General features: G+C 34.6%; 6 protein-coding genes and 1 pseudogene across 11 annotated transcripts; 2 read left to right on the plus strand and 5 right to left on the minus strand.

The window, feature by feature from the left end:
* Window positions 1-1,870: 1,870 nt before the first annotated feature.
* On the minus strand, window positions 1,871-4,726 carry LOC106382426 (probable 2-oxoglutarate-dependent dioxygenase At3g50210). 2 transcript variants are annotated; one of them, XM_022708337.2, is made up of 12 exons: window positions 4,058-4,726; window positions 3,762-3,877; window positions 3,564-3,682; window positions 3,421-3,484; window positions 3,279-3,346; window positions 3,134-3,192; window positions 2,892-3,051; window positions 2,771-2,790; window positions 2,642-2,688; window positions 2,470-2,550; window positions 2,302-2,391; window positions 1,871-2,208 (listed from the first exon to the last, which is right to left on the minus strand). In XM_022708337.2, the coding sequence occupies exons 2-12, from the start codon at window positions 3,837-3,839 to the stop codon at window positions 2,068-2,070; spliced, it is 927 nt and encodes a 308-aa protein (XP_022564058.2). In that variant the 5' UTR covers window positions 3,840-3,877; window positions 4,058-4,726; the 3' UTR covers window positions 1,871-2,067. The 2 variants fall into 2 exon arrangements, with proteins under 2 accessions (XP_022564058.2, XP_013677900.1); XM_013822446.3 differs by having other exon boundaries at window positions 3,949-4,122.
* An 8,205-nt stretch (window positions 4,727-12,931) lies between these two features.
* LOC106379946 (protein IRREGULAR XYLEM 15) lies at window positions 12,932-14,123 on the minus strand. Its single transcript, XM_013819796.3, has one exon. It carries the CDS (start codon window positions 14,036-14,038, stop codon window positions 13,064-13,066), a length of 975 nt encoding a protein of 324 aa, XP_013675250.1. The 5' UTR covers window positions 14,039-14,123; the 3' UTR covers window positions 12,932-13,063.
* Window positions 14,124-20,578: 6,455 nt separating this feature from the next.
* Window positions 20,579-26,690, minus strand: LOC106382425 (kinesin-like protein KIN-4B). Its single transcript, XM_048766109.1, has 23 exons — window positions 26,387-26,690; window positions 25,856-26,005; window positions 25,629-25,778; window positions 25,298-25,533; window positions 24,810-24,997; window positions 24,597-24,721; window positions 24,374-24,410; window positions 24,178-24,269; window positions 23,911-24,018; window positions 23,715-23,828; window positions 23,531-23,621; window positions 23,326-23,438; window positions 23,144-23,239; window positions 22,833-23,063; window positions 22,667-22,747; window positions 22,500-22,571; window positions 22,325-22,403; window positions 22,220-22,251; window positions 22,041-22,138; window positions 21,862-21,954; window positions 21,537-21,752; window positions 21,281-21,449; window positions 20,579-21,185 (listed from the first exon to the last, which is right to left on the minus strand). Exons 1-23 carry the CDS (start codon window positions 26,525-26,527, stop codon window positions 20,811-20,813), a joined length of 3,087 nt encoding a protein of 1,028 aa, XP_048622066.1. The 5' UTR covers window positions 26,528-26,690; the 3' UTR covers window positions 20,579-20,810.
* A 4,034-nt stretch (window positions 26,691-30,724) lies between these two features.
* Window positions 30,725-35,351, minus strand: LOC106370527. 5 transcript variants are annotated; one of them, XR_007327321.1, is made up of 6 exons: window positions 34,406-34,862; window positions 34,027-34,299; window positions 33,857-33,947; window positions 33,650-33,774; window positions 33,255-33,464; window positions 30,732-32,267 (listed from the first exon to the last, which is right to left on the minus strand). XR_007327321.1 is itself a non-coding variant. In XM_048765488.1 (5 exons), exons 1-5 carry the CDS (start codon window positions 34,410-34,412, stop codon window positions 33,427-33,429), a joined length of 531 nt encoding a protein of 176 aa, XP_048621445.1. In that variant the 5' UTR covers window positions 34,413-35,351; the 3' UTR covers window positions 33,110-33,426. The 5 variants fall into 5 exon arrangements, 3 of the variants coding, with proteins under 3 accessions (XP_048621445.1, XP_048621444.1, XP_048621446.1); XR_007327322.1 differs by lacking the exon at window positions 33,650-33,774 and having other exon boundaries at window positions 30,725-32,267; window positions 33,255-33,461; window positions 34,406-34,868; XM_048765488.1 differs by lacking the exon at window positions 30,732-32,267 and having other exon boundaries at window positions 33,110-33,461; window positions 34,406-35,351.
* A 1,167-nt stretch (window positions 35,352-36,518) lies between these two features.
* On the plus strand, window positions 36,519-37,620 carry LOC106382424 (ethylene-responsive transcription factor ERF011). Its single transcript, XM_013822444.3, has one exon. The coding sequence runs from the start codon at window positions 36,915-36,917 to the stop codon at window positions 37,401-37,403; it is 489 nt and encodes a 162-aa protein (XP_013677898.2). The 5' UTR covers window positions 36,519-36,914; the 3' UTR covers window positions 37,404-37,620.
* Window positions 37,621-38,789: 1,169 nt separating this feature from the next.
* Window positions 38,790-40,426, plus strand: LOC106382423 (annotated as a pseudogene).
* A 1,333-nt stretch (window positions 40,427-41,759) lies between these two features.
* On the minus strand, window positions 41,760-43,266 carry LOC106379944 (mitogen-activated protein kinase kinase kinase 20). The gene has a single exon (XM_013819791.3). It carries the CDS (start codon window positions 43,026-43,028, stop codon window positions 42,000-42,002), a length of 1,029 nt encoding a protein of 342 aa, XP_013675245.1. The 5' UTR covers window positions 43,029-43,266; the 3' UTR covers window positions 41,760-41,999.
* Window positions 43,267-64,396: the final 21,130 nt, after the last annotated feature.

Here is a 64,396-nt window from a genome sequence, read left to right on the forward strand (position 1 = left end):
CATGTGGCATCTTCGTCAATAAAATTAGCTGACGTATCATCCAAGTCAGTAAAATTAGATAATGGGGCAGCTGATGTTAGCGACTGAGGTATGATTTGAATAAACATTAAATATGTTATTTTTTATAAAAAAAGTTCAGGTATATTTTAGCACGGCCATATAAATCGGATATGAATTAAACATATGACGATACGTTAGGTATGAAATGGCTGTTTTCCCGTGGAAATGACATACAACTACAAAGTCGGAAAGAAATAAAAGAAAACGTGTTGAGTTGCCCTCATGGATTAGGTTTTGTAGCTTTAGACTGTTATTAATACTATATATTGGACTAGTGAGATTGAAACAACAAATATCTAGAAAAAAGATTGTATAATAACTTTCTGTAATATTTTAAAGATTGAGCTTGTAAAAAAAGCATCTATTCTTGATTGATATTCCCTCTATTTCATAATAAACGTGACTTTAACTTTAATTTTTTGTTTCAAATTTTTTATTTTCATTTTAAAATTCCAATATCAGTTTGTACATTAAAGTTATTTATTATCTTTTATCCAACAAATTTTTATTTAAATTATTTTTATTTAATTAATTATACATTATTTTTTTGTGCACCAAATAATTAATTATACATTAAATAAGAAAATATTAGTATATTACATAAATTTTTTTAGTTTCCGTAAAAAAAATCAAAAATAACACTTTTATGAAACAAAGAGAATTGAAAAACTATTTCTTTCAAAGGTATTGATTGTGGAAAATGTCAAAAGGAGTGGTAATTAATTTTTAGCTGTGAGTAGGAATGTTATGCTTTTGAAAGACTTTGCACTCTTAAAAAAGACTTAAAAATAATTTAAATATGTCTTCTATTTTAATATATTTTGTTTAAAGTTTTTTTCAGACGTATTAACAAAATAATCAAATTTCGCCTTTAATTAAAATATAAATTTATTATTAATAAATTAAAAGTAGGTTGCATGGAATCGGAAACGAATACGCGGAAAAGAAATGTTTCAAAACGTAGAAACATGATTTTTAAGATTTTTAGGAATGGAAATGGTTTGGAAACGTTTATAAATATATACATACATATATATGTGAATAATTAACATGTAAGTATATATATACATATATATGAATATATAACATGTGAGTACAATTATTTTCTGTTTGGTCTATCAATATAAATCAACAAATACTAATTTTATGTTAAGTATACAAAAATGAAACAAGTAATAGTAAAAAATCGAAATCATATTAAAATTTTAAAATAGCAGATATCCAATACTTAAATATTAAGTAGTTTAACTCAAAATAAAGATACAAAATTTGTTATATCAAGATCATGTTGGCTCGGCTTGCATGGCGGAAGCAATCGCGATCAGAAGCGCTCTCCTTCAGGCAATCGACCTCCACATCAATCATATCTGGCTACGGTCAGACGAACAAGGGCTCATCGGAGCTATCTCATCGGGACGACATCCGATTGAACTCTACGGAGTGCTCTCAGACATCTCCATGATATCGCAAACTTCCTTTTCTTCTTGTCGTTTTTCGTTCATCCGAAGAGAGATTAATGGGCTTGCGGACTTATATGCCAAGGCTTGCTTGCATTCTGGCCCAAGCCTTTGTAACTCTTAAACCTCTTATTTTTAAATGAAATCCCTTAAGTTGTCCAAAAAAAAAAAGATTTCTTCACATTTTCAAAACAGAATCACAAGTTTCTAAAGTGGAAACGCAAGTTTCCATTGAATTTTCAAAATGAGATTTTCAAGAAACGAGTTTCTAATGAATTTCTACTAGTTTCCAAGAAATTTCGATTCCGAAACGTTTCTAAACGTGAAACGGACCTTCATCCGGGACAAACAAATTAGAGGCTCACACATAATTCATTAAGATGACTTACTGTTTACTGAGTCGATTGGGTATGCTCAAACGAATTTGAACAAAACCTTTTGTGTTGATTAATAATACAGACGTGAGGAAGCGTTTATTATAATTTACAAGCCAAGCCAGAAGGTGAAGTACTGATGATTGTGTACAAAGGTGAGAGAAATCTATGTTACATTACATTGCAAAGTTTGTCTGGACTTTGCTCACCAGATGCTCTCCATAGACAGCTCTTTTGAAAATTTGTGATTCTCCTCTCCCTTCAGGGTACTTATCTTTACATATATCAAATGGCTCCACCACCGCATCGAAATTAGTCTGTATAAGACAAGGTTTACAAACATGAAATTTCCAATTTCAATGTGGAGTAACCGAAGGAAAACACACAAGAGTGCTGGAAAGATTAACAACCTCATAGAAGAATGCAACGCAGACACGGTATAGAGGAGAGTTATTGATCACTCTATGAAGTGTGGATTCGTATACTCCATTTGAAAGTATCTGCATGTATGATTCCCCAAAAGGTTCTCAAAATGTTATATTCAAGAAAGAGAGGTAACAATTAGGAAGAACAAGAACCTTTAACATGTCGCCAATGTTGCAAACAAATGATCCAGGGATGGGAATGGCTGATATCCAATCTCCACCCAAGTTTCTCACCTTTTTCAAAAGTTCGAAATCTCTCAAGAGAGAAAATTCCACTTTCTTCACATAAACATAAAAAATTAGAGAAAATAACTATACAATATACCTGTAGAGCTGTTTTGTCTTCATCTTGATTTACAAGAGTTAACAAGCCTGAAAAGAGAAATGTTACCCTAATGAGACAGAATCAGAACTGCAACTTAATATTTAACTTGAGTTAGTTATTACTTATTACCATAGTCAGTGTGAGCTCCGCTGGAACCAGAGCAGCCGTGGAAAAAAGATATTCAGAAAAGATGAGTTACTCAAAGATGATTCAAGCGAAAAGAGAACCTAGTAAACAGAAGCAAGTTTACCATCCGACGTCGTTTTCGAGCTTGCCATTTGTGAAGGGAGCACCAGGATAGCCAATAAGACGCATCACCCAAAAAGGCTCTCCAGCAATTTTTCCTTCGAACTCATAAGGTGATCCTCCAAGAGCTAATGCAATTCCCCTCAAGATGTTTCTTGAAAGATCTTGAAAAAAAACCATGAAAATAAGAAACTAAGGACTTATGTGAAAGCCTTCTTGGAAGCATAACAAAATGGTAAAACACACCTGTACAGAGCCTTAGATACTCCTCCATCAACTCTTTGAACTCATGAGGTTTCTCTGGCCTTCCAAAAAAACAATAGAGAAGTGGTCAGGACTCATGAGAGGAAGCAGCAGCTTAAGCATATAAGAAATCGAATATAAAATATACCACTGGTTTGGTCCTTCCATGGCTTTGCCTAGATCACCATACTTTCCCTGCTTAAACTCTCTGTAACACTTAAGACAGTAAAACACACACATTAGGAGAATCACATGGAAACATGGCTACTCCCTACTGAACACACACTTACATCAATGGCTTCGTGAATATCTGGTTTTCCCTTGGTTACATTTTCTCCAATTCTCTGATATCCTCTGTTTCATTTTATTTTACAAAACTACATTAAAACACTATTCAATTCTGAAAAAAAAAGTTTGTAGTTTACACGCAAACCTGTATCCAGCAGCAGGAGTCATCTTGATCTTAAGTTTCTCATCGTAAGGAAGCATGAAGAACTCACGCGTGATCTCTCTGACTTTCTTGATAAGATCCTCCGAGATTCCATGACCTATCTGCTCTCCAAATTACCATAAGATGAACAGATCTTTTTCAAACCTAAGAAGAAAAAAAAGGAACTCAATTACGACGTACCACGTAGAAGAATCCCGCGTCCCGACAAGCTCTGTCCAGTTGCTGGACAACCTGAATGACGCCAGGATCTTCTGCCATGTCGGGGTCATCACACTTGAGCAGTAGAGGAGAGATGTCTGCTAGAACATCGATGTTTGAGTGAAGATTAGATTCAAGAGTACTAAAAGGAGAATAGATTCGTTAGTACCGATGACTGGTAAGGATTTGAAATCTGTGGCCATCTTTCTTTCTCTGCTTGAGCTGAATCTTCTTTGGTAAAATAGAGAGAGAGAGAGAGAGAGAGAGAGAGAATCTACCTGATCTCCTAGTTATGAGTGTACGTGGCTTTCGAGGATCTCCTTTTGTTAGCGAGGACTTTATGCTTTCCCAATTTACGTTTAACACATTATATAAGACTGGTTAGATTCTTGAATTTATTAAGCAAGATTCTTTCTTTTCTAAGATTCGAATCTTGTGATTGCTCTTTTTAGGCATATGCATATATATGGGAACAATACTTGGGTTCACTCCTATGGTAAATAGTTAAATTCATCTCACTTTTTATAACCAACCAAATTACCATGTTGGATTAGTTAAAAAAGACAATAAAATTTAAAAAAAATGGCTGAAAAAAACACTGACGTTAACGCCGTCTACAAAATCTGAAATTCTAAAAATCTAAAATCTAAACCCTAATCCTCAAACCATAAACCATAAATCCTAAACTCTAAACCCAAAATTCTAAATTCTAAACCCAAAACCCTAAACCATAAACCATAAATCCTAAACTCTAAACCCAAAATTCTAAATTCTAAACCCAAAACCCTAAACCATAAACCCTAAACCATCAACCATAAACTCTAAACCTTAAATCCTAAACCCTAAACACAAAATTCTAAACTCTAGACCCGAACCATGATCAAGTAATGGGTTTAGGGATTAATTTAGGGTTGTGTTTTGGGTTTAGGGTTAGGATTTAGGATTTAGGGTTAGAGTTTTGGGTTTAGGGTTAGGATTTAGGATTTAGGGTTAGAGTTTTGGGTTTAGGGTTTAGAGTTTAGTATTTGGGGTTTTGTGTTTAGAGTTTAGGATTTGGAGTTTAAAGTTTAGGGTTTAAATTTTTGATTTTTAGAGTTTTGGGTTTTACAGACAGTTTTAATATCGGTGTTGTTTTTCTAAGTCATTTATTTTTTAATTTTATTACCTTTTTAATTATACCTACGTGATATTTTGGTTGGTTATAAATGGTGAAGTGAATTTAACCATTTACCATGGGGTGAACCTAGGGGTGTTCAATCCGGATATCGGTTCGGTTTCGCTTCGGTTTTTTTCGGTTTTCGGTATTTTGGTTAGTAAAATATAACTACCATTCTAAATCCATATTTACTTCGGTTCGGTTCGGTTTATATACCGTCGGTTTTCGGTTTATTCGGTTTTATACCAAAAAACATAATTATTTTGTTTGAGATCATATTATATGAATTTTAGAGTCATATTGTCAAGACCGTCATTTATTAAAAATATATTACATGTTCAAAAAAGTAAAAATGCTTCTACCATCAAATAAAATAATCAAATCTATAACTAAAATCAAAGTTTGAAATTTTGAAAATAAAAAAATGAAACAAAACAGAAACATGAAATAAAAGTTTTTCCATTGTTCTATATTTAGTGTTCAATAAAGTCATGCTTTTTCAATTGAAAATTTTTCATTAATTATTGTCCATCAAATATATAATTTTCATATTAATTTAGTGAATACTAAAATAAAGCAAAAAGATCAAAAAAAGACTTAGAAAATAAGATGTCTGAATTGTGATGTATTGTTATTTAGTTATAGTTCAAGTGTTTTACAAATTAAGGTTTTTTATTACTATAAAATTCTAGTAATAGTTATTAACACAAATTTAACTTATGTAAGAAATAGATTTTCATGTATTGTTATAAAATAGATACATATTTATATGTTTCTACTTTTAATCGGTTTTGTTCGGTTTATTCGGTTTAATCGATTATATACCAAACCATATCCAAATCCTACGGTTTTTATAAAATTATATCCATTCGGTTTATATGATATATACCAAAACCAAACCATAATGTCTATTTCGGTTTGGTTCAATTCGGTACGGTTCGGTTTTACCATATTGAACAGCCCTAGGTGAACCCAAGTATTATTCGTTATCTGGGATCCAAAAGCTTAAACTGGGACCGATAAAGAAAAAATGAATTGAAATCGAACCAAAACTCTGTGGAATTTATGCCAGTAAAAAATTATTGGGTAAATTGTTTTTGGGAAAAAAAAATGATAATTATGTTTTATTAGGCTAATTTCTTTTTTGTATCATTTTTTCATTAATACCCTTTAGTATTTTCCAAAATAAATCAAATAAATAGTTTTACAAACAAAAAAAAAATCAAAAAAATTATATATTATAATAGTTGAGTTTTTGCTCACTCTTCAGTGAGCCACGTCACCGTTTTGTGGGCTCCACTTTTAAAAAGTGTAAAACCCATGGCTCGAATCCTGGTTATTGAGATATAAACACCAACATTTATACCACTAAGCTAAATGATACTTTGTACAGTGATGGCTGAACCTAATATATATTTATGAAGGTCGGGAGCCCTTACTTTTTCGGCTTCCTCTGAGGGTCCAGCCTACAAGTGTATTATGGGTTTCATTTTTAAATGGGATTCATCATGTTATATGAAAAAAAACTCAAGTTTGCAACAATTATAGTTTTCCCATATTGTAAACTGTTGCGTTTAATATGAGTTTGGGTTCTTTTCATCATTGTCTCAAACAAGTCTGAGTTACAGAATTGCGCCGTGTGTCTGTTCGTAATCTATTTTTTCACCAGTGAACTCTTCATGTCCCCATCTTAAATCGCTTGATCATAAATGTTCATGATTTGTAGCCCCTCTGTAAACCCTATATATATATGATTCTTATCTTTGATGAACCCAATCTACATCTCCACAAAACTCATTGATTCCTCTTAGCTTTAACCATCTTCTAGAAAATGTTTCTCTCTGCCTCTCCAGTTCTTCAAACCGGCGTCCGTCACTCAACCTTCGAGTCTCTCCGTCTTGGTCGTAGTAGTCGGAGCATAGCCTCTGGCTTCCTCCGCTTATGGGATTCCCTGAACTTCAAGAAAGACAGGGAGTTTGTGGGAATCATGGTTCTCTTCCTTGATAAAAAGTAAGTTAATCTTCAATCTATCATACTTATTTAACATAATTGATTTCTTGATTCTTTGTTGAATAATATTATTTGTAGATTCGGTGATTCATGAGTTTACTCCCGTCGGACGTGCTAATCATTACATGCCATCTTTGAAAGCAGATTCCATTGTGAAAGTCGATCGTTTTGATGTTTCTAGGTGCTCAAACATGTACAAGATAACTGATCATCCATTCCTCATTCGTTTCATCTCACTTACCATTATTGATGAAGTCATCACGGGTGCTCCTGAGATCAATCTCCAGTCAAGATTAGACTGTTCGACAATCTCCAAGTGATTGCGAACACAAACCTACAACTCTCAGGTATAATATCATATTGCATCTGGGTTTATATTATGTTTCGATATCATAACTGATATTTAAACTCGCAGATGTGGTTGGGCAAATCCGTTCTGTCCAGGGCTCTGACCTCACCAAAGAAACAACTCGAATCGTTATTCGTCTCCTCATTGATCCATAAAAAACAATCAACACATAATTCCCTTTATATTATTGTCCATATTGTGCTAACATCAATAATCAAAAATATTTCCTACCCAAGATTTGTGGTCGTTTATTTATCTCCATTACTTATCAATCTAATTTTATACAAATCTTTATTTTACAGCTTAAAAGAAACCACAATTAACCCAAACAATCAAAACAACAAAAACTAGAATCCCAAAATAGACGAATCATTAATGATCACCTCTCTCTTTGTCTAATCTTACAAATAAACTTCAAAATAAATATATCAAACCAATCAACTCAACTAAAACTCAACGACACATACATTGAGCCAACTAAACAAATACAAACTACACGGCCAACTATTTAACAATTTACAAACTTACTTTCGCATATGCTTACGAAGAAGATGACAACCAAGATCAGTGAAATTACCTAAACAAAAAAAGAAGAGTAACTTACATACTCTGATAAATAAAACTAACAATGATTTTTGTTTACATATTACCCATCAAATAAAAGAGAAACAAACACAGCCACACCAGGAGATACAAGAGACAATCCCAACATACACAAAGGCGGCAACAACATCTCCACATACTCACTCCTCTTGTCTTATGAAAATAGCTTACATGCTCAATGTCAACAGGCCAATACTATTGTTTTCTTATGAGAAATGCATATATTCGTTCAAAACTCATTAAAGCCCAATTACTAATTGACACTCATTTTATAGTTATTTTTACAAGTTTTCATGTATTTGTTTTAAAGATCCGGTAAAAACAACAAGTTTTAAAATAAAAAACATATAATCAACATAATAAGAACAAAAAAAATTATTACTTAATACACACAAATTACACAACTAAACTGGAAAAAAATATCCAGAAACAAAAGGTACTCTCAACAACCTTAATATAATTGATGTAATCTCAACAGTAAAAGTAACAAATTAAAAAGACAAACAAACAATAAGTCTCAGTGACACAGCAAGCAACACCACGAACTATATTAATCACATTACTAACACAGTTTAGTCCTTCGTGAGTGGTTCATCATCACAACTCTAACCATATAGCAATAAAAAAACTTGAAAAACAATGATCAACCCAAAGCGCAAAATTCACAGCTACAATAACCCTAACAAATATTGAGATGAAACAAGAACTCTGTCCACAACTCTGTGCTTGCACGGAGGAAATGCCCCTAGTAACTACTAATGAAATACATATGTCAACTTATTGGTATTTTTTCTCAGTTCTAAATATGTTTAAATCATAATTTCATATTTTGTTCTACAAAAGTAGAATTGACATTCTACACAGTAAACAATGTAATCAACTTTTTTATTGAATCTAATATGTTTAGAATATGCGATCTAGGTAAATAATAGTAATCTAAAAATATTTGGAAAACGCGTTATGCGCTTAATCTATCGTTCTAAAATCTGTAGAAATCAGAATCTACACATTACTATAAATCTAAAACTTGTAGAAATCGGAATCTACACATTACTATAAATCTAAAACTAGTAGAAATTGATTTTAAACATGTTTACAGATTCTACGGATAAGGATAATCAGTTCCAAAAATATGGGAAGATAATATTGGATATTCAGTTTCCTTATATGTATTAAATTGATTTTTTTAAAAGAAAATCCTTATTTATAAAATCAATTTTTAAACTAAAAAAAATTAAAACATCGATTTGGAAATTCTTCTCACGCCATCTTCTTCTCCCCTTTGTTCTTCGAGGAGAAGAGAAAAATGAGTTTGATTGATTAGAAATCGAGTTTTAAGAGTCCAGCTCGTGTTTGTTCGGTTCAAATCAAGTGGGAATCAAACCGGATTTAACTGACGGAAACCAGAAAATCGATTTGGAAGACTTACATGGGCACGAGATCAATCGATCCACACCCATCGATCGAACTTTTAATTGAGAAAAAAAAAATTCGAACTTTAGGTTTTTTGGGGATTTTTAATATTTTTTAATTATTTTATTTAAAATTATATTTGAATATTTAACAATGGTTTTATTAATTGTAATTTTAAATTTTCAATTGAAATTAATGACAGTATTACCATTTTTAAAATATTTAGCCTAATAGAAGATAAACTATATGAGATTAATCTAATATGACATAGTTATCATTTTTTGACCTAAAAAACAATTTTCCCAAAATTATTTTACCCCAAAATAAAATGGATCCATAAGAACCTTTCGATCCGAAAACTCAAATGTCCAGTACTAAGAGCATCTTTTCTATCTTTCTGTTGTCAGATTGAAGGATCAAGGTTCATCGAGGAAAGGGTGATTGAGCAAACGTTCAACGAGCAAAGGTTAGTGTTACTCTGTCTTTCTGGTTCGATTTAGGATTTGGTTTCAATTGAATCGAGTGTAATTAATATGTTGGTTAGAGTTAGAATATGGTTGTGGTTGTGTGATAAATAGAAGTGATGGCTAGCTAGAATTGTCGTGACTGTTTGTGTTTGTGTTTGTGTTTGTGTTTGTTCTTTGTCATCAATGTCGTAGATAAATGCATCTCAAACTTCCTTCCTTTTCTTCCTTCTCTATAAACACACATTCCTCCTTCTCTTTCTTATCATCTCCTTCATCTTTCTTCTCCACTTCTTCTTTGTATGGATCCTCGTCAAAGCCAATCCTCTAGCTTTTTAAACTTACTAAACAGTCAAGGACTACCTAACAATGAATACCCAACTCAGTTTCTGAGTTTTTCACCTACTCCAGACCTTAGAGGATCTGCTTCACGTGCACAAAGTGGTGAGGACCGTAAGCAAAGTTGCAAGTGATCAACAGCTGAAGACCTGGTCCTCATCAGTGCATGGTTGAACACCTCCAAGGATCCAATAAACAAATGCATCAACAACTGAAAGCTGATTTGGTTGAACATTTATGGCGTAAATTCGGACATCATCAAGACAACAACTGAGATCGGATGCTTCTTTGAAATTTTTCTCGTTTATTTTACTAATATTTGTTGTACTTTTTTTTTAATCTATGTTTGTCAAAACAAAAAATAATAATTCTATGTTTAAAATATTTTCTTTTAATATGTTTTATTTAATAAATAAATTTCATCTTTAAAAAAATTAAGTTTAATAATTTTTTTTTTAGAACCTCAAATTAAGAACTTGCCATTGGAGCTAAATATATAGGTGTCTCTTTAGTACAAGCTCTTAAGTATCATTAATTACTAAAAAATCATTAAGACTTAAAGTTAATCATGCTCTAAGAGCATGATTAACCCTAAGAACCAAAATTGGGCTCTTAATGATTTTTTATTAATTAATCATAGTTAAGAGCTTGTACTTAAGAGACACATATTTTGTTAGGTACAATGGTAGGTTCTTAACTTGTGGCTCTTAAGGAAACTCACACTTTGGTCTCTGACAGTACAAGAACATAGATGATCATAGTATGGTTAACATAGAAGAAACTCACACTTTGGTCTCAGAAAAATAAGTTGATGAGACAGCAAGACCTTCATGGTCATATATACGTACGAGTCTCTGTCTTGACCCCGACGATTCAAGCCAGCAAAATGGAATGACTTCAACTCAGCAACACTATTCTAGCCTAATTGCTTATGCTATGTTTCATAACGAATGCAATAAACCAAACCTTGGTGATTCTTCTCCAGTGTCATCTTCTCCGAGAACGCCTTGCCTTAAGGTGGTATCCAACATTGCAGCGGTTTGATACCTCAATGAAAAGGCTTTCTCCTTGGGGAAGAATCCAATCTGCAGACTACTAATGATGAGAAGAGTCAACAAAGTCAAAACAACTAAATGAAAATCCCTAGAGAAACTCAAAACTTCTACCATTATGATTGAGACGACAGAACAACTCTTACATGTTGATACTTGTCGACAGTGAACATATTGGTTTCTTTGATTTTGTATTCTACCCACTCAGCTTCCTCTTCCTCTTCATCAGCAACTGAAGTGGCTGACGTTGCCTGCTTTATATATAACCTATGAAGTATACAACAAAGTTCGTGAGGACATTTCTACACATGTAAAGTTCAAAACTTTGTATAGTTACAGTCATTAACACTTAGTTCCATCAATCAGTAACAAAGTTTTGTCTTTTATCTTAGAAAATGACGAAATCAAGCATAAACATACGATTGATTATGGCTAATGAGCTCATCTTCTCCATATGAACTAGCATAGAGCCGAGTGTCAATCTTATGCAACAGATTCCCTTTGCTGCCCAACAAAACAACATCATTGTCTTCTACCCGGAATCTACCAACTCAACACACGCATGTCATATGAACGATGAAAATACCACAATTTACCTTCTGTTCTGCAACTCGGAGATACACCAACACAGAATAGCTTCTATCTATATTTCTCTCTGGCCGATTTGGCTCACCTGAAGCCAAACAAATTATCAATTCAATGTTTATTTGGGTTTCAATCCGATGGTTTAATGACAATATAAGAGGACGATAGAGGAAGAAGACGATAGAGGAAGAACAGAAGACGATTGAAGAAGAAAATACCTTCGGCGATGGGGTCTGATGGGAGCTTTGCTTCGCCGGCTATGCAAACACGGCCACAGAGGCGAAGAACAAGAATAGATCTCTCTCAAGGCTGATTTTGACTGAATTTGGTCTGAGAAGAAATGATTCACCATGGGAAAGGGAGAGAGAGAGAAGAAGAATCGTCGCAAGAGGCGCCTCCTCCGAAGAGCTTCAAAGAACCAGACTCTTACTCAATTTTTTTTTAATTTTTTAATTACACTTTGGGCTTAAGAGCCCAGCTAAGATCCAGCGTTAATCCTGGTCTAAGGGTTTTAATTCTTCATCTATGTTTTTTATATAATTTAGTTATAACGAATTTCAATTTATTTAAAATTTAAGATTGGACATTATTTAATTTTAGTGATCTCTGATTTATTTTAGTTATTTTGCATATATTTGAGTAATGAGTGTAGACATATGATACTCGAAACTAGAACCGAAACGACTTAAAAATCGAGTAGAACCGATACAGAATCAAACTAATTATATGGTTATTAATTATGTAAAAATAAAATATTTGGAACAAGGTCTTCCCACAGTGGTGCCGGATATGGTCAACATCAATCACCAACATAGAGGATACCGTCGACGAGACATCAACAGATTCAAAATTAGTTTAGTCTTTTAAAATTATCAAGTTTGAAAAGATCTTTGATAACTCAGTATCTTAAAAGGGATTAACTTTGATAAAAAAAAAGAGATTAACTAAAACAGTTTATTCTCCAGACATACTCTTTTGATAGAAATAAAGATTTTTTCAATTATGTCGTCCGAGGTATTATGGTTCAGTTGGTTATGATTATGTCAAATGTGTTATGCTTTAGGAATTGGTAAAACAAAATCAGTGTGTGTTAATTTGGTGTTTAATATACTCATCTGTAGTTTTTTTTTTTTTGAATAAACGTCTGTAGATTTTACTTGAAATATATCTAACAAATGGTATAGAAAATCGATTAGATTAAATTAAAGTCTTCAAATAGATGATAAGATCCAAGATTCACAAATGGAAAGAAACTTTATTTTTACAAACTCCGCGTAGCAATGCATGACGTCTCTCTCTCTCTCTCATTTTTTCTAGGACAAAGAAGAAACAGAGCGTTTCTTACGATCACTACAAAACCGGGTGCTGTTTTTATCCATTTTATCCAACACGTAGTGCGCAAGCAACTCATTAGACTCGACAAGATTCTCCCGACACAAGAACTCATCTCCACAAAGCCTCTCAACGTCTCTGTAATAATCATGCACGAACACATGCGTCTTCGGACTCCCGCCTTTTTTGCTCCGAGCAAGAACTGCCGCCGTGAATATCGAGGACATCCTCCCCGGTCCTTCGTTAGCGTCGCCACGTGGCCCATCCACAAAGATCACATCCCAGTCAACATCGTAGACATGATTCGGCAAGTCGTTTAAACCTAGTTTGCAGTCGGAAAAGAGGAGATTCTGCACGGGACGACACTCGTTTCCAGCGGCTTCTTTCGCCGCCGCGACGAGCTCTCCGGCCTCGTGAGCTTTGGTCGTGTACTGAACGTCGAAAACGTCGATCTCCGGGTGGATCTCTTCGAAGTAAGCCGCGTAGTATCTGTTCTCTTCTACGAAGACGGTGCGGCCGTTGTGGTTTAGCGCTTTCCATAGGAGAGTCTCGTGCGTGAGTCCGAAGACGAGGAGGTTGCACGGCGGAGCGCAGCGGCGGAGGACGTCGGAGATTGATTTCATCTCGCCGTAAGACATGTGGAAGCTGTCGTTGGATCTTGACGCGTAGTGAAGCAACGCGTTGATGGTGGTTGTGGGGAGGTTGGAGTTGGTAATAGTGGTGGGAGAAGGGGAAACTCCGGCGGCGGATGTGACGACGGCGGCTACGGCGGCGGCGACGGATGTGTTTTTGGAAGGGATTATTGTGTCTCTAGTGTAGAGGAGAGTGAGGAGGAAGATGATGGTGAAGAAAGAGACGAAAGCGAGAAGCCATAAACGAGTCGTGCTTGATTGTTTTTGGATGTAAGGGTGAAGAAGGATGAGCTTTGTGTTCGTGTTACCTGACCCGTTCTTCATTCTTATCTTCTCTTTCCTCTGAAGATTTTGAGAGAGAGAGAGAGAGAGGGGAAGACGTTGAAGGATGGTTTAAGATTTCTCAAAGGGAGAAAGATGATTTAAAAGGAAGTGAGTAGTGAGTAGATTTCGTAAAATGTGAACTATAAGCAAAAGAGTGTATTTAACGTAGTAGACCAAAGTGAAAACATTATCATAATTTCTGATTAACATTCTAGAAATTTAATTTTTTCAGATTTTATATAGTTTTCACCAAATACCCAACCGTGATAACCTTATTTGCTGTCTAGTTTCTGTACTTTCTTAATTCCTCGATTATGACCAAATTTTTTTTTGTTAATTTTGAAAATTTCTCTTGAATAAATACATCTACAAACTACATTTCGAATTCATACTTTTGAAAGAAAAACCAGAACTAGTGACAATAATGTTTAAGCCGCTATTTATTGTATACAATATCCTTAACAAATATAAATGTCAAGAGTGTCTTTGAGAATAAACTCATTGCTCATGCATGTTACTCCTTCCGTTTCATATTAAGTGTCGTTATAGAATTTATTTTTTTTACAAAATAAGTGTCGTTTTAGCATTTCAATGCAGATTTTTTTAATTTTATTTTCCAGTTTATTTTTCTATTGGTTGAAATATGTTTAGATGTATAGGTAATAATATTTTTATATAGAAAATATACAAAATTAAATGTTTTCTTAATATGTGTGCAAAACTTTAAATTGACACTTAATATGAAACATATGGAGTATAATATTATGTATAGAAAACTAACTAAAAGTCAACTTCCAACTTTTTTTAGGTTATTAAATTTCGTTTTTAATTTTTTAATAAGAGTTGTGATTTATAATTACAAGGTTCATCTTGAAACTTTTTAGCTTAATAATAGAGATGGATCATGGTGTATAAACATTAAATAAGATAGTGCTGTATATATATTATTGGTTAAATGGACTAATAGAAAAATTGTTATGATCAGATACATCAATTCATTTTCAATAGCCTTAAAGAAAATATTCTAAGGTTCTATTATTAATTTACATCCCTATATATTAATTGAGAAACATTACAACTTCTTTTTGTAGTCACGTGTCATCACTAAGATGATTCTTATAATCATTAGAGAAATAGGTTGGTCCATCTAATTATATAATAAGTTTTTTATTAAACTAACCATAAATTCATTATTAATGTTCTTTATTATTTCTTTAATTAAAAGTTACGGAATTTCCTAGTGTGGCTAAAGTATATATGTCAATTAATGATTTTGAAAAATAAAGATTTGATAAAATTAGTGTATCTTCTATCATATTTTTTAATTTTAAATTAATTAAAATAAATTAAACAGCCACATTAACAATATAATAAAAATTTAGATTTTTCTGTATATTTTATATCTTAAAATTTTAAAAATAGTTATAAATTACTAAAACTGTTAAAAGTCTCACATTCAAATTTTATGATCCATGGTTTAATATTTTTGCTATGAAAAAATACAAATGATTACAAAATCATATAAGTAAAAAATCTAATTTAATTAATTATTAAGATTAGAAGATATATATATATATATATATATATATATATATAATTTAAAATTAAAATATATACCATATAAATACATAAATATTTTAATTTTGAAATTTACTTTGAACAATTTTTTTGATAAAAGCTTTGAACAAACATTGACAACTTAATTTTTAAAAATTATAAATTACTAAAACTATTAATTCCACAATGAAAATTTTGTTATCAATAATTAAAAAAAATTGTTATAAAAGATACAAATGATAAAAAAAAACTATATGAGTAGAATGAATCATTTAATAGGCATTAATATTAAAATATCTACTATTTATGTTAATATCATTTAAATTTAATTATATATCCTATCAAATAGAAAAAAATATTGTTTGGATTAATAAAATTAATATATATGTCTGCACCAATTTAATTATATATGTATTAGTTACTGATTTTTAATTATTCAATATATATTTATTATTTCATAATATGTAAAAATACATAATACATAAAATTAAGTTGATATATAATGTTTATTCTGCGCTTTGCATGGATCGTAACCTAGTTTTATCTTATATAACCAGCTTATAATGAGGCTGTGTAAGGTTGGTGTAAGTATGTACAAGTGTAAGAGTTTCGGTCATTGCGAGAGACATCAGATCTAATTACAGATCAAACGTCTCGGTCTCCTGTTGCTTTTGTTTAGCTCTTACGGAAACAGCCCATAACTATGAGATAAAACCAGTGGCGGATCCAGACAAATTATTTGATGGGGGCACACAATAAATATATTTTATAATATTAAATTATTAATAAAAAAAATTATTTTTTATTTTTATAAAATATTAATAGATATTAAAACTATTAATAAAATATTATTATTTGAAAATTAAATAATATATATAGTAATTTTGTACAACTCATAAAAGGTTTTATAAAAATTTTAACATTTTTAAAAATATTCTAAAAATTTTTTTAATCAAAATTATAAAATTTTCAAATCAAAACTAGTTAAACATACATACATATATAATGTATTATTTAATTTTACATATGTATTACAATACCTTACATGTCACTATATCATAAATAAATACTCTAAAATATTATTCACAAAGTAAATGAATTGTTTACTATTTTAATATAAATAATATATTTTTTTAAATGATATCTATAAATGAAAATAGAATAAAAGAAATAGGGAAAGTCAAATATATAAGCCAAAGAAACAAGTATGTTAATAGAAACAAAATTAAGTTATTAATAATAAAGTAAACTTAGGTGAAGTGCAATTAAATGGCTACAATAAACGATGAAAATGTGATAGGACAAAAAGTCAGAAATGTAAACCAAAATAAAAATGCAAACAATATAAAAAACAAGAAGTCAATCGAACCATGTCGAGGATTGATAGGGGGCACCTTTACCATTTGACCTACAGATATCACCATGGTCCCGTCTAACAAAATAATTTATATTATTTAGTAGGGGGCACGTGTCCCCGTACTTTACACTGTAGATCCGCCCCTGGATAAAACACGCACACAAAACATGAAACCAAAGAATATTTAATATAAACTTAAGAAATCATTTTATGTTTGCTTTGATTATTACTTATTAGCCACCGTTAGATTGGTCAAATGATTTTATTCAGATTTCAAATATACGATAAATAATGTTGTCGCAGCACATTATTACAAATGAATTGGAAAAAGGGTTCGTTCTTTTGGTTGGGACTAGAATTTAAGAAACTCTCTTAAGAATATCAAAAGTAAGAACATCATTATCCACTGTTTCTTAACTTTTTAGTTAAAAATTAAGAAACAGTTTTTTATATTCCTCTAAAAACCTCGTCTTAAAAAACAATGGATAATGATGCTCTGACCTTAAGAAATTCTTTGCAAAAACAAGTTCAAAAAAAAAAAACTCTTTGCAAAGACGAAAGTCTCGAAAAGACACTAATCATAAAGAAGTTTTCAAAAACTCAGCTTGTCAGAAAATCTGTGGACTTGGGAGTTTGATTTATGGTTTTTGGATTAGTTTTTGGTTTTTGTTTTTTTTAAAACCATTTTACAATCAATCAAGATTTTAAAAGAATAGATTCCCTAAAATGTAGGAAAACTAGTTTTTGCAAATAACTGTTTTCTTAACACAAAAATCAAAGGCCAAGATTTCATAGTTTTTTTTCTAATCCTACGATGGGTTTCTAATTTTTTAAAAATGTTTTTTATTTTGTTTATACTTTATATAAGAAAAATGTAAAAATGATAATTCTGTAAACAAAAAAGGTTTAGTAAGATTCATCTGCTTACTATTGTGACTATTTATAAAAAAAATGTGATTATATTCTTTTTTAAAAAATTTTTAAACAAGAAATTAATTTCTATGTTAATTTTTTTAAAAATATCAGACCAAAAAATCATTAATCAAATTTTTGAAAAATCAAAAGGATAATAATTTTTAAATTCAGAATTCGAAATATATTTATAATTTTATACAGTATCCAAACATATAAAAATACATTTAGATTTTATTTATTATATTTAAATAATCTAGCTATTGATATTTTTATTTATAATATTTGAATTATAAAATATTTTAAAAATAAAAATATGTTTTTTTACTTTTTAATTATGTATTGTCATTTTTGAACTCCATTGGCTGTGTGTGTGTGTGTGTGAATTGTGGTTCATCTATTTACTTCGCATTATTTTTTCTTATAAATAAATTTATTAAAAGAATAAATTCATTTTTAAGTGGTAATATTTTGTATTATTTATTTTTCATAGTAAGTAATATTTTATTATTAATTTTTATTTCAACTTCAAACAAAAATAATCATTCAAGTTTTCTAAAAAACTAAAGCTATACAAAAATTAAAAATCAAAATTTTAGATAAATATTTTACTATTTTATAAAAGCAAAAACCAAAAGTTAGAAACCAAAATCAGCATTCGTGTTTTTTTCAAAAACTAAAATATACTGCAAAATCAAAAACTAGAAACTAAAAACTAAAAACTAAAAACTAAAAGTCAAAAACTAAAAGTCAAAAACGAAAAACTAAAATCTAAAAACCATCCAAACAATCATCACTTGAAAACAAAAGACCACCCCACGTAGTTTAGTCATATACAAAGTGCGGACGTTTTAATAAACAAATATTTGATGCCTCGTACGCTTGTGATCCAAGGCACCTTTGGAGATCAAGATTAACCAAATTGTGTCTCCTACTTTCCTCTAATTGGAACATATAACCAAAATAGTTATTGATAAAAAGAAAACAAAATAAGTTTAAGAACTTAAGCTTTTGTATTTTTTTCTAAAATACATCTGGTTTGGCATTCAATAGTACCTTGTACTGTTTTTACTATATAGTAGAATAATACGGTTATGGTTTGGACGAGCGCAAATACAGCGTTTATATGGTATTATACGGTCTTTATACGGCGTTTATCCATGTGTTTATATGTTCACAGTTTATAAGCTATATTTTTGAGAAAAAATTAATAAACAATTATAATCCACTTATATGATTCTTTTAATTTCATTTGACTTCATCCGTATCAGTTTATGCTTTCTTTTCAATATTCAATAAATAGTTATAATGTATAATCTATTTAATTATGTTTTCTGTATATTTTAGTATTTACATATAATTTATATAATTATTTTATCTATTACTATAGTATTTATTTAGAATATATCTACCATATATATTACTTATATAAATCTAGGCGCTATACAATAATAAACCGCTCGGCTAGTGTATAGCGTATTTTAGAACACCTTATAATCTCAAATCTATTGGATTTTGAGATCATTTTAAGCGACATGCAATGTATCAAACTGGTTAGTAGTACTCACAGAAATCTTCTGCTTTCTTCTTTTCAGTCAAGAGTAATTAAAGTCAAATGTGCATTCTTTGTTTATTTGAGTGGAGCGTTCCATTATAGGCTGTTGCACTAGAACTACTAGGCAATTCATGTATTAGTTGATACAGACAACTTCCATAATTTCGCCGGCTCGTATGTGAGCATAATTTTTATATGGGTTCAAATCTCTAACTTGGCGAAAACAGACCGAACCGAATTCCCAACACCCATGAGTCCATGACTATACGTGACCTTCTTTACAAAGTTGTCTTCGCTCTGCACGACTATCAAAACAAAGTTCTAAAATAAGCTTTGGGAGATGTGCTACACTATACGCATCATGTGGTTGAACACTAATGAAAGCGCAACAGCGACACTAACATGCACCTTTAGGTTACATGTTATAGTCAACTTTATAGAAAGTTTAATTTGATAGGTGTCGGTACAAAGTGAAAAGTTAAAATGAACATAATTTGTCTATACAAACGGGTGGACTTAATTAAAGTTTTGAAAAACGATAAATTCAGAACTAGTCAAATAACAGTCGTGATGATAATATAAAGATTTAAAAATTTGGATAGCGACACATGATTATCCAACATATGTCATGCCAGTACTTGCAAGGATACAGTTTCAATGATCAAAGACCCGAAAGCATGGCCGAGTTATTCTACGGAATTAGCAGAGTTAATATCTATTCAAGAAAGATTTCAGGATCTTAAGATCGTTCATGTATCAAAGACAGACACTGAACAGGATCTACATACACTTTGGCCAAAACTGCCCAAACCACTTAGCTTAAGTGATAGAATAAGCATTTTGATGTAAAAACGAAATTAAAACAACCCAGTAAGATAAATTGATTTGATTGTAGTTAAAATTTCAACTTGAATCATTAGTATTCATTTGATTTTTGATATTTACCGATGGTGACTCACCTTGCGACCCAAAACCCTTGCTCTATTCATAGTTGTTGCCTTAAATAAATAAATAAACACATTAATATAGCAAGCCCGTTACCTGAATTTCCAAGTAAAATAAAAATAGTTAAAATCTAAACAAAGCCGAATCATAAATAATTTAGAATTCCTAGCAAATTTATAAGGAGAGTATCGTAATGACTCAAGGGGCTGACAAATACAGGTACGCCACTCAATAGTGCTTTCTGATCAAATTATGCTTCTTTTGAAGGATTAATTTCTGAGAAGGAAAAGAGAATATTTGAAAGTGTAAGAACAATTACTGCTACAACCCAAATGACCAACTCTAGATCTATCAACAAAAAGAGAAACAAAAGGCTCGTGTGTGTATATACAGATTGTATCACGAGTCGTCAACCCCAAAGTACATCTTTAAGCACATTGCAACACTCAGTGTCGGCGGCTCCACGAGTAATCATCACCATCATCATGATGAATCTTAGACATGAAGAGCATAGTGGTCTCATCGTTATGCTTAATCCACTCAGAGAGTTTCCATGGTTTCTGCCATTTCCATTTAAACTGAAGCAGCCATTGATGATGACTTCTCTTCCACTTCCACAGCTTCCCACTCTGTCCCATTTTCTTCATCGCTTTCATCTTTCTCTTCTCTTCTAATAAAGCCGCTGATTCTCTCACCGATACTTTTACTGTACCTGGCGCAGCGTATTTGAGATGCTTTGCTGCTCGATGGTATGAAGGTGGAGACGAATGGTTGCTAGCGTTGTTATCTCCATAGTGCTTTGATGAGCTTCTTGAAGTTACCTGCAAGAAGTGAAATTTTGCATATTTTCAGGGAGAGATTCTCACATAAGAGGTTTGGTTTCAATTTAGTAAAAATAAAAGATCAGAAGTAAAACCGAGGATGATGATGACGAAGCCAGCGCAATGGACAATGTATGTTCTCTTGTCTTTTTCTCTTTAAGTATCTCTCGGTTCTGGACTTCAGATAGTTGTAATAAGCAGAGGAGATCATTTAGTTGTTCCTTCTTCTCTTTGATGTCCATGTCTTTCTCCCAGATTTTGCACCTGCTTGATGTTTGAGCAAAAGACAACATCAACCTTCCATGCACGAGAAAGAAGCATCCTCTTTGATCAGATATAAGAGAAGTTTACCTTGCTTCGGCAGTGGAATTAAACACATATTGAAGCAAACACTTGGCATCAGTCATTGACTTGATGGAGTTCCACCGATTCTTAGTGTGTAGGCTATGCTCTCTTTCCTCTGCTTCTGAGAGCTGAGAGGCCATGGCTGTGAGAGCATTTGAGGAAACATCCAACATGCTCTCAAGAGTTGCTATTCTCTCCAATCTTGTTTTTGATGATAAAAATCTGACGCATATAGAAAGATAAACAAGGTCAGAAAGTGGATAAATCAATTCCCCAAGTATCTTGGTTTTAGGCAAATATCAATACAGAGTCACTTGATCCAAAGTTGTACCTGAACTGTCCATTTTTCTCTTGATGGGGAATACTTGAAGCGAAGTCCAATTCTCTTTTCAACGAGGTTAACTCTTCAGCCAATGCAGCTCGTCTGTATGCAACCAGAGTAGATTATTGATTAGAAAAAGAAGTCTGCAGCTAACAACATGACCGAAACAGAGTTTTTTTAAAACGCACACTTGGATTTGCTTTTCATATTGGGAACGAACTTGATGTACTTTTGTCATAACCTCTAGCTCGTTATCAATCCATTTCTGAAGAGTTTTTCCGTTCACCTGCAAAGAGTATGAAAAGGAAACAGTTGACACTCGTGCGGGATGGTGAGATCCATATCTAAATTAGGAGATTTTTATTACCTTTTTAGTTGGTGGTTGACCATTGCCAGCCACTGAGAAGGAAAGCAAAGCATTATGAAAAGACAAACACGAACCAAGTAAAATGTTTCTCGGAAAATACATTACCTGATGACTTGCGAGATTCCAGCAGCTCCTTAAGTCTTTTGGTAGCCATTGCTGCTTCCTCTGTTTTTCTATGAAGAACCTGGAAGACAATTGAGATGGATTTCTCTTGAGATTCTTTTTTTTTTGGCACTCGAATTGAATTAAATTCTACAATTGTTTTCTCAAGTACTCCTACCATTTTTTGTCGTCGATTGAGGGCTTCGAGTTTGAGTCTTTCATGCTCTGTCTTCCTTCCTTCTTTCTTGAGCTACCGAAAGAATAATAAAAAAGTGAAACTTGAGATTAGTTTAGATTAAATAATTAGGAGAAATATATATGATGAAATGAATGCAGATAAAATACCTGCAATAATTCCTTTTCTTGAGAAGCTTTCCATTGTCGGAATTGATCAGCTTCTTGTTTCATCTTATGTTGTAATTGAACCTAGATAACAAAAGAAAAGGAACAAAAATTAACATGTAGATCATGATTACGTGATCAGACAGCGACAGCAGAAACAAGACGAAACCTTCTGAGCCTTAATGCATTGTATTTCAGCTTGTAAACGCTTTGCTGCATCTTCACTTTTCTGTTTTTGTTTCAAGGCCTCAACTTGATTTTCTTGTTTCTTCTTAAGATTTGAAATCTGTGTCTCGAGTGCTTTTAGTTTTTGTGCATGGCTGTCTCTTGCAACTTGTGCTTGTCTATCAGAACTAGCAGCAAGTTTCTCAACTTCAGCCAACAATAGATCTCTCTCAACCTGTAGACGTTATTCGTGACTCGTTACTGAAACTTCAAGTAAGAATATCAAACGAGAAAACTTGGTATGTTATATTTTACCTGTACAGTTCTCTTCTCTTTCTCAAGTTCCATCATTTTCTTCTCAAAGTGTTGTCTGATAATTTCAGTTCCAGCCCCACATATTTTCATCTCGGACTGCAAATATAAAAACTATAACATGATCAAAACAATCCAGTCGTTCTAAGTATGCAAAGAAATATCCAATTCAGAAATAACTAGACCTCTTTCTCCTCCAGACGTTTGCTCAGTTCACTTAATTCGTTGCCCATGTTATTCTGCCTAAGTGCATGTTCCCACTCTTTTGCTGCTCCATCTATATCTTCAGAGATTCCACCTTGAATCAGAAAGTATTACAAGATGAAGTGAGGGTATGAGAATGCAAAGTGCATTTCATGAAAAATTTCCAGCGAAGCTAGTGTCCAAAACCTGATGTTGCTTCACTCATTTCATAATCTGAATCCATACTTTCGAATCCCCTTTTGAGACAATCATCTTTTGTAAAACTCACACCATCTTCCTGAGTATATGATCAAGTGAACAACTCTTTTTCAGCAGTGAAGAAAACTGCCAGATAAATCTATCTCAATTCCCTAATGCATACAGCAATTACCTGTGTATTCATATTACAATAGTCAAGAGTAGCTCTCTTGCTGCGATAGATGAGAAGTTCACGAGAAAGCTCATCATTGGCAGATTCTAGCTTCGTGATCTTCTCTCTCATAACCTTTTAAATTGAAATATATACGATTATTAATGATATGTTCATAAAACCATCTGACTAATTTCCGCAGAAATTATATATGTACCTGCACTTCCTTTGATGGGATTTCCCCACGAGCATTTAGTGCAGCTTGAAGATTTTGTAGCTGTTGACGCATCTTTTGCATCTCACTACATATTAAGTCTTTATTGGCCTGTGCAACAAAAGAAAGGAGTCTGTCCTGTTAGAGCTCCCAAGCGAATGGTCTTACTCAATTTTTTCCATATATAACTTTTTTTTATTGTGTTAGCAGATGGTGGTGTTTTGTCTGCAGAATTTAAAGCTCATCTAAAGATAATTCCTCGGTACTTACAACAGGCTTATTCTGAATATTCCGAGCACGATTTGCATATTTGAGTGTGTTCAGAGTTTCTTCAGCATTGATGTCAGCGGGACTAATGCAAGCTGCAAGAATAAGGCCAACAGAGAGAGAGAGAGAGAGAGAGAGAGAGTTAAATTTGTGAATATGAGACATCCAGGGGATTAACACATACAACTTATAGGTTTACCTATCATGACTGTTTTACTATTTCCACCAAGAGAATCCTGCAATAATGTTACGACATTTTATGAACAATTTTCACATGAATCATATAGTATGATTGATTATAAACTGGGTAATATTCCTTCGTTATGAATCATATTTAGAGGCCGTAAAGATAATGCTGTTAAATTTTTTATGTATACTGATATTGAGTGCCTTCACGTATAAGAGCAAAGTTAGAGATGAACCTGTAATAACCGAGTAAGTTTACTATCACGGTAGGGAACATGAGCACCTTCTTTTCGCTTTTTCTCATCTCCAAGTGCACTGATGACATTACCAAGTGCAAGGAGTCCCCTATTGATGTGAATTCCTGTTTCATAGAACAAAGAAGAACTTGGATTAAAAATGCAAGTCAACTTCCTCTACAGGATGTAAGATGGGAAGTCAGTTGTCCTGACCTTCTTTCAATCGAGCACCGCCTGAACCTGTCCGTTTAGCTCTTTCAGATCCAGCAAGATCTACGAGATGAAGCTTGGCACAAGAATACTCCTCACCCATATCCTCATCTATGGTGTCTTCAGCCACTGAGATCGGAGTGATTTTGCGTGTCTGTTCTAAGGTGATTGTGAAGATGGCATGTGAACGGCTTTTGATATCACACAAAAAGAAGCCATGCTAATACATTAGGATGCAGTCTGAGACTCTGACACAATCATATAATCATAATGCTAAACTTTAAATCTTATTAAGGAATTATAAACAGGAACAGGAAACTGTTTATGATACCTCTTTTTACCATTTCTAATCTAATTAATGAGTGTTATTCGTTAATGTTCAATACCTCTAGGTCTAGTACACTAAGCCTCACTAACGGTAAATGAATGTAAGCCACAACTTGCTTCTTATGTAAAGTTTTGTCTGAAAGTCTGGGTACAAAGATTCTCACCTTGACTGATTATTCATGTTTGTGCTCCCAGTCGCCCTGGTTAGAGAGCCTTGCTCCAAACAGGAAGCCATCTCTTCTTTAGTAGCTATGGGGACTTCAGTTGCACCGGATAGTGTAATTACCCCGTTTGGCGATTCGCGAATCTGTACAGGGGACTTACTAAGAGCAACCTTTCCAGGGGCTCCATTGGCTAGTCTCACACTATCCAGCAAATCCAGAACTTCTTCTTTCAGAATCTACAAATGAAAAAAGGCAGACTGGGTTCTACGCTAATTCATGAATAGTTTTAAGGATTGACAAAGAGGTCTAAGAGCGATCAACGGGAGGGTACCTCGATGAAAGAGACATGTAACTGGAAACCCATTTGGTGCTTAACAGACTCAATTTTGTTGAAAAGAGCAGTCATAACTTGAGGAATCAACCCATTGCTCGAACCGTCTTTAAAAGCAGTCCCCATGGTGTATGTTTTTCCAGATCCTGTCTGCATCATGTATTCAAAGTCAAACTGGAGCAGTTAATTAAAACACTTTCCAGTTTTAGAGAAACTAATTATTATACCTGACCATAAGCGAGCACAGTAGCGTTGTATCCATGGAACAAACCATGAACAAGAGGAGCAACACATTCTCCAAACATCAAGGAAGAAGGAGAACCATTACTTCCACCATAAACGTGATCAAATGTGAAGGAATGTGTTCCCATTTGCACCTGCAGTCACATTCAATAAACACACGCATTTCTCAAACGAGATTCTTCAACATCATGTACAGTAGTAATTAGAATCACATGAAAATCACTATATTTAATTTAATACAGTAACAATGACATATATACCTCCATACTCACACTTGGCAATATTATTTTATATTTATATATGGTAAAAAGAAATTGACACTGTTTTATCAGAGGAAAAAAAAAAAAAAGAGATTAATAAATGAACGTGTCAGAGTTGGAACTGGGATTCGATCGTGGATCCAGGATTAAAAAAAAAAAAAAGCGTTAACAACGACGACGACGACGCGATTAACATCGTCGAGCCGAAACTGTCTTATATATTAAATCTCGAATTTGACGATGGAAGAAACACACCTGTGGCGTTACCGGAGATACGGAAACGCATTCCCTGCAACCCTGACTTATCTCGTCTCCGATCAGAGGACGAACGTTAACCGCCACTTTCACGCTACAACTCTCCAGCGAAGAAGAAGAATAAGAAGAATGTAATTCCATCGAGAAGTCTATAATTCAGAATCAGAGTCTAGAATCCGAATCGGAGTCCCGATATCTTCGTCTCGATTCGAGAATGTGAACGAGTCCACCGAGTCGCTTCCTCGGGAGAAGGAGAAGAAAAAAAAAAAGGTGAGAATGAAGAAGCTACTCCACTGGCCTCTCTCTCTCTCTCTCTCTATACGAGGTATCTTTACGTTTCCCTTTTTACCCTCCGAAAAACTACAATTTTACGTTATTATCCTCCACGTCAGCTACTCCCTCTCCAAACCACTGGTCCGTGTGTGTTGAAAACAAAATACGCGATTTATTATATTCAGATCCATCCACACTCTTTAATTTTTATTAAAACGTTATTGTTACGTGCTCCACAAAAAATAAAGATAATTAAATTTAGATAATTATTATTTTATAGTTGGTTTGCGTAAATAAGACAATTGAGCTTGTACAAGTCGATGGTTCCAAAGCTGACCATTTAAAGAAAAAATTGTACGTAGTTTCCATTGGCTCGTTACCCAGAAGACAAAAAAATAAATGAAAGAGTCAAGACATGCTTTTCTGGTCCTTCCTCTGCGCGGGAAAATCCCAACAGTGAATATATATGTATGAATATAGGAAAAAAACAAATTATTATTTTTCCCGAAATTGAAGGGACCACAGCACTAGAGCTGGAAATTTTAATCATTGCCCGCGGGCCCCGCCCCGTTTGACCCGTCGCGGAACGGGTGCGGGTCGAACCATTTGAAATTTTTAAATCGCGGGTGCGGGTGCGGGTCGAGATTATTTTGAGCGGGGCGGGTGCGGGTCAGCCGAATTTGAATCGCGGGTACCCGCCAACCCGCAAATTAAAAAAAAAAAAAAAAACATTTTTGAAAAAAAAAATATTTTTTCGTAAAATATATAAGAAAACAATAAATATTTGTATAATTTTAATTATAAATATATTTTTTTAATAGTATTTTTTAAAAATAACTATTATATAAATAAAAAATAATTATTTTTAATTAAAATAACTATTTTTAATATAATTAATATTACCCGCGGGTTTGGCGGGTTACCCGCGGGTTTTGGCGGGGCGGGTGCGGATATGAAAGTTTTTGTTTGCGGGTTATGCGGGTCGAGTTTTTGAATCGAAAAAATGATTCGACCCGCGGCGGGGCGGGGCGGGTCGGGGCGGGTTTTGATGAGCCCTACCTCACATGTTTCTCTGCATGGCTCATTAGTTAGATTGTAGCAGCCTTTTTATTTTATTGCACGAATCATACATTATGTATGTTTTTATTGTTTATACAGAGAAGACATGAGCAATACGGGAAGAGGAAAACAAAATTACCTTAAGTATTAGATTCTAACAAGTATGACATTAGATGTGTTCAAAAAAAAAAAAAAAAAAAAAAAAAAAAAAAAAACAAGTATGACATTAGTTATATACATACATATACATATATATATATATATATATGTATGACCCGTATAATACTTTCTTAAAAACAAATTAATGGTAGATATTAGATATAGATATAAAGTTGTATAGCCCTTTTCTGGTTGAAGTTATGATTAATCATGATAGCTTTGAGACATGGCTATTATGTTTCACGTCCCCTCCACTAAATTTACCTTTACCTACTTATTATAGATGAATTAGTCAAGAGTGTCCACTTTTTTATTTGGGAGTTCTTTGTTATTTGGTAAAACGAATGGAAGTTCGTTAAGATTTAAGAAATAAGTTTGATGTAGTGGGTTGTTGTTGTTCTTTTATGGAACCATTTCTATATTTCTCTCTATAATTATTTTCTATTACATGATTCGATGCTAAAATAGACTATTTGAACCAAACTTTGATGTAGCTTCTAATGTTGGTTTTCGTTAGATGCTTATTATTCAAGTTTGGGGTTTATCTAACGAAATTAAGAATGCTGCTGGTACATTTTAAAAAGCATTTGCATGTACCTACCTAATTTCTATTAATATTTTTTTGTTGTTAGGCTTATCCATTTAATTTTGTAGATAATACTATTTACATGGCGATTAATGAATTTAGATTTAATCCCCAAATGAATCTCAATCAAAAAATTTAAACATGTTAATTTTTATCATATCTCTAGAGATGCGATTGATTAGCTAAGCTTCATATATCACCGTGTGTATCTCAATCAAAAAAATTAAACATGTTTTTATCATATGTAGAGATGCGATTGATATTTAAGCTTCATATATCTCCGTGTGTCTCGTTCTGATATGATACCTATGGTGGTAGGACGTTTAAACTCGGGCACAATAAAGCTAAACTTTGACTGTATATATATTTTATATATGCTCACCATGTGCTATTTAGATTTGGCAGTGGTCATGTTTACCGTCGCTGGGTTTCTGGATGTTGCGTGAACTGGACTTTGCATTCTAATCTGGATTTGTTCAGCTATAGTTTGAAACAGATCATGGACATAATTAACCATAGTATTGTTGGGCTAAATAGAGCCCATTAAAAGAGCTCGTTTTATTTTTATTTGTATACTGTATACCTTTTTTTTTTTTCTTTTTTCTTCTTTTCTTCACGACGAGACACAAAAATAAATCCTAGTACGAATCAGCGAAAGCCGAGCTACGAATGTCAATCCAGTGTGGCACACACATGTTAACATATGAGAAAACACGCTTCCTTGTTTGAGCTTGTCTTGCCATGAAGTATGCATTGGTGTTATTGGATCTGTCTTTATAGACCACTTGTCCGTCTTAGTAGGACGCCCATAGAAATTTAAACTCATTAAGTTCAGCTGCAAAAACTGGCCAGTCATCAGGTGTAGCAATCATTTTGACTAACTCTTGGAAGTCAGTAACAAAATAATTGCAGTAACGCAGGTGGCGAGATAAACATTTCAAAGCTCATACCAAACTTTTTAGTTCAGTGTGAAGTGGCGAGAGTTGCCTATGGCAGCCTTGGAGTCCGAGAATATCTATCGATCCGTCTTGTAGCTGTAAGATCCATCATACTCCACTCGTGGTTTCATCATTTTTGCACGACCCATCCACCCTACATATGAATGTAGGTACTTCAGTAGGGGTTCTTGGTATGCATTCTATGATGCTTCCACCTGGGTCGATCTCCTCATTGGCCAAAAACCATGCATTGCATTCTCGTGTCGTCAGATCAATTGTGTCCAAAGGTGAGAAATCACGTCCATTAAACAACTTTTCGTTCTGGGCTTTCCAAATATACCAAATAATCCAAGGGAAACCCCTGGTTAACTCCTCCATGTTACCACCCATGTTGGTTCTTGAGAGGAGGTAGTATATATTAGTATAGAGATTTTCTGATGGAAAAACTCCCAGAGCCGATGGAATCTTTGAGAGGGCCCAACATTGCATAGCGGGAGGGTATGTAAAAATCGTATGATTAATCGTTTCCTCAGCATGGCCACATCTGGGGTAACTGGGATCGTTCCCAATATATCTTTTGAAAAGTCTTTCATTGACTGAAATTGCCCCTGATAAAAACTGCTACAAAAAGTGGCAGAATTTTTTCCCGTTTTTGAGTTTCCAGATTTTTTCCTTGAGTGGGTTGAAGGAAAGTAGCTGATTCCTAAATTCATTATCCTCATCTGGTTTTGATTTGGCAATCATATAGCCTGAATTGACCGAATATTTTCCAAAAACTGTTAAGTTCCAACAGTATCCATCCCGAATGGGATTTCTACCGAAATTTAAACTTCGAACCAACAGTATGTCGTTTGGGTGTGCAGATTACTCAGATTCCTCAGGTATACGGTATACCTTAAGAGGCCAACGCGAGAACTGTTTCTATATGTTGAATATTTATTATTTTTGTAAGCTGCTGGTTCTATTTTCACCTTTTTTATATTTTCAGCGACCAGGTTCTTTATATCTTTTTGTAACATTTAGAGCTGTTCATATGCATCGTTGGTACTCATTCAAAGAGTACACTTTTTATTTTATTTTATCATAAATTTTATCACTGTTTAACACTGTTAAATTTGACTATAATACCATGTACTCCCTCCGTTTCATTTTAATTATCGTTGTAAAGTAAAATTTTCATTTCAAAATAAGTTTGTTTTAGAATTTCAACAAAATTTATTAATAATATTATCCAGTTTATTTTTCTATTGGTAAAATATTATTTAATGCACAGGTAATGATGTTTTTATATTGAGAATATTTAAAATTAAAAATTTTATTAATTTTTGCATAAACCTAAAATAATAATTAAAATGAAACAAATGGAGTAATGTAAATGAACGCAAAAAAAGACAACTTTATTCTATTAAAACTGAAGTAATAAAAAATTGCTTATTTTAAGTGGTTTTTACAGGTTAACAGTTTTTAACTAATTCTAATCACTTTATTTATTGCATTTTCTAAATAATTCGACAACATTTATTACAAAGTACACAACATAATTTAAATATTTTAAATGTTTTATCACATCTTTTACATTTATTTGTTCACTCTTCTAAACTATTATATTAATTGTCTTTGTCAAAATAATTTGACAACATTTATTTTAAATGTTAACCACAAGAATTCGACATATTTAAATGAAGTTGCGCCATTTGTGACAAGAACCCAAAATGGTTAACAAATACTTTATTTATTTATTTACAAATCAGTTAGGAATGGATTTTCGAGTCTCCGTTTGAATACACGTTGGTTTTTTGGGTATCAATTTTTTGGGTTTTGAAATTAGACTCAATCCAGATATTATAAATTTTTTTTGTGCTTCGAATATAGTTCTCCGGATTTGGATAGATTTAATTCTAATGTGTAGAAATCTAAAACTATCTAAATAATTTATATGTTTAGAAATGTCATAAAAATTAAAAAAAAAGTAAAAATCAAAATTCAGGCGGTGCACGGAAGAAGCTCTAGTTAAGAGATTAGTGAAATAAAAAGATGAACTTGAATATAAGATAACAGAAACAACACTGTCTATGTAAAGCATCTTTTATGTCTCTTTTTTATTTTTTTATCCGTACTCGTTTATAAATAAATAAAAACTCATAATTTGTGTTCTGACTAAGTATTTATTGTAAATGTATGTTTCAAATATTTATACAAATCAAATTATATATATACTCCTTCCATTTCAAAATAATATATATTCTAGAGTTTTCACACTTATTAAGAAAACTAGTGGTAGGTTCGTATATTTTGTTATCTAATGAGTTGAAACGGTTTTTTTGGTCCATTTAATAGTGGTTAGTGATAATAGTGTATTACTTTGTTTTGTAGTTGATTAGGCGAAAGAGAACTAGAGTAAATGGTTTTCATATAGATTAATGCAGTAAAAACAAAATAAATAGCTGATAGTTACACCAAAGTAAATATAGTTTAACTTAAAATATAAAGTAAAGTTGATGTTCTAAAAGAAACACGTAAATTCATGTATTTGTTTTGTGATTGACGCCAACAAATTCTTTCATCCTCTTAAATTAATAAAAATATTCGCAGAGCATGCTCTGTCCATGTCATGAAGAAACAAAGATTAAAGGACAGGATGAAGTTTTAATATTGTAAATATGTGAAAATTATAGTGTGGTTAGGACTAACCATATTTTTCGGCTTCTTTGATGATGATGATGATGATGCTGTCGACAGTTCAGTAACACTTTGTCTTCTCCGGGAACTTGCTGTAACTGCTTTGCCTGTCAGGTCAACTGGCGACTTCACCATGCCTTCTGGAAATCTAGATGGTAGAGAAATCAGAGATGGATAGCCTGAATCATGAGGTCTGTGTAGTGAAAGAATGCATGGGTTTCTTAGTAACGGCTGGTTTATGATAATTTCATTGCATTCACTATGTGCTTTAAGAATTCATTTGGGAGGCGTTTAGGCACTTTGAAACTGTTACTGTTTTATTAAAGTTTGAAGGTGGTCAATATTCTATTTATCAGACTTGTGTTTGAGGTGAAACATATAGTATGTGAAACATATAGTAGCATGAAAGAACTCAGAGATAAGTACGTAAAATCTCACATAGTATCTACTGTTTTGAAACTTAATGCAATTGGCATTCTGACTTATAACATGCATCAAAGAGTTGCTCATAGTTGGTAGTGATTAATAGTTTTACACATCTTGGGTTTTCTCCATTTTATCATCACTAATGAATCTTCTTCTTTTGTCTGCTTTTGCGTTTGCTGCTGTACATAATACAGGAAGATGGTTGAGAAGTTTTTTTATCATCAATAATGAATTTTCTTTTTTTTTTGTACTTGGATGGAAGAGTGTCGATCAGATTTAGAATATCATTTTCCTTTTTTACTTATCTCAAGTTGTGTTAATCTTAGCAATTTAAAATCCTTATATATTTGCAGTCACTGACAAAAGGAGTTTTTATTGTGTACATGGAATCTAAGGTTATTGTTCTGAAATAAATGTGAAAAAATTAAAGTATTATATACCAAAAAAATTTATCCGTAATTATAATATTGATGAAAATAAACATATGTCGTTGACTATGGCTAATATAATATATTGTCTCCATTATATTACGTTTTGTAATACTTTCAAGTTGTTGCAAGTTCAAACGTAATAACGAAGGTTGCGTGACTGAAGAACTTAAAAAATCAAAGACATGTGGATGTAAAAAATCAAAGACATGTGGATGTTTACTGGTAAAAAGATTTACATTGATAAAACAAATAACAACAGACACATTATTGTGTTTTTTTGAAAAAAAAAGAGAAATCTGACAAATCGTGGTTGTTTAGGTTCCAACAAGGACTCATTCCACACGTGCTTTCTTCGGGGCATTCTCTTCCAGAGGAACTTGTTCTTTCTCTCTTGGTAAACGTCCGGGAAGTGAATCATCAGCTGTAGTGGCTTGGTCTGCAACATTGCAAGTTATTGCATTGCTGGCATCTGATCCCAGTGCCACAGCTTCAGGAACCGCTGGTTGAGGAACATGTGCACCTTCCTGCTATCAACATAACAAAGAAGGTAATTATAGATTTTTATAACCAGGAAATTTTATTATAGGGGAAGTGAATACGTGTGGCAGAAGTGCCATTTACATATAGCTTGCCAATCAAAACAAATGGGAGTTATTTAAGAGAACGTCAGCCCAAAACACTCAATAACAGCCTAAATCAAATACTCTCTTACCCGCAACTATTTTAGGATTGACACTGGTGACAAGAATAATTCTTGGCTCTCTCCCATAGCTATCGAATTTGCTATGGAATGCAAGAGCCAAAGAGTCAAACAATCTTACACAAAAGTTTGCATCCCTGCATATAAACGATATTAAAGTGTCAATGGATACGTTATAGTATCCATTATAACAGATGAAGATCAGACAGCCTTAAGTACCTTTCAAGACACAAAGTTAGCATTACACGTTGTGCCTTTGGTATACGGTCGGTTATTGTGCTCCTAATTGCACTAAGCTCCCCCATTTTGTCTAAGAAATTATTCAACAGGATCATATAAACTCATGGTATAAAAAAAAACACATCAATACTCAAATTGAAAATACATACCAGGGAGTTGTTTGCCGGTGTTAGCTAGCTCAACTAACTGGTCGTATGGTCGGAATCGGAACATTTCCGTAGGTATGGTCCTAACGGTCGTTGGTAGCTTTTCAAAAGAAGTTCTTTCATTGAACCGTATGGAGAGGGGCACATCCGATAACCAAATTTGGGGTTGCTGCGTGTCACATCGAATCCGCTTAGCCTGTAGACAGAGCCTTAGGTGAGACGTTCTCGTAACCTGAGTTGTCGAAGCACAGAAACAGATCCTTGCATAAGCGTGGCCTGTTGGAAATAGGTAAAACCAAATATTATAAATCCGGAATTAACTAATTGTCGAGAGGGTTAATCAGAATGTGCGTATGTGAAGTCGCCATGGCGGAGAACAAACTTTTCATCAGGATATCGTTTGACTTGTGATGTCCATCCTTGAGAGTAAAGATTTATATCCGAAGATTCAGCCAGTTACGGGGATACGAAGGGGTCGATTGAATGCTTCTCAGTGGGAGGAGTGGGCTAATCACGTTAAAACTCGGAGGAGTTAAGAACGGATTAAAGAAAGGTTGAGACGTTACTGGAGAGATGGAAAGGCGCTTTAGTTCTGAAAATTTCGTCGGCCGTCGCAATCGTGAAGAGGAAGAAGAAACATATAAGCATAGTAGGCTTCTCATAATGTTTTCGAATAGTCCAGTTCAGAATAGATGCATAGACAAACCGGAATCACTACACACGCGAACTGGTTTACTGAAGTGCCTCGTGGCACAAAACGTCATTCCCTACGTGATGACATGGACGTTTGGGGAAGGACCAAAATCTACTTTATTTATAAAGACACGTAAAATTTTAACAATAAATATATTGTTTTAGTGTTTAGTTATTTCTTATGCTTTTTAACTAATCAAAATTTGGTAAATACAATTAATGTCTTTAAAATTTAAAATTTGTCATTATTAAATATGGATCATTTAGAAACAAAGTTTTTTTTCTAAAACATGAGTCATTCTAAAACGGAGGGAATATAATTTTGTTTACTATTTACTTTATTTTAAAAACAAAGCAGATCCAAATATTTGTGGATACTGATAAATTTGGATTCGGATATAGTTTTAGGTCCGAGAAATCAAAAATTCAGATTAGAATAATTTCAGAATAGTTTATATGTACTACCCACCTGTCCACCTCTACCAGCCGTCCCTCTAAGCTTAGAAAAATACCAGAAATCATAGCAAAAAATAATAATATTGTAATCGGAAATGAGCCGCCCTCGTGTATAATATAAGCAGAGCAATTAAGCAGAACGAACATTAAGTCCCGAAATGAACCCCTCCTCCCTACAACATTGAAATGGGAAAATATCGAAAATGTCCCTACATTCATAATAAAATTCCAAAAGGAATCACGTGGAAAGCAAAGGGACAAAAGGGACAATATGTGATACGTGTCGTCACTTACTTAAATATAAAGTCAATTCCTAACGGTATCCAGCCACCGACTACCGACCGTGGGTCCCGCCGTCTGTCCTCATCCTCTTCTTATCCCTCTCTATGTAGACGTGTGTGTATACGTACCCACTCATATAAATATTATTACAATAATATTACGTCCACCGGAGAAACATATTTTACGCAATAGTCGACATCCGATGTTTGTCTTTTTTTTTGTTAATCTTTAAATATCTGGTTGCGTATGGTTTTAAGTTTTAACGTAAAAAGTCATGCGTGCATGTTTGATTTTTAGGTAATGACGGTTATGTACAATGAATACCAATATAGTTATGTGAAAATGATTATGTTTCGGTCATTCGGTGAACGAATTTAAAAGACAAAAAGGATTCGACTTGTTTCGTTATGTTTTGATATGTTACTTCCAGTGCCGGCCCGATGAATTTGAAGGCTGGAAGCTCAACAGAAAATAAAAGCCGCTTATAAATATGTATGAAAAAGTTTTAATTGCATTTGAAAGATGTAGGGTTCGAAGACGTTAACTCTAAAACTCAACCTAACGGCTTAACCATTATGCTATAGACAAATATTATCCAAACGAAGGCCGATAAATTATGTGTTTATTGTCGGCCGGAAGCTCAAGCTTCCACCGCTTGGTATCAGGGCCGCTACTGTTTATAACCCATAATGATGCATCATCAGAGCCGGTGGAAAAAAAATATAAGCTGATTTGGAGAAGGTAATGTTCGAACCTAGGTTGGAAAGTCTATAAACAAGCGCACTGGACCACTAGACAAAAGGGAATACTAATATTTTGTGGCCAAAATGGCTTGATAAATTGTACGGCCGGAAGCAACCGCTTCTTCCGCGTGGTCCAAGGGCCGGCACTAGTTACTTCTATGCATATGTTATTAATATATTATGAAATTTAACTTTTGTAAACGAATAGTAAAATGTTTTAACGACTACAAAGAAATCAACTACGAAGAAATATGTTATACAATAACTATTTTATTATTTCGGGGTTCGCTTATAATATGTAAAAAGAAAGTTGATACAAAAATATTTCCACAGAAAACTTTATTCATTTTCATATAAACATAACCTTTTAGCAGGTTTGGTGTAAACGAACAAAAATAATCAAACAACGCTTAGTTTAGTGTTTGATTATGCCAACATTATACACAGATATACGTTATTTATAAAATAATATTACTGGAAAATTTGATCATAATGAATTCAAGGGATTAAGAATCTTTTTTAATGAGTTTGATGACTATACGCTTCATCTCAGGTCTCATCCGATTTTATTTTCCTTTTTCAGAAAAAAAAAACGAAATTCAACTATAAATAACGCGAGTCGTCTTGTAGTTTGGAATTTTCTCCACCAACTACAACTGCAAGTTTGCAACATATCCCTCTCTCTCCTTCCCTAACCTACCAAAATCAGGTAGTAATATGCTACAACACGGAGCCGCCGCCATGGAGGCCGGAGTAGCAGCAGCTGACATGGCCGGCGTAAGGAAGAGAGAAAGACCATACAAAGGGATAAGGATGAGAAAATGGGGAAAATGGGTGGCGGAGATTCGGGAGCCCAACAAACGTTCAAGGCTATGGCTCGGCTCTTACTCTACCCCAGAGGCGGCGGCGCGTGCATACGACACGGCGGTTTTCTACCTGAGAGGACCTACCGCAACGCTCAATTTTCCGGAGCTTATACCGAGCATCGAGAAATCCTCAGTCGAGGACATGTCGGCGGCAGCGATCAGGAGAAAGGCAACGGAGGTCGGAGCTGAAGTAGACGCGTACGGGATGGCGGTGATGAACAGCAAACGGCGCCGCGTTTTTGGTCAGAAGTGTGACTATGTTGGCGGGTTATTGGAGCGGGTTGACTTGAACAAGTTACCTTACCCGGAAAATCAGGATAATGATGTGGTGGGAAAATAAGAGTACTGTTTTTATTAAAAATAGTCGAAAGAAGCTATCTTACAACGGTGCCTGTTGCTATCGTACGCGGTAAACCGGGGCTGATGTTTCGTCCTTGGCATGATTGATATGACTTTCTTGTAATATGTATCGATTGTTTGATAAACATTAGAGTACCAATTTAATGGATGTCTAATCCTTGTATCATAATCACATAACGTTATTAAGAAGTTCATTATTTCATCGTCTTCAACGTCAACCTTTTGGTCTATCCAAGGAATTCTTCCTATTTTTCTAACAATAGTACCACACACAAAGATTGATAATGAACTGACTTTTTATGCTACATGAGATGAAATAATCTGTTTATGGATACAATATAAAGAACAGTGATAGTTTCACACCTGGTTTTCAACACAGTTTTAGGGTCCATGTATTACCAAAGTATGTCTAAAACGTAGATTCTACAAGAAGATCATGATTTGGAAGCAGCAATTATATATAACAGATCAACAGGTGATGGAGTTGGTTCAAAAGACTTTATTCTTAAGTATGTATCTTCGCATCTTTATTTTTGTGGAGAATCCCGTGGACTATATTTGCGAAGTGATTTTGTCACATGTTCTTTATACAATCAATTTCACAAAACAAGTATGACATGACTACTGAAATTGATGACATGTCTTATAACTTAATATGACATGGACAATTGCATTTAATGTTAATTTCTATTTTTGGTAAACTTTTTAAAATATGGTAATAACTCATATATTACATTTAATGTCAATTTATATTTTTAATTTTTTTTTAGAATATGGGAATAACCGAATAACTCATAAATCATCATTAAAATAAATATTTTCAAATATGACATTATAAATTTCGAAATATAATTTAATTATATATTTTTAAAATATAAAAATGTATACAATTTTTTTAGAAAATTATAAAAATTTAATCGTAAAATCATTATTTTTTTATATATACACAAATTTTATAAATATTGTTTAATTTTAATTTTTGGTAATTATGAAACTTTTACAAATTTATTTAATATATTTAATTAAAATAAATCGATAGAAAAATCTATCTAAGATTATAATTTCAAATATATACATGCATATTCTTAAATATAATTTTTATGTTTAATTAAATCAAATTTATATTAAAATGTTGATACGAAAAAGAAAATTTACAATATTAATAAAATTTTATTTTAAAATATAATTTATATTTATTTGTTAAAAAATATTTTAAATTTTTTTACTGCACATGGTGCAGGAAGACACCTAGTGAATCTTTAAAGATATATATAGCCTTGAGTTTTCTGTCATGTGGACAATTTTATTACATCAAAATTATTTCTGTGGACAATTTTTATTCAAAACATACTATGGACATGTTTTGATGGACAAGCAATAAAAACTAAAAAGTAAAGCTTTGTAGAAGTGATAAATTCACTTTAAAAAGTGGAGAATGACTAAAAAATCCCAATAACTTCAGTTATTGCTTACTTTGGGTAGGCTTGTTGCTCTCTATCTTGTGGCACATGTGGATTGTATTTTAGATTAGGTCGAGTTGCAATTACCGTCACACTAGAGAAGAAAAATGGGAGGACCAGTAGTTTTAATCTCGTCGAGCATTGTTCAGCCAGGAAACAGTGATCAATCTGGTCAAACTAAGATCCATCTTACTCCATTTGATCTCAGTCTTCTCCAAATCGATTGCCCTCAAAGAGGTCTTCTCTTTCCCAAACCCGACCAAGATTTCAAACTCATATCTCGACTCAAGTCCTCTCTCTCTACTGCCTTAGAGATCTACTTCCCTTTCGCCGGTCGTCTAGCCAAAGTTGAGAATCTCGAAGACAATACGGTGTCGTTTCACACAGACTGTGATGGCTCTGGCGCTAGGTTTCTCCATGCTGAAGCTAAATCTCTCTCGGTGAGTGACATCGTTCAACCTCACGGTGAAGTTCCTGATTTCATAAAGCACTTCTTTCCCGCTGACGGTTTAAAGAACAGTGATGGCCTGACAGAGCCCTTGCTTGCGGTACAAGTCACCGAGATGAAAGACGGCGTCTTCCTCGGTTACTATTACAACCACATGGTAGCAGACGGTGTTTCGGTGTGGAACTTCCTCCACACTTGGTCCATGATTTGCTCGAGTGGTTCAAGCTCCGGTCATCAGCCTCTTGTTCTGAAAAGATGGTTCCTCCAGGGGGTTAATTACCCTATCCATATCCCGGTTTCAGAGGCGGAGAGGCCACCACCACAACCAAGCCGTGAACTTTCTTCAGTGCCGGTAATGCAAGATCGAGTCTTTCACTTCACAAAGAAGAACATTTCAGATCTCAAAGCTAAAGCCAACAGCGAGGTTGGCTCTAGTGACACGAACATCTCATCTCTTCAAGCGGTCTCAGCGCATATGTGGCGGTCCATCATCAGACACAGTGCTCTGACCGGGGAAGGAGAGACGCATTGCAAAGTAGTGGTGGACTTGAGGCAGAGGGTTAACCCTCCGCTTGAGAATGATTGTTTTGGGAATATGGTTTATATTACACCAGCCACAACCACCGTGGAAGAGCTGCTCGGTCGTGGCTTGGTTGGGCTGCTCTGCAAATAAGTAAGTTAGTGAGTTCACAAACGAATGAAAACTGTGAGATTTTTGCGGAGGATTGGGTTAGAAATGTGAGAAACCTAAAGACTAAAGAAAGGAGTTGGGAGTAGAATGGCTGGTGATACTGTACTTGTCTCAAGCTCTCCCCGGTTCGATGTGTACCGGAACGATTTTGGTTGGGGGAAACCAGTTGCGGTTCGAGCTGGACCGGGCAATAGTATTAGTGGCAAACTTGTACTTTTTCCAGGGATTGATGAAGGAAGTTTTGATATTCAAACGACTCTATGGTGTGATGTGCTAGTGAATCTATTAGCTGATGTGGAATTTTTAGAGCATGTGACTACTATGGTCTGATGTACAAGTGAATCTACTAGGCGACTATGGTGTATGATTTGCTTAGTTAAGAAATAAAACAGTTGAATGCGGCATACTTTTCCTTTAAATGCATTATATTGATCTGAAAGCACAAATATCATCAACACAGAATGTGTATAAAGCAGAAAGAAAACGCACCTATGATTGAGTTCAGCGACCAAACGATCAAACGGATTTTATAACTGGCCTGTAATACTAGGATGATACATCATCTTCTTCGATTAAATGCTCAAAATTTCTTTATATTTGGTTTACCTGTTGATCAAAGCCATAACATAAGCCATCATCAAGCTACGCATGTGAGATATCACAATCCTTTCGTAGTTTCTTTCACCAAAGAGTTGAGGAACAAGTCTCAGTTGTCCATTAGATCTTCATGTGGTATTGAACTTATCATTATGGTCCAATGTTCTAGTCGAACTTATTCAACATTGTTAAATCAATGAAAAATGTAACAATTACATGGTTTTTTGGTAGTTGATTTAAACAATTTACTGATTTGCACGATAGTACGCATTAATATCAAAACATTTTAAGATCAAACAAAAAAAAAAATCAAAACATTTAAATGTTTATAAAGCAAATTAGTATATTCGACAAGTTTGGAACTTTATCCCTCATTTAAGAAAAGGAAGTTTGCTTATCTTACAGGCGTCATGATAAGTGCCAAGGTTGAGATGAATCAATCAAGAAGCAGGGAAGACAGAGGTGAAGTAACAGCTTTAGACGGGAAGTTTGTTGAGTCTGGAGTTGTATAGTTACACTAAAAATAATGAGCCGAGGTGTTTGTTAGAGTTGGCTTTTGTAAGGGACAGAGAGAGATCTCTTGTGTATGGGAGCTCAGGGTCTCACTGGCGATCTTAGGATTGTATTTCACTTCATTTCATCAATAATACCATAGTTGTGCCTTATCACTTCAGTCAATATTTTTTTCTTTTGGACACCAAGTAAAGATTTTACAGCTATCTTTTTTTTTTTGTCGTCTAAGATTTTACATCTATCTTAGAAGTCTTCTTTGTGAATTAAACTTAGATAACATGTTCTCACTTTCGTTGACATAATTGCAATACTCATCAATTGCACACAAAAGGGTCTTGGAATAAAATTTGTAAACTGTAACGTGTAAAGTTCTTGAGTTATGATTTGGAAGCAGTTCATCACTAAACTCATGGCTGGTTAATTCGCGCTACAGATACCCAAATCCTACGCGCTAACCACCAGTTAATAAAGCCAACGCTGCTTGGCGCTTGCTCACTAGTTCATAATCGGTCTTGGCATGTGTCACAATATACCCATACTCAGCGATGGAAACTGGATTTTCTACTGTTTTAAGACATTGTTGTAATGTTCAGTACTAATTTCATTGACATAGTTACAATCATCAAAAATCTGAAAACATCAACTTCAATTTAATTTTCAGTCTAATACAATTTTGATGTATGGATTATGATAAAAAAAAACAAATCAATAATACGTAAGACTACAATGAATCATATAAACAAACACATTACATGTAATGTAAAATATGAATAAAAATCGTTAAATAAGGATCTAACTAGGTTTATAAAAAATAACCTAGCCTTGTGTCAACAACCCTGTTTTTCCCCTGCTTTCTTCTCACTTTCGTCACCGTACGGTGACCCAGTCTTCGGAGACAGACCAATCAGGTACCCTTTCACTAACCAGGCTCGCCAATCTCTCCACCGGAGAATCCAACGGCTGATATTGAATCTCTGACTCGGACGACGTAGATTCCCAGTCAGGAAATCCGAACGGGCATCTCGGTGACTTCGATACTTCGTCCTTCCCCTTCAAAAATAACTCGTCTCGTTGATCATAATCATCATCTTCACAATCAACGGCCACGAACGGATGGTTCAAAAGCATCTCAGCCGTCCATCTTTTCTCGGGATCTTTAACGAAACACTTCGACAAGAAGTCTTTTCCTTCTCCCGACAACTCCTCTGGAACCCTCGGCAACTCCTCCCCGACACCGATTCGTAACAAAAACGACATGAAGTGCGATCCTTCTTCAACAGTCCACGCCGTTTCGCCGCTAAACATCTCAACTACAGCGCATCCTAACGCCCACACGTCAGCAGCTGCTCCGTACTCGTTATCGTTAACGGATTCCGGGGCCATATATAACGGCGTCCCTCGTATCTCCCCGCCTTCTTTTGACGCCGTTAAATCTCTCGCCAATCCGAAATCCGCAATTTTAACGGCGCCGTCGCCGAATAACAGAATATTCTCTAGTTTTATATCGCAGTGAGCGAACCCACTAGAGTGGATGTGACGTAACCCTCTGAGCACGGTTCCTGTGTGGCGGCGCACGGTGGTTTCCGGTAAACCCTCACCGTTTAGTTTCTTAAGTTGAGACGCTAAGCTTCCTCTCGAAGCGTACTCGAGTAGCAAGTTATGCAACTTCTCGCCTTTCTCCACCGTCTGATCTTCGCCGAAACATCGTACGATCTCAGGGCAGTCGCCAAGTGAATCCAAAACCGACTTCTCGTTCGCGATTCCACCGTAAGAGTTAGAAGATTTGACTGCCATGAGTGACGGGTACTCGCCGGAGCCTTTGATATTAGACGGCGTCGCTAGACTGACAGTGGAAAACGTGCCGTATCCGATTGTTTCTCCACGAAACCACTCCATTGAAGCCACAAAGAATAACGAAGGCGAGTTTCAGAGAGACTTGAGGGAAATTTATCCGAGGGTTTGTGAGGGAGTTGTGATGAAAAGTTTCCTTTTTTATAGATACGAATTTAGGTATAGGGTAAAAGTTTCCTTTTGCGTTAGGATTAAAGATTGGAGAAGTATTGATACTTGAATTAGCTCTTGGAAGATACAGAGCACGTAGCTCGCGACGGTCAGGTTGTGGCTTATGGCGCGACTTCCTCATGATATATACTCGATTTTTATATTTTTATATATATCAATTTTTTTTTTACCAAAGTTTGAATTTTATGGGATAAGTAAGAGAATGACTATCGGAGGGTTCTTAAGGTGGAGTTTTTAGCGAAATATAAAAACCTAACTCTTAACTTTTGATTAAAAAAAGTTAAGAACCATCTCTTAAAATGCTAAACACTCCTACCTTAAAAACTTCTCAATAATCATGTTCTAATGCACGTGATGAGAGAGGATATTTGATATTTCCTAGTTGGGTTGAAATAAATAACAAAATCGTTTTATATTCAGAAAATAAATATTCGCTAACGACTTATAATCCCTTTATTTTTTCCTTTGACAGAGACTTAGAAAATCAGGGTAAGTTTTTGCTTAAAGTGTTGACTGGTTTTTCCGCTACCACCCGCAAACGCAGTTTTTGCGGTTAGTAGCAGTTGACAGTGTTTCGAAACAATCATACAAACCGTTACAAATCGCTTCAAACTGCTCCGAACCACTTAAAATCAAAAGCTGGTTCCAACTAGCGTTTGCGGTTGCGGACGGTTGCGGGAGGATACATTTTTTTCTTTTTTTTTAAAACATATAAATACAAAAATAAAAATAAAAATAAAAATTTAAAATTGGAATTATAAAAATACTAAAATATATCTATTATATTTTAATTACTATTATAAAATTTTAAAATAAAAATATTTTCTATCATTTTAAAAAATTTAACACTATAACTTTCTAAATATAATTTTCATATTTATTATAATATTATGATTTTGATGTTTTATAATTAAATAAAATGTAAATATTGTTAATTTATTATTTAACCTCTACTCTATTTGGTAGTTAACCAGTCATAAGTATCCCGCAAACGCACCAATTTCTAACCGTATAACCAGTCGTACAAATCCCTTAAAACCGCTAGAAACTGCAACCACCCGCATCCGCAAACTCCCGCAACCGCAACCGCAACCGCTGCGTTTAAACCAGTTAGACCCTAAGTCTTTACCGTCAATATTTGCCTCCTGGTGTGTGTGTGTGTGGGGGGGGGGAGGGGTCATTGGTAGTTAAATTTTGAAGTAATAATTAGAAAATCTTTAAATTATGTTGTTATTGGTTTATGTATTTTTACAATCTTATTATAATCTTTTGTTATTGATTTATGAATTTTTAAATTTTATACAAAATATTTTGTTATTCTAAAAGTTCAGGGGAGGTTATTGGAAGATGAATTTGTATAGAGTTTGTGAATTTTAAGAGTTGATAAATTTTAAAAGTTATGTGGATTGTGAAAATTTATATACATTGACTTATGAAATTTGATCATAACTTTTTTGGATTAATATAGATTTTCATGAATTTGTATTACCTATTTTCTATCATTCTTTTTGTAAACTAAATATAAAATTTATTTATTTTCTAAATCATATAGGATTATTATTTATTTTTTCTTTCAAATTAAAACAAAATAATAGTGATACATACAAAATTGGACAATTTTTCTTAAATAGCCATTTTAAATTTTTTGTCACAAAAAAAACATTCAAAGAGAAAAATGACCAAAAATAATTTCATGAAAAAGGCAAAAGATGATTTTACCTCTTGCTTTATATATATAAAAGTAATAAAATAATAAAAATTAAGAATAAATTTTTGAAGTGAATTGGTGGTTAAATTTTGAAGTAATAATTATAAAATTTTTAAATTATGTTGTTATTGGTTTATGTATTTTTACAATCTTATTATAATCTTTTGTTATTGGTTTATGAATTTTAAAATTTTATACAAAATCTTTTGTTATTCTAAAAGGTTAGGGGAGGTTATTGGGAGATGAATTTGTGTAGAGTTTGTGAATTTTAAGAGTTGATAAATTTTAAAAGTTATGTGGATTGTGAAAATTTATTTACATTGACTTATGAAATTTGATCATAACTTTTTTGGATTAATATAGATTTTCATGAAATTGTATTACCTATTTTATATCATTCTTTTCGTAAAGTAAATATATAATTTATTTATTTTCTAAATCATATAGCATTATTATCTATTTTTTCTTTCAAATTAAAAAATAAATAATAGTGATACATACAAAATTGGACAATTTTTCTTAAATAGCTATTTTAAATTTTTTGTCACAAAAAAAAGCATTCAAAGAGAAAAATGGCCAAAAATAATTTCATGAAAAAGGCAAAAGATGATTTTACCTCTTGCTTTATATATATAAAAGTAATAAAATAATAAAAATTAAGAATAAATAAATTTCTTTTATAATCTATAATTACATGTTTTTAAATATGAATTTTTTAATAATTTTTATAATTTTGGATTTTTTTCAAAATATTTTCTAAACTCCGGTTCGTTCGCGTAACCCACGGTCTGGCTCTCATTTTTTTTTTTGATATTCAAATTTTTTTTGAAACTATTTTAAAATTATTAATATTTGTAAATGTAATTATTAATATTTATATTCAAAATGATAATTATTTATAAAAATAATTATATATTCAAAAATGTAAAAGTATATAAATGTAATGAATTATAGTTTTGGACATATAATTTGGATTCAAGGTGTAATAGATATTTGGTAAGAATAATTATTTTATTTTCTAGTTTTTTATCACATGAATTTTGAAAATCACAAGGTTACATATGATATTTTAAAAGTTGAGTCTTATGAGTAAAAATGAATAGAATTCATCTCCCAATAATACTAGATTTTGTTAGAATTAGAGAATCAATAATAACTAAACTTTTTAATAACAAAGGATTTAAATAGATTTTGAAAATTCTTAAAATAATAACAATGGATTCTACTAATATTTTTGAAATTCAAGAACCAATAACAATAGAATCTCAAAAATTTTAAAATTCATGAGAATTCACTTACCAATCACAAGGTTACATATGATATTTTAAAAGTTGAGTCTTATGAGTAAAAATGAATAGAATTCATCTCCCAATAATACTAGATTTTGTTAGAATTAGAGAATCAATAATAACTAAACTTTTTAATAACAAAGGATTTAAATAGATTTTGAAAATTCTTAAAATAATAACAATGGATTCTACTAATATTTTTGAAATTCAAGAACCAATAACAATAGAATCTCAAAATTTTTAAAATTCATGAGAATTCACTTACCAATACCCCCCCCCCCCCTTATTAGTTTTTATTGATTTTGTAATTCAAATAAACTCTCTTATTATTTACATTCTCTCTAGTTTTACTCATAATACCCAACTTTACAAATATCATCTATATTCATAAGATTCTTAAAATCTATGTAACAAAAACACAAAAAGTTTTGTATTACATTTTTATTGTAAAAAAGAAAATTAAAGATAACATAATCTAGAATTAGAAAACTTTAAACAAAAATCAAACAAGACAAACCAAAATGTCAAAATATTTAAAAAATCAAAAAGTTATTTTAACATCAAATAATTATATTTCTTGAAGGAAAAATTTAAGTTTTTTATATAAAGATTAATTTTGAAAGAAAAATATATATGGAAATATATGACAATCAATGACAATTTATACAATACATATGGCAAGAATTCATCAAATCTACTTAACTCTTAAAAAAATTTTAACTTTAAAATTTTTTAAACTCCACGCAAATTTTATTTCCAATAGGCCCCCCTAAGTCTTAGTTTAGTTAATTCAAGGGCCTTTGATAGTAATATAGTATCACATTACAAAAATACAAGTTGGGTTGTAATGTTTTTGTGTCAATCCAAGAATCAAATTCTTCTCCATTTGGTAACGTTTTGACGCTTTCTTCTCGTATTTAATTACGCCTTTCGTTGATTAATGATTAAAAAAGACTACGAAAATTAAAACAATAACCTATTAATTATCATAGGTGCACTTTGCATGTTTATTTTCAAATAACATAATGTGTCTTTGTAAACTAAATGGGACTGATATCGCTAGATGAAAAATGCTGAACACAATGAAGTTATCACATGTGAATTAATTGCATTACTGGAGTTCGATTGCGCGTCCGCGCGTACGTTCGTTTTTTTTCTGTAAATTGTTTAGTGACTTTTAAAATATATAAGTTATTTGTCTAATATTGTGTTCCTATGAACTTATATGAAGCCGTAAGAATCGGATTTGAACTTCGTCTGAAAATTTTATTATATTCGAACAAGTTTAATTTTAAAATCGAAAAAATCAATATCCAAAAAACTGATATGTACTCTCAATATTTTTATCTAACTAATTATGTAAATAAATAAATAAATCTTTGTTAACCGGTTTGAATTTTTGTCAAGGAATAACTCCATTCAAATTTAATAAATTATTATGGTTAATACGTAAAATAAATTATGTCAAATTATTAGGGTAAATGCAATTATGAAGTAGTTTGGAAAAATGAAGAAAAAAATCTAAAAGATATAATAGTTATGTTTTGTAATTCTTTAATAAATGAAAGTCAAATTAGTTAGAAAAGACAATAAATAAAGTGGTTAAAATTAGTTTTAAAAATAATGAAAATAAGTAATAAATCACTTAAAATTAGGCAAGTATTATTTTGTATTTTAGTTTTAATAGAATAGATATATCTATTATATATATATAGTTTATATTTTCTTGTCTGTATCAGTTCCAATAGCTCAACAGGTTTTGATGCATATGATACGCGACTTTATCCGACAACTCTTCCAATCATTAGTCTTCTTGCTAATTTATTAATAGTCACAAACTTTACGGTATGTTAGCTTTTATCGTAATAAAATGCTTAATATAGAAGTTTTCACATCAACTTGCTTGCCCGGCCAAGTCGTAATGAGCATGCCTGCATGAAAACTACAGAAAAGTTACTCTATCATTGTTCTATAAATACTCTTATTATCCCTGTTCGTCTATGGTTTCTAAAAACTTTACTATATATAAATCTACTTGAATCTATCATCATAGTTTTAATAATTCAGTTTATAACCAGAATTCGGTATTATACATATTGTTATAGTAAATTAGGATTCGAAACAGAGACGCCATAGTTTTTTTTTTTTGAGAGACGTCATAGTTTTGTGACGAGCAATTTACTAGAGATCCATAACCAATCTTTTTATTTAAAAATACACACCGAAACGTTACTAAACCAAAACCCACTAGATAATATTACTTTTCTTGTTTTCTTTATTAGAAAGCTGAAAGATTGTCATGAAACAAAATTGCGGCGCACCTCAGACTCTACAATATAAAAATATTGACAGATAAATAATTAATCCAAGCATCCAAGAAACAGAAAGATGTGCTTCACAGTGAAGCTTTCTTCTTTACATTCTTTATTGTCGGAGTCAGACTGAGTGAAGTCTTTGATTCTTAACAGAGCAACAGACTTTCACAAGTTGCGGCTCTTATTAAGTTTTCATTTCATAATTTATATAATAATACTATTACAAAAGAAATATCAAGGCTACGATAATAATTTAGAATAAAATTATTTTTTATTGATTTATTCTGATTTTTAGCCAATCAGGTGGATATATTTTTACCCATTAACACTAAAAAAAAAAAAGACTACTATATTACTCTCTATATTAGTGGAAAGAAAAAAATTACTACTATTTTTACTATTTTTATTTCCTTCTCTATCAATTTTTTTTATCTCTCTTTTTTACTCTAGTGTTTACCAATCAAACTTCAAATTTTTTTAATATAGTAATAGTTTTAAAAGAAATATAGACATTAATGGAAGCAACACCATCTTAAAAACTTTATTAACCTTATGTGAAATATAAAATAAAAACTTTTTTATAAGTTTTTTAATCTTTATTTATTGTATTTCCTTAAATTAAAGAAAAAAAATTGTGGTATTCAAAGAAAAAAAAATTAAAAAATAGGATTTTGTGTGTAAATTAGGTTTTGTTAATGAAAAATGAAAATGGTGCATGATAATTTTTTTTGTTTTTTATTATATTTAAATTAGGTTTAGTTAATCATGAATTATTTTAATTATAATTTCACCAATTAATTGATATTTAACAAATAAAATATATATTTTTAATTAATAAAATAACACTAATTTTTTTTTTTGGAACTATGGATTCATAGCAATTGCTTATGTTGTTATGGGTTAAAGCCGGCACTCAACGGAAGGCCTCTTAGCGGAACCTGACGATGAGGAACGCACGAAAATCCAGACGTGTAGTATGTCCTTTGCCGTCACCCCGTCACCGTCACCGTCACATGCTCGCATGTTCTTCCCACCAATCCTTCCTTTCATTTATTTACTCCTTTCTTAGATTTTCTTGGATATTTATTTATTTTTTGTTCTTCTGCAAATATCTTCCTCGATAATATATGGATAAAGACCATGCCACTTGCGAGTTGCGACTTCTTTTCTTCTCTTGGTTTTGGTACCATGACCAATCACATACTCCGATTTTTCTCTCTTTTTCCTTTTTATTTTCTTTCGGCTGCTTTCATCGTAGTTTATACTTTTCCTACCTGCTTAGAATTATTTCTGTTGTAATAACAAAGAAGATTCTTTTGTATCCAATACATTACAGTCTACAACCGTCGCTTGATATCAACGCATATGATATTGTTATTCCAAGTCGTTTTTAAACTAGGTCGTGTACTCGTGATCTCTGTCTAAGAGCATGTGGCCTACTCCTACCCCACAACTTGCTCGTTTTATTAGATAACACATATGCAGTGAACAAATTAATTAACAAACTTAAAAACATATTTGTAAGAAATAGATAACTATTTTTATATATGAAAGTATTCAAGAAATGTGAAATTTCAAAAATAGCACCGGAAACACAGTTTAAATCGCTATGCTTAACTACTTATAAAATCAAACAATAAATTAACGTCTATATGTTGATATCAATGGAATACTGCATTATAGTACTTCATGTGATTATGATAAATAATGAAATATGAAGTTTAATAGATGTAGACGTCACATTAGCTCAAAAAAATTTAGAACCATTTACTTGTTTTGCTTTGCCACATAATTCAAAATATTTGTTTTTACATAGATTCAACGACAATATTGTGCAAGTAATAGCACCATGTGCACCACTTGATTCTGAAGAAACGGTAAACCAAATGCGCATAATTGATTGTTTATTAAAAAAATAAACAACTCAATTCAACTTGTCGCGTGAGTGGAATCGATTTTTTCAAAGCTAATACAGAGGGTCCCTCTCAAGATAAGCATAAATTCAAGGTCTACGGATATTCCTTGGAATCTGTAATGCATGCCACCCAAATTAACCTGAAATTATTTCTGTTTTATCGGAGAGGTCGAATAGGGCTTGAGAAGACTGCATGAATCCACTTCATTGACTTAGCTTATAAGTCTAGTAAGCCAAACCTGAATTGGGCAGCTGAGCCCAAGTACATGAACATCAATTTAAACATATTTTTTTAATTGTCCATAAACATTATTGAGTCAAAGGCGAACAATTTTTTGAATTTTGGAAGTTGCCACACGAGAAGCCTTCGCTGGACTATTCAGATAGAACATCTTTTCATGATTGAATGGCTAGTTTAATTATCGATCAACAGTCTGTGAAAAAATAAGAGACATGTATTGATTTTATGCATAATTAAGTTTCTGATATAAGACAATAGTGTCGATCGGAGCCGCATATTTTTAGGAGTGAATGCGAATCGGATATCTAGGTTTTCGAAAGTATTTGAGATCCGATCCGATTCATCGGAATAATCAATTATCCAATTTGATTCGATTTATAGCCGCCTAGATATTCGGCGTTCCAGATATCCGAAAATTTTCAGATTTTTGACCGAATATTAGATCCGATCCGTAAAAATAAATAAAAATAAATAAATAATCCAAAATAATATAAAACAACAATATTTTATTACAACAAGTTATTTATTTTTTAATCGTTAAGAGCTAATATAATATTTTTAGTAAATAAAAATACTGTAAAACTTATATAAAATATAATATTCATATAACTTATATGTATAATTCTATAAATATATGTATATAACAGATCTGAATCCGTTTCTAAAAATATTAGTGTTTGTATTTTTTTTTTGTTTTTACGGATATTGCACTTCATAGAGTTACATATATATGGATTTTTCGGTTCGAATTAATACGAATAACGAATCGAATCAAAATTTACGAATATTTTGTCCAGCAGCATTGTAATATTATAATAGCCCATGTAACGTTTTTTAATTACTTCAAATTCATGCAACACGTATAGAAATGTGACGAACATAGAAAATAGTTGTTTAACTCTTGAAATATGTAAACCAAGTGGTCTTGACCTAGTGGTAAAGGGCTCACAGCTGTGAGTACCGCCCTGGGTTCGATTCTCCTTGGCCACCCGGGGCGCCTTAAGTGGTAAGAAAACGCGGATCCTGCGGACCTCGTAGTGATTAGTCCTTGGGTCTAGAAAGCCTTTGGGATCACACTACGGTTATTAAAAAAAAAAAAAAACTCTTGAAATATGTATATATATATCTGCAATACGTACGTATTTAACCCTTGTTGAGGAAAAAGTATATGCAATGCGCATATAAAATGCCGAAGTGTCAAGTGTGTAATACAAACATGTGATGAATTAAATGGATCATTTTCTCACCACTATATGAGAATGTTGTTCGGCCAACCGAGTCTGAAATTACAAACGCAAGTCTTACTATGTACGCAGGCCCGGCCCGGTATTTTTTTTATGCTGGTAGCAATAAATTATATTACGAAAACTACCACCCGTCTCTTCATTTCTTGCATCTTGTGATAGAAGAACAACCTTGATTTGTACGGATGAACAAAACCTCTCTGAACCAGTTATTGGTAAGATCTTCCTGATCTATGTGATTGTGCTAGTGCTGTGAACAGGGGCGGATCCAGAAACATGTTTTGTTGGGGGCACAATATGAAAAAATGACAAAAACCATGCTGAACCGGAAACACATTTTTTTCCATTCACTAAATCTAAGAACATTTAATCAAATTGTATTAAACTACATAAGAAAAATAAGAAAACAGTAGGGGGCACGTGCCCCCGTACCGCAAAGCCTACATCCGCCCCTAGCTGTGAAGAGTGAAGTGGGAGTGTGACCAAACGAAGGTTGAATGGGGTTTGAGAGCGTAATGATCTCTAATCTTTTACTCCAAATGGTCAAATATGTAATGGAATAAATATAAGAAAACCAAAGAATAGAACAGAGATGAACGGAACGTGAAAGTTAAAACATATTTTTGTTCATATTGAATATTCAGGTATGTCAAACGAGTTTTCTCGACGTATAGTCTTAAAGATTATGGAAGAAGTCAAGGAATGAATTACCTTTTCAATAATGTGGTCAAGTGTAACATTTGATGGAAAGAACAGGAGGAAGAAACCACTGGAGCTACAAAAGAATCTTATAGTGTCAATCAGAAAGAAATTGGGTCAAGATTAATACTAATGTCTTATAGAGCAGTAAAAGGATTGACTAGATTGGACTAGACGAGATTTGGTTGATTTTGAAGTCAATGTGTTGAACGGTGAAGTTCTGACCTAATAATTAAATGCCCTTTAAACGGGGTATTATTCTCTTGCAGGACATAACCCAACTTTCTTATTCTCTTACAACCTAACATATTCTACATGACCCCAATAAAAGAAAATTACTATAAGAGCCTTAATCAATGGATGATCTACAACATTGGATCAAAACAAAATGAGTCACACGATTTTTCCTTTCCCTCTCTCCTCTTTTCGCGGGACCCACCCTTCTTTTTCCTCTCTTCAATTAACGTAACAACCACCATTCTTCCTCACTTCAATTCTTCACCAAACAATATCTCCTTTTAGAGATTGGACGAAGAGCAGAAAAGAGCAACATAAACATCCACAACAAATCGTGTATCTTCCTCCATAGATGAACTAGGGTAATGCTCTCTCTCTCTCTCTCTCTCTCTCTCTCTCTCTCTCTCTCGTAAATTAGATTCGGTACGTGGAATCATGTTTGAACCAAAGACATTACAGTAGTAAGAGTGATTTGAAATTGAATATAATGTAAATCTAATTAGAATCATGAAATTGTGGAAGGAAAATTGTTTATATAATATGGTATAACTGGTACAACTAATGTTACTGTGATTGTTCATACGAACCGTACGATTAGTTAGACAGGTACAACTATTTGTAACTTGTACAATATTTATACTGGTACAACTAGTGTTACTGTGATGGTTCACACGAAACATACAACTAGTTAAGCTGGTACAACTATTAGTCACATATACAATATGATACTGGTACAACAAGTACAAATGTCATCACTGCTAGGTGTATAACTAGAATAACCGGTACAACTACTAATTGGTGATGTTGTTTATTATACTTTTTCAGGTAACTATCGATAACAACAGACGTGTGGTGATATATTTTGATCAAGGGGGTAGTTATTCAGATGTGGGAGATGAAGTTCGATGGAAGCGGAAAGACCGACATATTTCTACTTTAGTGTTTACGATGAGAAGTGATGAGGAGGTGACTTACTCTCAGTTGGTTGATAGAGTATGCATGAAAATGAAGATTGATGTAGCTTCGTCCAGGATTCAGCTGAGTTACATTCCGTTTGGAATGGATGATAAGAGGCCATGTTACATCTTCGATGATGACGATGTTTTAGGATATTTATTGGAAGTCGAAAAAAATCAGAGGCGTACTGTCTTGCATGTGGAGCTCATAGAATCTGTCTCACAAAACCAAAGTAACGAGATGTTTTCTAGGGATGAGGAAATTATTAGTGATGCAAGAGCTAATGATGATATGGTTGGTTTTAAAGAGTTGACAACTATTCCTCATATTCAAGAGGATGAGAATGAGAAAGGCGGTGAAGTGGGTACTGAAAGAAATGATATGGAGAAGTTGGCGGTTGTTACACCAGTTGTACATTTCGAGTGGTATGACGGTATTGACATGGCTTTGCACCAAGACTTTGAAACTAAGCATGAAGTGAGAGATTTAGTGGACAAATCTGTGCATAAGAATTGTTTTGAGGTTGATATAGTGAAGTCGATGCCTCGACTTTACGTATTAAAGTGTCGTGGGGTTGGTTGCAAATGGTATTTACGAGCTGCAAAGCTGAAAAATCAGATTTTTTCACTATAAGGACGTATCAGAAGATGCATACTTGCGTTAGGATAGAGGAAAGTGCAACCAAGAAGGGGAAAATAGGCACACCAAGCTTGGTCGCATCTGTGATGCAAGCTGATTATCCAGGAAAATACAAGACTCCATGTAACACCCCCGAACTGTTTTAGACATCGGTCAGTCAGCCGGGCAACAATCAAACAAGAACATGCCCGAACGACCTTCCTCTGCCAAGTCCGAAAGTGTTACGACGGGTTGAGAATAGACTTTTCAAGTCACAAAACATAATTCTGTAACCCAGAATATCCATTCAAAACTCGTTTCCTCTAATCTTCGGCCTGAGGCTTTGCAACCCGTACCGAATCATAGAGTTGTGTTAGGTTGGACTAACCTAATATCAGATTCAACACGTCACGAATATAAAACATACTTTATTTCATATATATAAAACATAAAGTTCACAAGCCCAAAATATTATACATATGGTCCATGGACGCAGCCGAAGGTAAACATACATTCATATATCTTGAAAACGAGTCTTTAGCAAAAGATGTCCAATCTACACCAGCTCCTACAGTTCCGCGAGCGCTATGGTCCTTTCTACTGGTCACCTGCAAAAGGATGTGAGGAGTGAGCAGTGAGCCAGGGTTCCCTATCTAGCATATACAACTACCCGTCATTCTAAACCCAACCCCAAACACAAGCAAGACGGGTAGTTCAACAATCAATATTCAAGATAAAGCATGACCGATTTAGGCAATAAACCACTAAACCATAGTAAATCAAAACACTCTTTATGAGTTTCATATCAATCAACCATATATATATATACTCCCAGGGCCCAATAGAATCATTCTTCCTCCATATAAGGGACACCAGAAATCCCTTCACTATTACACCACACAGGCGTAGGCGCTCGGGAATCGCCCGGTCACGGTCCTCAATCGGAATCGCCGTGCCCCGGTCCTCTATCGGACTCGCCGGGGGCTGTCACATCCACGTGTGACACTCGGCCTTGGTGATCAAGCCAAGTTAAACCGAGCCCACCACTTTCCGGACCACGACCGGCTTAGTGGTACCATTTGAGGAACCAATGACCTGCAAACTACTACTAGAACCACCACGAGGTTCTCACACAACAGTACCAACATGAGGTATACACTATAACAACATATAATAATCACATAATCATAATAATCCGGGTGCTTAGACTAGTCTTGCTATCCACTTAGCCCAGACATCGTCTCAAGCCTCAGATCCACAAACTGACACCTAGACCGGTCCGGCTATCCTAGCTCGGAAACCGTCTCCGATGTCAGGAACCTGCATTAAAAAAAGTTAACAAACAATTAACCGGGACTCACAATGATTAAGCGATGTGGCTCGACTCTTTGATTCCGAATGTTGACCAAACCCTTTTTCTCCCCTCCAAATCTTCGTCTTGGTACCGTGATGCTAAATCCCAAAATCCAACGTCGATGTCTTGAATGGACTGGTCTGGACTGATCAGAACTTGGAAACAACCTTCTTTCACTTCTGGACAGTCTTTCGGAACTTCCCGACAGTACTTCGGTCCTTAGAAACTCTCTAAAATTCTCGTAACAGCTCGGAATCTCCTGCTTTGTTTTTCTACTTTTGTCTCTCTCTCTCTAACCCAAGTATATAAGTGTTTTGGATGAATGAAAATGAGCAGGGGAGCTGAGTATATATAGAAGACACCAGCCAATAAGAATGAGCCACCCGATCGCATGTGTGTCGTCCTGCATGCTTCCGGTCGCATGCGTGGAGACACATGGGCGTCCACATGCCCTGTTGCATGCTCTCTAGCCATGCCAGAAGACACCTCCACGTCCATTTGCCCTTCATCATGTCTGGTGTTCATGCATCACGACACACGGCCCTCTACATGTCGGTTCGCATGCGCAGATCGCAGGTACTGCGACACCTCGTGCTTCAGTGTGTCAAGCTGCATGGAACTGCTTCATGCACGTCTACACCTACTTCTTGTGTTGATACTCAGCAGGTTAAATGGTTGACACCACGTCCTGATCCCTTAGATCAAGCCACCTCGAACTTCTCGGTCGATTTGCGCGATTTCAGCCCTTCTTGTGAATTTCCGTCCCGCGATCAATCCCATATATTTTTTCGCTCCCGTTCTGATGAGCTAAATATGTTTAATAGACTCCAGACTAACATTAATCTTGAGGATACAAATTTCCCGAGCCTGCGGCTTCCCCGAGAAATTCCATAAAACCGAAATTAGGGTTTTTTTTTTTTAAGACGGGGTATTACATCTTCCTCCCCTTATTAGAATTCGTCCCCGAATTCTCTAAGGATCCGGTGATCCCTGTTCTTCCATCACTACATTTTCGTGGAAGAAATGTGGATGCAACGCTTTGAATCTTGATTCATCCTCCCCGGTCACAACTACACGGTTCCGCTTACCCCAGAAAACTTGGACTTGAGGAATTTCTCGATTCTTCAATCTTCGTATCCGACGTTCACCTATTCGGATTGGTCCCTCTGGATTAGTGAGGTTTGTTTGCAGGTTTTCGATTTGCTCTGTCTCAATAGCACTGGGATCATGAACATGTTTCCGCAGCATTGATATGTGAAATACTGGATGTATTTGCATCTCTTCAGGTAGGTTGAGACGATAAGCTACCTCTCCGATTCGTTGTATAATCTGGTATGGCCTAATGAATCTTACCGCTAGTTTGCCGACCTTCCCAAATCGGTCCTTTCCTTTTTGAGCTGACACTTTTAGGTAAACCCAATCACCAATACTGAACACCACTTCTCGCCTTGATTGATCGGCGTACTTCTTTTGTCCATCCTGCACTTTCTTCATATTGGTTTGAATGATCTCTAACTCTTTCATTGTCTCTTCTACAATTTCGGGTCCAAACTCTCTTCTTTCTCCAACTTCGGTCCACCATAAAGGTGTTTTGCATGGCCTCCCATAAAGCGCCTCATATGGTGCCATACCTATGCTAGAATGAAAGCTATTGTTGTAGGAGAACTCGATTAATGGTAAATGTTTTTCCCAGCTTCCCGCCCAATCCAATATACACATCCGCATCATATCCTCTATGGTGCGAATGGTTCTTTTGGTTGGGCCGTCCATCTCGGGATGATACGCGGTGCTTATGAACAACTTAGTTCCCACAGCTTCTTGTAACGCCTTCCAAAAATTTGAGGTGAATCTAGGATCTCGATCGGAGACTATATCTGTTGGCACACCATGCAACTTCACAATTTGATCCACATACATCTCTGCCAATACTTCTACCTTATCTGTTTCCTTCATAGGTAACAAGTGTGCCACCTTCATCAGTCTGTCGACAATCACCCATATTGCATTATTTGATCTTCCTCGAGCCGGCGGTAACCCAGTGATGAAATCCATGGATATGGAATCCCATTTCCACTGAGGTACGGGTAAGCTTTGTAACAATCCTCCTGGAATCTGATGCTCGACTTTGACTTGTTGACAAGTTTGACATTGAGCCACCCATCGCGCCACTGATTTCTTCATTCCTGGCCAATGATAATGCCTTTGGATATCTCGGTACATTTTCGTACTCCTGGGATGGATACTGAGTAACGAGTGATGCGCCGACTTCAAAATCTCATCTCGTAGCCCTTCTCCCTGTGGTACTGATATCCTCCCATTAAGTAATAATGTACCATCTGCTGCCACATGATAGCCACTTGCGTTTGGAGCTTCTTGATTTTTAACTTCTGCGATGATCCCTTTTAACTTTTCATCACGTTGTTGCTCCTGTCTGATCCGTGCGAGTAAACCTGCCTGGTTTACGGCTCGCATGCCTAAAGGCTCACTTGGCTCCCCTTCAATTGCCCATAAAGTCATCAACTTGAGTTCACTTGATAACACTTCCACTTCCTTTCCAACATCAGAAGCCAACTTTCTACGACTTAGTGCATCCGCGACCACATTAGCTTTGCCTGGATGGTATTGAATCTTCAGGTCGTAATCCGCCACAAACTCCATCCATCGCCTTTGTCGGAGGTTCAAATCAGGCTGTGTGAACAAGTACTTGAGACTCTTATGATCTGTGAATACTTCTACGACTTCTCCATATAAGTAAGATCTCCAAATCCTTAACGCAAACACCACTGCCGCCATTTTTAAATCGTGTGTTGGGTAGTTCTCTTCATGTTTCCTGAGTTGCCTTGATGCATAAGCAATTACTTTGCCTTCCTGCATCAACACACAACCCAACCCAACCCTAGAAGCATCTGCATACACAGTGTAAGGTTTACCTTGTTCAGGTAATGCCAATACCGGTGTTGTGGTCAAAGCTTTCTTCAGTTTTTGAAATGCTTCCTCCGTTTCTTTTCCCCAGATGAACGGAACTCCTTTTCCAGTCAACTTCGTCAGGGGCTTAGAAATCGAAGAAAATTTCTTGACGAACTTTCGATAATACCCGGCTAACCCGATGAAACTTCTTACCTCAGTTACCATTGATGGCCTTTGCCATTCCTCGATGGCTTTCACCTTATACGAATCTACGGAAACTCCTTCTCCAGACACTCGGTGCCCCAAGAACCCGATCTCTCTTTTCCAGAAAGAACACTTGCTAAACTTGGCATACAACTTCTGGTTTCTTAATCGTTCCAACACTAGCTTCAAGTGTGCTTTGTGCTCTACCTCCGTCTTGGAATATATTCAAATGTCATCGATGAAGAGTATCACGAACTTGTCGAGATAATCGTTGTAATAACCCTCTTTAAAGAGTAAAACGCAGACAAGGAAAAATCATATAACAGCCGAGAAAATTACTCAAGTAAGTGGAAGTCGGATTGATCTTTTCTTGTGGATGTTTGTGGATCCCAAGGTACATAAGAAAAATTTATAAAGTCTTAGAATATTTTTCCATCTGAAGAAATAAATTCTTCGGGAAGTTTAGTGGAATGAAAATGCTCGCGGTTCGGCCTAGAACGTCCTAGTCGAACGAAAAAATTAATCGAAAAATTTATTATAGGGCCTTAAGATAGGAATGACCTTAGAATTATTTTAAAAATGTTTTGGTCTAAGAAATCTAGGTTTTTGTCAAGGAGAAAATTTTCCGCCAGCTCGGATCAGCTTATAACACGTACGGGATTTGAATGCGGCCCATTCGTGCCCATCTACGATGTATTAAGCATATCCGGAAGCTTCCGGAAGATGTGGCTGCTTGCTTACCTCCTTCAGGCAGCTGGACATGTGCTTCTCCTTGACTGGACCACCTCCAAGCAGTTCTTGTCGCATTTCTATTGGATGCTTTGGTGGCTGGCCACAAAGCTTGGTTTTATTGGCCAAAATTGTGGCTAAGACACCAAGCTGTCTCCTATTGGTTGGTTTGGGAGGCAGAGACACCTCCTGCTTGCCATGCACGACCAAAACCCTCTTATGAGCTCATTCTCCAGCCTATAAATAGCAGACCACCCCCTTAGTTCATTCTCCATTTTTAAGACCCGGCCATAGGCACCCGAGAGAACCCGATAACACCCGAACCTTAAGGTAACTTTTTAGTCTTTAGCTTTCATTTTTTTAGTTAGCTTTCTGTTCTTTCTTTTCTTTCTTTTCCTTTCATACCCTACCCTTCCTGTGTCTAGATTTCTAAAGTTCTAGAGTTTTCCGATAAAAGTTTAAAGTGAAGCCGACCGCGAGATAGGAGCGTTTGCAGTCCGAAACTTTCATCTAAGTGTTGAGGTGAGTCTTGGTTATGGTTATGATTGTTGTGTGTGCGGTTAGCGCCTGCAAAACAAGAGTATTGGTTGATGCATTGCTAGGTTGCGCTTTTAGATATATAATGATATAATAATGATTGATGTTTGTGAAAGATATTGAGTTATATCGTCGGGCCTCGGCTCGAGGGGTATAACATGATTGTGATTCATTGATGTTGTGTTGCATATACTTATGTCATTGCATTGTATTGTTTGGGCCTCGGCTCAGATAATATAACATGTTTGATCAAATTTTAACGGGAAAACCCGTAAATCCACGGACTTTATCCGTGAGGGTCCGACACTCGGGTGGAGTGTCATGAGAGTCATTGGTGTCCACTCGAGGCCCGCGCCTTGTCCGGGGCCTTACCAAAATTAGTTCCGGACAGGACGCGAAGACACGTGTGATAGGGCTAGCTACACTCGACCGTGTAGCTGCATCGATGCGGCAAGTGTGTTATCCGGACCATCGGTTTTTAGACTTTGTGTTTAGAGTCAATGGGCGCAAGAAGGGGTGTGTTATGGACTTCGTATCGAGATAGGAACCAATGGCGAGAGGCAGTCCTCGACGATCGATACTGATCTAACCACTCATGAAGAGTGGATGCTTGTTTACGTGATTGCTTTATTTTTGCATTGCATTTTTTTTAAATATAATTGATCTATGTTTGATGCATAATGGGGGGATAAATAATTGTTAGGGAACCCAACTCATTGAGCAAAATAGTTGCTCATTAGACTCTTTGTTTTGCAAGTAACCCGTAGTAGGTTTCATTTGGGATCGGAGGAGCACAAAGTTGTTGGTGTAGATTTGCTACCTTTTGCAAACATGTACGTTTTGTAATATGTAAGATATGGTTTTGAACATCGGCCGAGCATGTATAAAGTTTTGATGTGGTTGAACTTAAAGTATATATGAATAAGAAAAGGTTTGTGAGATGCTTGGATTCCATATGATACTAGTCCTAGTCCGGGACGAACTAACTAACGGTTTCAAACTCGGGTTGCAAAGCCTTAACTTGGGATCGCTAGGAAACCCGTTCTTGGACATATGATCTTGGGATTCCGGATCTGTCCGGGAACCTCGGGTCAAATGTTTGGGCACGTGGTAGTAGTATCTTCGATCTGGTAAGAGTTCTTTAGTTCGTCGTGCATGTTCTTGTTTGATTGGTGCATGGCAAACTAATTAACTTTTACTTATTCTGGATCGGGGGTGTTACAAATAAGGTGATATCAGAGCATGGTTCACTTTGCTCACTTGGGAACCTGTTTTCAATAATTTATCGAGTCAAAGGTGTCGAAAAAGGTAGAATAGGAAACCAACATGCTCCGTTGTTAGATAAGTTGGGATTAGTACTTACCATGGGTTGTGCTGCAGTATGTTTCCAAAACGTAGAAGGAGTGAGGAGCCAATGATGACACCACCAAGATATGGGCAATGTGATTCTGAAAACCGCAGAGTCTATTCAAACCTTGAGGTAGCAGATGATTCTGCGATAGCGCAAGGAAATAACCATTACTATGAACACGAACATGAGTCGACCGGGAGAAATCCGACGGATTCACATATGGGCTATGAGCAAGAAGAACAATATGAGGATTTTAGGGAGAGGAATCAAGCATCTGATATGTATGGATCGAGACGGAATTATACAACAACACATAATCCAAGGCAGAATGATTCTGAGTTCATGCACCGAGAAAGAATGCCCGAGCCATGTTGTAGGCATGAACAGAGGACAGCTAGGAGTTCAGATCCTCTTATTGTATTGGTGCAAGGCTTACTAGATAGACTTGATCATAGAACCGATGAATCATCAGAACAAAGACCATCCTCCTCTCCAGATTACCTCAAGATGGTTACATTAATGAAGAAGTTTGGAACCGTTAGATACCCTGGTGGAACAGATCCCTTTGAAGCGTCAGCATGGCTGAGGAATTTGGAGAAAAACTTTCGGGCCATCCACTGCCCTGATAATTTCAAGAAGGATATGGCAATATACTACTTGACCAAAGATGCTTCTGATTGGTGGGATAACGTGGAAGAATACTATATAGGAAGAGAAATCGACTGGGAAGATTTTAAAAAGGAGTTTGAGCGGAAATACTTCCCACCTGAAGCAAAAGACCGACTGGAGATTCAATTCTTGGAGTTAACTCAAGGCAACCGGAAAGTCAGGGAATATCAGGCCGAGTTTACAAAGCTAAGGAAATATTTTCCTTATGGACCAAGGAATGAAGGTGCACTAATTCGAAGGTTTATAAGAGGATTGCGAGCGGATTTGGCTAGCCGACTGCAAGTAGTGAAGTTTCATAGCCTTTATGAATTGGCGGAGATAGCGGTAAATGTTGAAGAAGGTATGGAAAAGGAGCAAGCCATGATGAAGCATGCAGAGCCATCTCGTAAAACTGAAGGACTAGGAATACGAAGAATGAATAATAAAGAACAATTTAATCGAGGGAAAGGCCGAGGAAGAAGGAATGATGGACGGTTTAGGAATGGCCCAGATGTGTGTTACACTTGTGGTGGTACATGCCATTTTTCTAGCAGTTGTCCTTATAGTCAGGGAGGAAAGCCCCTGATTATATTACTTGCTTCTCGTGTGGTGAGAAAGGGCATTATGCCAACAATTGCCCCCATAAGAGACAGGTTACGCTTCCAGCACCACCCACTAGACTAGCGATTGAACCAGCCCCGAAGCGCCAGGCAGTTGCAAAGCAAGTGAATGCTTTAGAGTTAGGAAATCCTGAACCACAACAGCCCCATCAGGGCCTGATCACAGGTAAGTAGGGTTTTAACTCATTGCTTGTTTGTGTGAATTTGACGTATGAAATATAAAATGTGAAATAAATATTGTTTAGGAACATTGTGTGTTGGTGGAGTTTATGTGAATGTTCTCTTCGACTCGGGTGCCACACATAGCTTTGTGATACCCGAGGTAGTGTCGAGTTTTAAGGGAACCTTTACTAGAGTAAAGGTAGGTGTTTCGATTAGAGCCCATGGGAACCATAACCTTTATGCCGATAGTTGTGTACTTGGGATTCCAATCCATGTGGGATCAATGGTATATCCGGCAGACCTGCTAATTGTACCTTTAGGACAACACGAAGTGATTTTGGGAATGGACTGGCTGTCGAGATACTACGCACAGTTGGACTGTGGTCGAGGAAGAATTACACTTGAAGAAAGGGGACAACCATCAACGACATACTATGGGATATGTCCAAGTTCTGGAGTATCACTTGTATATGCTTTAAGAGTTAAGAAGGATTTGATTAAGGGCGAAGTATATTTGGTAACTCTGACTACCCTTGGAGGAGACTTGAAAGAAGGGACACAGTTGGAAGAGATACCAATAGTAAAAGAATACCAGGATGTATTCAAGCCATTGGAAGGATTGCCCCCACTACATTAGAGCCGGGAGCTGAATTAAAGAAGCAGTTGGAAGATTTAATAGAAAAGGGATTTATTAAACCAAGTTCTTCACCATGGGGAGCACCAGTCTTATTTGTGAAGAAGAAAGACGACACCATGCGGTTATGCATCAATTATAGAGGGATTAACAATGTTACAGTAAAGGACAAGTATTCGTTGCCAAGGATCGATGAATTGTTGGATCAGCTTCATGAGGCAAGCTGGTTCTCAAAGATAGATTTGGCATCGGGATACCATCAAATCCCTATATCAGAGTCCGATATCATGAAGACGGCTTTTAGGACCCGGTATGGCCACTATGAATTTGTGGTAATGCCTTTTGGTCTTACAAATGTGCCGGCTGCTTTCATGTGCTTGATGAATGATTTATTTCGTGATTACTTGGATAAATTTGTAATCATCTTCATTGATGATATACTTATTTATTCCAAAAGTAAAGAGGAACATGCAGAGCACCTCCAAAAGGTGTTGGAGCGATTAAGAAGCCATAAGTTGTTCGCCAAGTTTAGTAAATGTAGCTTCTGGAAAAGGGAGATTGGATTCCTTGGTCATCGAGTTTCCGAGAATGGTGTTGCGGTAGATCCTGAAAAGGTTGAAGTGGTTAAGGATTGGCCACGCCCTACCAGCGCTACCGAGGTTCGGAGCTTTCTAGGATTGGCTGGATATTATCGAAAGTTTGTGAGGAATTTTTCCATAATGGTCAAACCCTTGACGAGGATGACTGGAAAAGATATATCATTTGAATGGGATAAGAAAGAGGAAATGGCTTTTACACAATTAAAGGAAGCTTTGACGATAGCACCTATTCTTGCATTACCTACTTCAGGAAGACCTTACACCATATACACTG

Source organism: Brassica napus, chromosome C8, assembly GCF_020379485.1.
Source record: "Brassica napus cultivar Da-Ae chromosome C8, Da-Ae, whole genome shotgun sequence".
In the NCBI taxonomy this organism is placed as follows: domain Eukaryota; kingdom Viridiplantae; phylum Streptophyta; class Magnoliopsida; order Brassicales; family Brassicaceae; genus Brassica; species Brassica napus.

What these genes read in the sequence shown, in the direction of transcription:
- LOC106382426 (XM_013822446.3), bottom strand. Translation starts at nt 3,982, where the DNA reads ATGGCCACAGATTTCAAATCCTTACCAGTCATCG. An exon ending in ATATTCACGAAGCCATTGAT is followed by an intron (nt 3,347 to 3,420) that starts GTAAGTGTGTGT and finishes TACTGTCTTAAG; the next exon opens with TGTTACAGAGAGTTTAAGCA. An exon ending in CGGAGCTCACACTGACTATG is followed by an intron (nt 2,689 to 2,770) that starts GTAATAAGTAAT and finishes TTCTCTTTTCAG; the next exon opens with GCTTGTTAACTCTTGTAAAT.
- LOC106379946 (XM_013819796.3), bottom strand. Translation starts at nt 14,038, where the DNA reads ATGAAGAACGGGTCAGGTAACACGAACACAAAGCTCATCCTTCTTCAC.
- LOC106382425 (XM_048766109.1), bottom strand. Translation starts at nt 26,527, where the DNA reads ATGGAATTACATTCTTCTTATTCTTCTTCTTCGCTGGAGAGTTGTAGC. An exon ending in AACGTCTGGAGGAGAAAGAG is followed by an intron (nt 23,240 to 23,325) that starts GTCTAGTTATTT and finishes TTATATTTGCAG; the next exon opens with TCCGAGATGAAAATATGTGG. An exon ending in AAGAGAAGAGAACTGTACAG is followed by an intron (nt 23,064 to 23,143) that starts GTAAAATATAAC and finishes TAACGTCTACAG; the next exon opens with GTTGAGAGAGATCTATTGTT.
- LOC106370527 (XM_048765487.1), bottom strand. An exon ending in CACCGGCAAACAACTCCCTG is followed by an intron (nt 33,948 to 34,026) that starts GTATGTATTTTC and finishes ATAATTTCTTAG; the next exon opens with ACAAAATGGGGGAGCTTAGT. An exon ending in CAATCCTAAAATAGTTGCGG is followed by an intron (nt 33,465 to 33,649) that starts GTAAGAGAGTAT and finishes TTATGTTGATAG; the next exon opens with CAGGAAGGTGCACATGTTCC.
- LOC106382424 (XM_013822444.3), top strand. Translation starts at nt 36,915, where the DNA reads ATGCTACAACACGGAGCCGCCGCCATGGAGGCCGGAGTAGCAGCAGCT.
- LOC106379944 (XM_013819791.3), bottom strand. Translation starts at nt 43,028, where the DNA reads ATGGAGTGGTTTCGTGGAGAAACAATCGGATACGGCACGTTTTCCACT.